At 39.6% G+C, this 71598-nt stretch overlaps 3 protein-coding genes across 4 annotated transcripts; 2 read left to right on the forward strand and 1 right to left on the reverse strand.

Annotated features, from left to right (window-relative positions):
* The first annotated feature begins 7836 nt into the window (after positions 1-7836).
* LOC119781633 (small integral membrane protein 36-like) lies at positions 7837-8199 on the forward strand. Its single transcript, XM_038282175.1, has one exon. The coding sequence runs from the start codon at positions 7874-7876 to the stop codon at positions 8174-8176; it is 303 nt and encodes a 100-aa protein (XP_038138103.1). The 5' UTR covers positions 7837-7873; the 3' UTR covers positions 8177-8199.
* On the forward strand, positions 8171-41999 carry mmd (monocyte to macrophage differentiation-associated). 2 transcript variants are annotated; one of them, XM_038282165.1, is made up of 7 exons: positions 8171-8306; positions 31040-31121; positions 31211-31371; positions 35036-35110; positions 35195-35296; positions 38530-38599; positions 41101-41999. In XM_038282165.1, exons 1-7 carry the CDS (start codon positions 8269-8271, stop codon positions 41302-41304), a joined length of 732 nt encoding a protein of 243 aa, XP_038138093.1. In that variant the 5' UTR covers positions 8171-8268; the 3' UTR covers positions 41305-41999. The 2 variants fall into 2 exon arrangements, with proteins under 2 accessions (XP_038138093.1, XP_038138091.1); XM_038282163.1 differs by lacking the exon at positions 8171-8306 and adding an exon at positions 26285-26714.
* A 3351-nt stretch (positions 42000-45350) lies between these two features.
* Positions 45351-70141, reverse strand: hlfa (HLF transcription factor, PAR bZIP family member a). The gene is made up of 4 exons (XM_038282188.1): positions 69763-70141; positions 62031-62390; positions 55678-55892; positions 45351-48451 (listed from the first exon to the last, which is right to left on the reverse strand). Exons 1-4 carry the CDS (start codon positions 69875-69877, stop codon positions 48236-48238), a joined length of 906 nt encoding a protein of 301 aa, XP_038138116.1. The 5' UTR covers positions 69878-70141; the 3' UTR covers positions 45351-48235.
* Positions 70142-71598: the final 1457 nt, after the last annotated feature.

A 71598-nucleotide genomic window follows, 5' to 3' on the forward strand; every position in this document is an offset into this window, starting at 1 on the left:
ATATACTGACAGTGGAAAGAACATGTTGGTTCAGCTGTTACCAGAAGGTTATTTTCTAAGGGAATCAATTTTTAGTTTGTATACATTTTCTTTCCTAGATTTCTTTGTAGTTTATCTATTAAACAGTTCTTTATTTCTTTCAACTTTCCTCCCGGTCAGTCTTTGTTCTGGTTAATATTTCTGACATCTCAGTAGTGTTGATTCCTCCTCTCCACACTATTCACTCCCCCACGTATGCTTTTGTACTTTAAACAATGTAAACAACTGGGCCCCATTTCACAAAGCCGGGTTAGTGGTAATCAAGAGCAAGTTTTGTGGTAAATTCCTGCTCAGTAGCCGTGAGAAAGGGAGACTCGATAGCAGGATTGTTTGGACTAACCCCGAGTATTTCCTACTTTTTAGCTGAGATCTGCAGGAAGAACTCTTGGAAGTAGTGTTTCTTTTTTAGGAAGAAAATGTTTGAGTGCAACACTATGATATATACATTTATTGGATTATATGTAGCTTAAGATATTATTTTCATTTTCATAGGAATTCCTAAGATTTGCTTTAATAAATACATCTGATTTTAATATTTTCATCACTAAATAAGATTCACGTGGAGCCTTTTCATGTCACTATTACATATATAGACTTAAATAAAGGCTGTGCAAAGATTTCCTGTGACACAGTAAATATTTTAGGATTCAAATCATTTATTTCTCTTTGTTATTTTGAACTTCCAGACCAATTCAATTCATGCGCAGAAAAACTATGCTATGTGAAAATGAAAAGTAGCAAAAACTTTATCACTGAGTGACAAATGTTAAATCTTTCTCTACGTATTATACTGTATTTATCTGTTAAGTATATTCCTACATCTTATTCCTGCATCTGAATGCATACAGTTATATTTTAAATTAAAATCTTAAGTCTCACAGTTAAATGTTTGGAAGAGCTACTCAGAGTATCTGCTTACATTAGGGATGCACGATATTGGGATTTTGGCCGATATGCCGATATTTTAAAACTCATGTAGCCGATAACCGATATCGATACCGATGTTAAAGCTGGACAAAAATAAGTAGTCATTGAAAATAGCAGTTTTGTTATCCATTTCTGACACTTTGAAAAATAATATACTCAAATATATTTTCATATGCTGATATCAAATAGATTTTTAAAAACGCGGTATCGATCTATTTTACTTTCAAAATCTCGTGAAATTTCATCGTTCTGTTACAAACTCTCGTGATATTTTGCAATTTCTTGCGAGATTTTGTTAGTAAAATATATATAAAAATATGGTAAAATTGGGTGAATTTTCAGGAGATTTCGTAGCATAACGATGACATATAGCAATATTTCATTAGTAAAAGGGATTGATATGGTGTTTTTAAATGGCAATATATCAGCATATGAAGATATTGGGATATTTTAATGGATCAATATTTTTTCCCTCGTCTTTAGAAGTTTTTAAGTCTGTAAAAAATAAGTTTTTGAGGAAGAAGAACAAGTAGTATTTATTTATTTTTTTTTTATATCGGTGGGGTGGCCGATGTCCAATATTCAGTTTTAAAGGGATAGTTCGGGATTTTTGACATGAATCTGTATGGCATCCCCATCACCAGTGTCATGCAATCACACTGACTTACCCCTGGCAGCATCCTGTGAGCAGAGTTCTCGTCCAGCTTTGGTCAAGCCGAAAGTAGTCCGGCAGGTTTGCTAGACCCAGCGAAATAAAACGTTTCTCTTCCCAAAACATTATGTGTTCAAAAGAGTGATATTTTTGCATCCCAAAAACATTGTAGTGGAAAAAGTCACACGTCGTTATCACTTGGTCCTATTTTCTCTCTGTTCGTGTCAGTGCGCGCCGTCATTCAGACAGCGAGCTCAACTTTTCCAGCTCATTTCAGTGCTAACTTAGCAGCTGCATTTACAATCAACGCCACCGAGCTAGCTTTAGAGCTAACCAAGTTCATTAGACATTTACAAGATAGTATTTGATTATATTCATATAAAGCCGGGTGTGTAAAAAGCCGATAGGAGTCCGATTATATCGTGCATCCCTAGCTTACATCTCTTTAGTTTAGGTTTGACTTTGACTAGGCCAATCTCACACATAAATGTGCATCTGTCTTGCTAGAAGGTGAACATCCACCAGCTTAACCTCCATAAGGTTTATCCCAGCATTACTTAGGATTTATTATCTAAAGCAAAGCGCTCCCACAGGATGATTCCACCATCACCGAGTCTCTTAAATGGTGAAAGTGTTTCAGTTTTCCTCCACAAAGAAGCCTTGTTTGCATCCAACTCAAATTCAACATTTAAGCGAACTTTTAAAAGTTTTGAAAAAAGGAAATGTTAATTTGCTGTGTTTTTTATTTGGTTTGACACGAATTGACAAAGCCCTGCAAAGTATATCACTGTCCTATGATGTCACCAATAATAATAATTTTATTGATCTCACATTGGAGAAATTTGCCTCCGCATTTAACCCATCCCCATTTGAGGCGCCCGGGGAGCAGTGTGGGGTTAAGGGTCTTTGCCCAGGGTCACTAAAGTTCAATTATATTACAATTATATTTATTTTTGTAAATAAATATTAACAATGATTGACCTTTTGTTTTTTCCTGTTTAATAATTTCTTCCTCTGCCAGATTTTTTATTTAATTAGTAGATTTGATTCACCTGTTTCCTCATTTTGCTTGTTTTTTACAACTGTTTTTTGCATCATTTAACCCCTTAAGGTGCTGCTTCAGAAAGAATATTCAAACTACCCTAACTTGAAAATTGATGTTCATGAATCTTCACAATCCAACCTGAATTAATTGAGTTAAAGTTAAGAAAAGAAGAAAAACCAGAATCTGCTTCTATAAACCATGGAGGGAAACTCTAAATTACTCCTGTTGTTTAATCTTAATTTATAAAAACATTTTGAAAACCTAACTCTGTTCTGTTTTAGTCCAGTTATATATTACTTGGTGTTGCTTTATCTCATAAAAACCCAGCCAGATTCCCTCCAGTATGACTTTGTTTGTAAAGAATTGTCATTGTGTGTTAAGAAATAAAATAAGTTTGTTCAACAAAAGATAAAAAACCACACTTTTCTTATTCGTTTTGCAGCTGTTTTAGGATCTCATCTTGTTATATCCTGTATATGCAGTAAGTTTTTGCATGAATCATAAGAAAATGTATATTTATACAATATATGAGCTAACATAGAGTTGATAGCTACTGATTTACTGATCCAAATTCCTAAAGTTTTTGCAATTTTCTTTTTTTTCCACATTTTAGTGGGATGACAGCAATCTGTCCAGGGTGTTTGATTTGTTTTTCCCAGACAAATACCGGGATTATCCAGCCCTGCTGAATTTCTATGGAAGTAAATCTATGTCGCTGGAATTTTAATTAAAAATGTTGTATGTTTGTACTTTCTGTTTCAGTTTTAAAATATATTCAGAACACATTTTTGACCTTAGAAAAATTCATTGTCATTATTTGTACACAGTTGAAATTTCATTTGTTATTTTCTCTTCAAGCTAAAAATTCACATTACGATTTATAAGTTATTAAATTTTCAATACTTATTTTTTAGTTAAATTTTTCAGTGTTAAAAAATCTGCATAGAAAAAAAATTCAACCTTTCAAAATTCAAACTCAGTATTTTCAGCTTCCTGAGATTCAACCGTCTTAAATTCGGCGTCTAAATTCAGTGTAAAAAGGGAAGGGTTACTTCAGGTCACAGACATTAGCAATGGATTGTGGCGTCCAACACCCAGCCAATCCCGTTACGTTTTCTTAGTCATGTGACGTGAAGCTTGCGGCGCTCATACTGAAGGAAAACCAACGTCACGGAGCCGGTCATGCAAGCGAACGCTAACTCAACTACAGCAAAATGAAAGTAATAAACTCACCGTTGAGTTAGCGTTGTCATTCTGTTGTAAATTCAATTTTATTTAGCTAAATTGCTTGAAAAGCATTATTTTTCAGCTTTATTCTTATTTAATAGCCATCTGAAGACTGTCAAAAGTGAAACTATAAATTTCAAAAACTACTAATTTGCTTTCTTGTTTTTTGATCACAAATGAAAACATAATTTCTAAAAATAAATACTGCAGCTCACTTGTCCAACAACACAGACCAACATGGTGTCGATTAGTATACAATGTTTTCAGATAAGTTTTACTATAAATTATAGCTGCAACTCGTTAGATTAATACATTTGCACAAGATTAATCATCTTTTTCCAAGCTTTTTTTTTTGTCATTGCACTGTTCCAAGTACAAAGCAATGAAATGAACTCTCTGCATTTAACCCATCCCCTCAGGGACCCAGAGTGGCAGACTGTGGGAGTGGGGCTCGAAAAATGTCCTGACCACTAGGCTGCCACTCCCCTAATTGGACAACATATTCTCATTATCAGTTCGTATGAAATCGTACGAAAAGTTATGCACAGTATTTCGTACTTTTTTGACGTTTTTCCTCGAAAAAACAGATCAGTGCGCATGCGCAGGCAGACAGACGAAAAAAGCAGATCAGCGGACGGACGTAAAACTGGGAAAAACAGTGCAATAATTACTTCTTCATGTCTCTAACTACGTTGCTTGCTGTTTTGTATCTTAGGGTTAGGGTTAATTGTATCTTAAATTCTATGTTATTGAATGGTGCGTAAGATGCGCATGCGCAAGGATATCTTGTCTTGAGGCAAGACGTAAAAATACAACGAAAGAAGACGAAAAGAACGTCAAAAACGTACGAAATTACGGTGCATAACTTTTCGTACGATTTCATACGAACTGATAATGAGAATACACTGAATCGGATGGTTCCTTAAAGGCACAGGTGTAACTTTGTGATGAAAGTTGGTGGGGTTATTGACACAAACGCTTTTAATAGGGCTTCTATTTTCCAAAAATGAGCTCAAACATATATTTATTGAATGCTTTCCTATTGTTGAGAACACAAAAGAACCAAAATACACTGATATTTATATTTATAGGTAGCTAGACATCAATGTATAAAAAAAAGGATGAATAACAGCCGATTCCGATACCAACAGCAACAATTTCAGTTTCATCCATCAATCCATCTAGAAAAATGTGGATTGATTGATTGGATGTTTTCTATGAGGGGCCGTTTAGCTACATTAGTGAATATCCTCCTTCAAAAGCAGCAAAATCAAATTTAGAAATTTGTCCCACATATTGACAAAGTCCTCTGGTAAAGTTACGCCTGTGCTAAAAGGAAATCTCTTACTAAATGTACTACTTTCCACTATGGACAAACCATATTGACAGACGGGGGGAAAAAATTATTTAAAAAAAATGCAATGTTTATTTTAAATTGAAAATGTTTTTATATATTTTTATTTAATTACTGCAAGCTTCCCAGTTTCCCAGACTCTTTACTCCAGTTAACGATTAATCGATTACTAAATTAGTTTGATTATTTCAATAATCAGTCACAATTAATCCCATTAATTGTTCTATTAAAAAATTATTGAATTAATTAAGTATCAAACATTATATATTTCATAAATTAAAAGTGGTATTTAAAGTTCAATAAACAAAGTTAATTTGTCCTTTTAGATAATAGAAAGTAACTTTATAATTACTTTGCCTAGAAACTAAGTCACTAACTCTTATTTACTTTTTTGGAGTACTAGCTAGTAACTATAAATAGTTACTTTGTTTTCACCAATACTAGAAATTATGAAGCTGAACAATTTAAAAATGAATCTTTGAACAAATCCATTTTGTCATAATTTCGAGTTAACCTTGCAGATGTATCAACTCAGGGTCTTTGCTTTATTATAAAGGTATAAATTAAATATTTTACATGAGTAGATTTGAAATGACAGTTGTTTGAGGCTGTGATATAGCTTTGTTTATAGACAACATGCTAAAAGAATGAAACATGTTCCTCCTTTTGGTAATGCTGCCTCTGCAGCCGAAGGCCTCGCAGTGAGCAGGAGGCACCCTGACGCGTTCCAGATGCCAGCTTCAGCAGCAGGATCTGGTGACGCACAGAGGTCATTGTTGTTCGCAGACAGATGATTCCTCGGAAGAGCCCGGTGGAAGTCACGTAGGATCGGAGGTCAAGCCTTTTGACCCTGACATCGGTTTCCTAAACATATAGAACCGCACCCTGAGAGAAGAGTGAGGTCATCCTGTGCAGCGCAGATGTACGTTTGAAGCCACACTGTTCACCCTCTGAGGCAGAATACATCACAGCTGACTCAGATCACTCTGCAGTTGGAGCTGGAGCAGATTAGCAACTGATTTTATGCTCCTAATATTTAACTTTGGCTTCTTCTGTTGATGAAAACTGCTTTATTTACATCATGTGTCTGCAGCTGTTTAAGCTTTATATATTTATGCATCTCATGGGAAAATATGTAACATATTACTGGAAGAAAAAACATAGTTATCTTCCAGCAGTGACGTCACGGTGCGGTAAGCCTAGCGCCATTCTCCCCGCTTTACAAGCTAAATCAATGGGAACTACTAGACACATCTGCAATCAACAACAATTATTGAAGATTTCCAGAGGACTTCACCATTGAAATTCACCAGAGCTATAGTGAAACTGACAAAAACAAAAAGAGTTATTCCACCTCTCTGATTCCTGATCCTCCACGGACGGGTTGGTCGTTGGATCGCCAACTTGAAGAGGGAGGATTTGCCATCGAACTTCTGGCCAGAGAAAAAACCCGTAATATGTAGCCAACATTTGGAAGAAGAATGTTTTCAAGATGACTTGGATAATAGCGCGTTGTGACAAACACCAGATACAGCACTGGGACTTGATCAACAGCCGATACCGCACCGTGACGTCACTAACCAGTAGGTGGCAGTAGTGTTCTTTGACAAACATGGATGCCTCCAGTAAAGCACATTGAAATAAAAATTTGTCTTAATTAAAAACACTTATTATTTATTGAACAGTATATGATAATTTCATAATTAAAGTACTTTCAGAAGTTTGAATTCTGAATATGACCGGACTTTCCCTTTAATCAAAGTTTCTATTATGCTACTTTTATTATACATTTGATTCTAAATAGACTATGATGTTTAAACTGATGCCTTAATTTTGGGTCAAAGATTAGGGAATTTATGGTAAGATGTTTCTGTATTCATAACCCAAGTATTTGTTCATCTGGAATTGGTGCAAACATTAATCAGAATTGCTTGTGTGTTAAAACCTGCTTCCTTACAAACAGCTAACTGCTGCCCCCTGCTGTCCAATCTTCTCATAGTCGGTAAAGACTGCCTCTCCTTGAAATGGTGAACAAATGGTGAACTTCTACACAAGGCATAGCCCCCTAAACACGCCACATAATCTTCTCTCAGGTTCCTGAGACAAAGACTGCTGTAATCTGCAGGGATTACGTCTTCCACTCATTAATCTTCAGGACACATCTGATGGGGAATTGATTTGTTTCCATGTAGTGAAACATTTTCTGTGAAGCTATTTAGTGGAGCTCTCCAAACTCTCTTTAGCCAGATGGCTTCCTTCGTCGATCCCACGGTCCAGATTAAGATTACACGCTCACACATGGGGATTTGTCCTCAAATACGCCTCTTTCTGAATGTTTGATTGTTGGCAGATGACGAGGATGCAATGCAGAGTCTGATGAGGTACAAATGCAGCTTAAGTTATTAAACAGGAGCTGAAATGACAGGTTAGAGGAGCAGGGCGGATTAAAGTATTTTTACCACAAAACCACAGAGGTGGGAGACGGAGAGAAGCCAGAGAGGACGGAGGGAGGGTGAGGGTGAGAGGACAGATTGAGGAGGATCCAGGAGCTGAGAGCTTCTGTCTTTCCTTCCTCCAGGGAGCCGGTTCTCCAAGGCCTCTGGGGCCCCCCCAGCATGAAGCAGGCACCATGGGCTTTCTGGAAAACTACCAGGAGATTGACCCCGTCACTTTGAACCTTTGCATCCTCATCGCCAGCTACGTTATATTGCTCCTGGTTTTCCTGATATCCTGCATCATGTACGACTGCCGGGGCAAAGATCCCACCAAGGAGTACGCTCCGGATCCGCAGCCCACTCAGTCTCCCATCAGGCTGGTGGTGATGCAGAGCTCCTCGGCACCGATGGGCCGGTGGGACACAGCCAACATGATCACCACCTACCACGAGCCGTCCCACTCAGACTTCAGGGAGAAGAAGAGCACGATGGTCTGAAGGACCATCGCGGATGAACTCTGTATATAACTCACTTTTTAATCGCTGTACATACCTTTGTTTTTGTTTTGTTTTTATTTTGTGCCGGGAAAATGTTGGAATTTGACCTCCACAGGACCAGACTTGGAAGGTAAGGGATAGTGACGTACATGTTGATGTCTTTAGGTGCTGAGAGTGTGTGTGTGTGAGTGTGTGGAGGTAAAATCCCTCTTTATCTCATGGATCCCAACCCAAAGCCTGCTGTCTGCTCTGAAGAGGGAATGTCACAACTAATAAAGCACCAGGAATAACTGAAGCATGGATGAACATGGGTTTGAGATTAAGGTCAGTCAGGGCCGGACCTAGCTTCAATGGGGTTCAGGGAAAAATTTTGATTTTAAGTCCTTTATTTCAACAGTCATCAGTTTACTCACTCACCTACTATAAGCTCATTGCAGTTCTGGCATTGCGCTTTACAGTCACTTATCTGTATGCATCATTCAGTGTTACTAAGTAATAAAATAAACTATTTTGCTTTTTTACCAAACATTTCAGCCATGTGACCCAAAGGAACAATGTAAGGGACTAACCCCCCCCCCTAAAATGTATGTTCAATTCAATTTCACATCAATTCACTTTATCTATATAGCACCAATTCACAACAGATGTCATCTCAAGGAACTTTACAGAGACAATTCAACCAGATCATCCAGTCAGATTGGTTCAACGTTTTCTATCTAAGGAAAACCAGCTGATTGCGTAGACTTATTTGACTCTACCACAATCCCTCACACCAAGCATGCTTGTAGCGACAGTGGAGAGGAAAAACTTCCCTTTAACAGGAAGAAACCTCCAGCAGAACCAGGCTCAGTGTGAGCGGCCATCTTCCGAGGCCGACTGGGGTTCAAGGAGACCGAAGCAGACATACAGAAAGATGAAGAGATACAAAATGCAACTGTCATTAAGATCCACAGGAGGAAAGATTAGCTCAGAGCCAGCTCTCGCATTAAAGGTTGAAAGAGAGCACATACAGTAAGTCACAGTCAGAGAAACAGAACTACACTGAAAAACAGGCAAAGCTCCAACATTTATAAACAAAGGTGTTGATGGCAGCAGCACAGCTGATATTTCTCTCCAGGATGATGTCACATTGAAACAGGAAAATACCAGATCAAGCGACTATGATGAGAAAAAGCAGACAAGTTAGGGATTGAAATAAACCAATGCTGCATAATGGAGTATAGAGAGAGAATGAAGAATGATGAAAGGGGGTTCCCTATGTCCTCAAGCAGTCTAACCTTATACCAGCATAACTATAGATTTAGATCAACTTTATTATCAATTTTTACACACAGGGTGTATACAAAATGAAATTTTGTTCAATACAGCTCTCAAGAAATTTCAATTTCTTAAAGTGCAGCAGTGATATGATGTAAACATGGTGATCAAATGTAAACATTAGACTGAGATATGATTTACAGTTTTTCCAAAATTCTATAGAGATAGCATTGGGTAACCTAAGCCAGTCTAACTATAAACTTTATTAAAAAGGAAAGGTTTAAACCTGTCCTTATAAGTAGATATGGTGACTGCCTCTCTGACTAAAGCTGATAGTTGGTTCCATAGGAGAGGAGCCTGATAACTAGAAGATGCATTCTAGTTTTAGAAAATCTAGGAACCACTAGTAAACCTGCCCTGCTGGAGGCTCCTGGAAAACAGGTGTGATCATCACCTGTCCTGCACGAATAAGAAATTTTTAATCCTCGCTTGTGATTTGGTCAAACCAAAATATTTCTAAAATATTTCTAAAATATTTTGGTCCCCCGCATGCCTCAGGGATCAAATCACCATGGCAACCATCTCTCGGAGTCTCAACCCCAATTTCGGGAACCCCTGCTGGAGAAGAAAAACGTAAATGAATATTTCTTTTTTTGGAAGAGGTGAAGAAGTAATCACACAACAATTCAGTTCATTATAACAGTTCTTCTTATGACGTCTAGGCAGTGGTTCAACTGAACAAATTGGATCACTTACCATCATTAAATCAAAGGTTCAACCATCTGTGAAGCAGCCAATTAGCATTTAAGCGTACCTCCTTGTAATCCAATCAACATTGAGTCCAACTTTAAAGACCTTCATATCACAGCTCAACCTGCTCCCAACAAGCGTCCGGGTTGGATTGCATGTCAGACTGTGATTGTGATGAGTCTACCCTCCTCCGTCCATTTCTCCACCTCCTCTGGCTCCTTCTCCATGCAACTGTCTCGCAATTATTTAAGTAATTCTTTGAACTCATACTGCTCTCACAAGGTATCCCCATCTGGTCCGGCAGGACCGGATTTTTCTCTCCACTGTCACTGATATCATATCAACCTGCACCCTGTTCTAGCTGGCATCCATCCTCCTCCTACCACCAGTTTCTTCCTTCTACCAGAACAATGTAATGAGCAGAAAATGATCCAGGCACTGGTTCCAGTTGTATATTATAATTGTCGTATGAGAAAGGGTCAGTGGTGACAATGGCGTTGGCTGTAGGAGTTGGCCTGACAAATAAAGGATTAGTACTTCGAGACCTGGTAATGGCTTTTCAAAGTTGCTATACTACTTAACCAGTATGTTGGTCAAAGAGACCAATTTGTATTGGTTTGCCCTTTATAGATTTGTTAAGAACGGTACCAAATTAGATTCATTCAAATCAGTTTGGTGTATTTCTATAGCGGCAATTCACACCACATGTCATCTCAAGACACTTTCCAGTTCACCAGATCATCCAGTCACATTGATTCAAACTTTTCTATCTAAGGAAAACCAGTTGATTGCATCGACTCAGACACCATATAAATCTACGTTCAGACCGCATGCAGCAGGAGCAGCAAAAACGCGCGTGCTGCTTCATTTTTGATGCATGTACAAGTTTAGTTTTGACGTGCGGATGAAGCATCTTTGCTGCTCTGGCTGCGCGGTTGAAAGCTGGGTCTGATGCACGTTGGGCAGAGCTACCCTATCCTTGCTTTGCTTCTATCAATGGCAGCTATATTTGCTGTGATTTGCTGTGAGCATCATGCCTTTAAATACTAGCTCACTGTCGGAGTCGGTCAGACCCTCGTACACTGGCGGTGCACTGTCACTAGGAATCCTGTTCAACAGCAGCCTCTGGCTAGTGTTCACTACGGCTGGAAGGCATTTTTATATCCAAACTGCAGGCACCAGAATAATAAAATCAAACATATTTTGCTGGCAGCTTTCAACATTTTTTATTTGATTTAGGCATTAATACACTATTTCAGAGGAGTGATCATAGCGCTCTGCATCAGCAGTGCTGTATCTGTCTCCCCCTGCCAGCTCCCAGGTCAGTTTCTCTGATTGGTTGATGTGGCGCGTCTAGGAGCAAAAGTTCAATTTTTCCAACTCCAGCAGCTGCTGCTTCTGAAGCGCATCAGATGCTCAGAAGCTCGCGAGGTGCTGCTTCAGCTGCTCAAAACGCGCTGCAGGACCTTTTGCTACGCCTTGATGGACGTCAACCATTGACTTTGCATGTAAACTAGCCACCTCTGCTGCCTCTGCAGCTTGCGGTGTGAACGTAGCATAAGAGTTTAGGATTTATGTATAAGCATACCATTAATTAATGGTATTTATGGTATCGAGGCAGTGAGGAAGTGGGGGAAAGTTTGTTTGACAACGGAGGGACATGAGGGCGAAAAAGAGCAGGGATCCAGGTGGAAAAAGGGTCCCAGCATTCTCATGCAATTCGCTCTTCTAGCTGGTCCATCTTCACGAATCGATTTCCACAATAACGTTAATACAGCCTGTAGGATACCAAACTGGAAATACGTATAGTGGAGAGCGGATGTAGATTTGACTAATCAGAGGCTTCCTGTCTGCAGGCACCTAAAATTTCAGTGTATTTTAATTATCAGTTCATATGAAATCATACGAAAAGTTATGCACCGTAATTTGGTACGTTTTAGACGTTTTTTTCGTGGTATTTCGTCGTATTTTTACGTCTTGCCTCGAGACAAGATATCCTTGCGCATGCGCATGTTACGCACCATTCAATAACATAGAATTTATGATACAACCCTAACCCTGACCCTAACCCTAAGATACAAAACAGCAAGCAACCTAGTTAGAGACATGAAGAAGTAATTATTGCACTGTTTTTCCAGGTTTTACGTCCGTCCGCGGATCTGCTTTTTCCCTCTGTCTGGTTGTGCATGCGCACTGATCTGTTTTTTCGAGGAAAAACGTCAAAAACATACGAAATACTGTGCATAACTTTTCGTACGATTTCATACGAACTGATAATGAGAATATGTTGAAAATTTTGGACAGGTGTAGCAGTATGTTTGCGTAAGGGGCGGGGGCTCATTTGCGTTCACTGAGACACATGCAGATGACCTGGTTTCTGAGTATAAATCACCTTTTAGGAGTATATAAACCATTAGAGACCCGTTTGATGGTGTATGAATGGAGTAATCAGCTAACTGGGAGCAGGTGTGTGCAGAAGGACCTAGAAGGGAACTAAAGGAAAGGAGACTGGCACAAGGAGGTAACAGAGAGTAACCAAGAATACAAAAGTGTTTAAATATAACTAGAAAAGAACTTAAATAACACTAGATGAAAATGATACTATTGACTTACAAAATATAGACTGACATAAATCAATGTTTAACTGAAAACGCAGAGTAAAAGCTTGAACAGAACCGAAATTACAGATCAACAGATCATCACTGGCTGGTATGTCAGAGCTTCCTGTTTGTGATGCTAAAGCTTAACAGAAATAGATCTGAGAAAGCAGCCTAGACTCAGTGTAATCCCGGCACTTCTAAGAACTGTGCAATAAATAGATCTCATTCATACAACAGGACTATAACCTCACCACAAGCTGAAAAAGAAATGATTGGTCAAGAGCACAATTAGTGCCTTTATTTGTAGAAATATATAGAAATGTATATTTTCTTTGCCACCTGTTCACCTCATTATTTCAAGGAATGATTACTGTAACAGTGCTATGACAGTGTATTAAAGTAGAAATAACTGCAACTGAGGAAGAAAACGTTGGGGACAGGAAGGCTGCCATGATCCTCTGCTTCAGGCGGAGGATCACGGCTGCAAGAGTATGGACCTTTAGAGATGAAACAAACAGCATGAAGCAAGCCTGCCAGTCTGAATGAATGTATGCTTTAATCAGAATCTGATCTTTTTAAAATGTTAAAGATAAATGGGAGATAATTCAGGATGCACACATGCCTAGATGCAGCAATGCATACCTTCTCCATGTTGGGTGTCCTCATACTTGCACCTATAAAATCACTCTGATACTGAGCTGACACCGGGGCAAAAGCAGGTTCAGTTTCCTGAACAGTTTGTAGTTTGCACTTCATACTCCAGCCCTGTAGGTGACAGTAAAACATCATTATATAAATGCAAACTGCATCAGAGAGAAGGAAAATAGGTAAAGTGGAACTCAAATCCACTATTTTTGCAGATAAACTGGGCCTATGGCGTGCTATTTTTGGTTCCACAGTTGCTGCAAGCAAAAATACGTTGCTTTGTAAATGGAAATAGAAAAAGGGCACATAAAAAAAGAAAACTTTAAACTCATCTTAATATAAAAGGAGGCTTTTAGGAGAACCTTGCTTTTTTTTTTATTCTTATATTTATTTTTCTTAGCCCTTTAAAAGATCTTATATTTTAAAGTGTAATTTTTCAAATTTCTCTTTCTCAGATTGAGTTTCATGAAATACATTTTTTTTTAAATTACATTTTCCAGATCCTATGTTTTATATTCTGGGGGTTGGCCTTTCTCTGGAGTAAGAAGCAAATACGGATTTTATTGGTCTGTTTAGCATTAGCAACATTTTTATTGGTCAAGAGCGAATGTTTGTGTTGGGCTTGAAATGTTGAGAATGTGATCTGTAAAAGACATTATGACAAGAATGTAATTACTGAAATTCATTCTGAAAAATTGAAATTTGAAAAACTAAAATTTGTAAAAAAAAAAAAAAAAAAAAAGCATGAAGAGAATTCAAAATCTAAATTGAAAACTTGTTTATCAAAGCAATACTTATTTTTGTTCCAATAAAAACATGCACAGCAATCCCTTTCCTCCTGTCATGATCTTATCTAAAGGTCTGACCCAAAATGCAGAAGACCAAACAGAGAGGAAAGTTTAACAGCTTTATTTAGAATATAGAGATGAGTCCAGTGCTGCTCTGAGCACTGTCAAACCGGAAGTTTCCAGAAAAATGGTGTCTTTATTTTAATCCAGTCTGTGTGCGATGTTCCAGTGATTGTCTTGTTTGATGGAGGGCGGACGGGGTTTACTCAGTCTGTGGTTGTACCTTGGTGAACGGAGAAGCCGACTGCAACTTAGATTTCCTGCGGTACTTGAAAGGGTTATTGTGGAGATGAACCCCCTGCTCAGAGAGAACCCCCAGACGATCCTTGGGGGAAAAGGTTGATCCAAACCCAAAACTTGAATCCTCAGCTCTAGTGATGGGTAGGGCAACACCGATGCGTCGGCGCATGTGTCTGTCTCATAGAGCGAAACCTGTGTCGACGTGTGTATCGCTACGGAAAAGTCACGTGACCGAAACAGTTCCTGTATTGGTCACGTGACCGATGTTTCGAACTGATTGACAAGCCTTTATAAGGATGCGCATCTGCCAAAACAATCTTGCGTGTTTTGCGAATATAAAATTCATCAAAAATTATGGAGCTTCCTCAAGCAAAAAGAAAGGTTTCTGCTGTGTGGGACCACTTTGATGTCATTTCGGAAAATAAGGTATTTGTTTTAATTTCCTTGTTTCATCCTGTTCCTCTCAGAGTTTCCACTTGATTCATGTACTAAAATACTATTTTTTTTTTTTTAAGATGACCTTTGGGAACATTTTGATCTCGAAGTGGGGAGGCAGACCAAAAGTGCCACAGCTGATGCCATCCTTGAGGTGCAGAGATACATGGCAGAGGGCAATATTGCGAGGTCCCAGGATCCTCTTGTAGATTGGAAAAACTAAAGGACGGTTTATCCAAACCTCTTCCGCCTGGCCTTAAAATTTTTGTGCACTCCAGCTTCATCTGTGCCGTGTGAGCGGGTGTTTTCCACAGCTGGAGAACTAATATCAAAAAAGCGCAACAGACTGAATTTCAAAACTTATTTTTTTTAATAAAAATTTGTAAAAAAAAAAATACCAGTGAACAAGCATCTTCATTTACTACATGTTTACTTAGACTTAGACTTAGACTTCACTTTATTAATCCCTTGGGATTACTCCCTTCGGGAAATTGTATTTCCAGTAGCAGGAAAAATTGCACATACAAGAAAATAGAGGATGTTTAGACACAGTATATACAATAGAAAAATAAAATCAATTAAATAAGGTGTAGGAAGATGTATTGGGGGATGAGGATAGACAAATAAATACAGATTAGAGATTATTAAATTATGATGCAGGTTCTCATTATTCATTGACTGTTTCTAAAATATCAAATATGTTTTAATAATAATACAATGCATCATACAATGAATTGCATCATATTAGTGTATATAATAGGTCATCAAATCAGTGTCAGTTAACTCTGTCAACTAGGTTGCCTGTAGGGATTTTTAATGTCCAGCAGGTGTCAGTATTCAGTGACACAGTATCGACACAGTATCAATACAGTTTGGTAATGTGTCGAAACGTTTCATGACGCCTCATCAACCCATCACTACTCAGCTCAGTTTGGTTCTCAGAGGATCCTTCCAGGGGAGAGAAGGTCAGAAACATCCAGTTTGCAGGATGACTTCCTGCCGAGAAGCAAAGACAAAAACAGCAAGATTAGAACTCAGGTAAACAAGAAACTCAGTTTGAGTCAGCAAACTCAGCATGGCTAGAGTACCCAGTATTGGCAAACACTCTGGCGTCAAGGTAGTGGCAGTCAGCTGCTTAAGAACACTCCACAGGTAATGAGGCAACGAGCTGCAGATGTGCAGGGAGGCCCAATGAGGACGGGGCACCACCTGGTGGAGGAGGAAAGGAAACACAAAAACAGACCACACAAACTGGATTCCTGACACCTCCAATAGAAACCATACTGTAAAAAACAAAAGCAAAGTAGAGCTATATGCTCAGGGTAAACAAAAAAAAATCAATATGTATGACAATGGGTTCCCAGGGTAAAATTGTTAATCAACATCACAGGATTTCAGCTTCCCTAACTAATGGCTCCAATGAAGCCTTGAATTTTCTGGGAAACCCTTTGATGGAAAACTTAATCTGTTCTATATGAATGTGGCTCATCACATCTCTAATCCACAGGCCAAATGTCTGAGGGTTCTTCAGCTTCATGAGAATAAGACTTCTGGCAATCTAAAGAGGAGCACTGAGCAATAGTTGTCATTACCCCTAAATCAACGTATTTAGCAAATAAACTGTTTAACCAGGTGTATTATTCTGCTGTCTATATTAGGGCTGCAACTAACAATTATTTTACAAAATGATTAATCTGTCGATTATTTAATAATTGTATAGCCAAAAGTTCATTTTCTATGAAATTAAACCAGGTGAAACTAAAACTTTTCCACTTGTGGGGTTCTGGATTGAACAAATGACAGAAGAAAACGTTTTCTTTTTATATTAAATGCAACATATTTATGTTTCTGTTTTTTTTTTTTTTACAATTTTGCTATAATTACTACTCTAAGTGGATCGCTCTGTCAGCTAAATACATGTTGTAGAGTCCCTATACTCTTAGACTTATACAAACTTTATTGTCATTTTGCACACACAGTGTATACGATACAAAATGTGGTTACAAACTGCTTTCCAATAGTGAATGTGGAGCAGCTTAACAGTGAAAATGAACATTTCCATTTATAAAGTGCAGAAGCGATCAAAAATGTAAACAGTGTAGGAGAGACATGGTGTAAAAGGCATTGATGTGGAAGTTTCAGAGCAGTGAAAAAAATAAATAAATATATATAAATGCAATAGAAACACTGAGTTGAGTTTTATCTTGAAGATTTGCCATTTAGTGCAAGTATGAGGTTTTCAATGTGACTCAGCGGCTCGAATTGTGACTTGATTGGAGATTTCAACAGTTTAATAGTCTTATGGCAGCAGGGGAGAAAAGATGTTTCAGAACCTGCTGGTCGTGCATCAGATGCTGTGAAGCCTCTTCCTCGAGGGCAGCAGGGAGAACAGTCCATGGTGGGGGTGTTAGGGGTCATTGATGATGTTACTGGCTCTGGACACAAAGCGCTGGGATGAAATGTCTTTAATGGAGGAAAGATGAGCCCCAATGATCTTCTCAAGTTCTTCCAGTCCTCCTCCAGTTCTTCTGCTCTCTATGGTGCTTCTGTAGAAGGTGGTGAAGGAGGGTGGGGGCAGGTGGGCTCTCCTCATCCTCCGCAGGAAGTTCATGCGCTTCTGGGCCCTTTAGACCAGTGAGGTGGTGTTTCCAGTCCAGGTGATGGTGTCTGTGATGAATGTGGTGATGCTGACCACCTCTACAGCTGAGCTGTTGATGAGCAGTGGAGCGTGGTTAGGACGCTTCTTCCTGAACTCCAAGATGATCTCCTTCGTCTTCTCCGCGTTCAGGATCAGGCTGTTATCTCTGCACCACCAGCTGCTCCACCTCCTCTCTGTAGTCCAGGTCGTTGTCGTCTCTGATGAGGCCCACCACTGTAGTGTCGTCTGCAAACTTCCCCATGTGATTGGTGGTGAACCTGGGGACGCAGTCATAAGGGGAGCCTGTGCTTAGACTGATGACATCAGAGATGTTCTGTCCGACCCGGACTGACTGAGGTCTGTTGGTGAGGAAGTCTAGCAGCCAATAGCAGAGGGGTGTATTAAATCCCAGCTGTTCCAGTTCTATCAGATGCTGTGGGATGATGGTGTTGAAAGCTGAACTGAAGTCCAGGAACAGCATCCATCGTGGGTGTTCTTCTCCTCCAGGTGGAGAGCACAGATGGCGTCCTCAGTGGAACGGTTCCGTCAGTAGGCGAACTGGAACGGGTCAAATGTTTGGAGGAGACTGGAGACGATGTGTTCTTTAACCAGCCTTTGGAAGCACTTCATCATGATGGGAGTCTGGTAGTCATTAAATGAGGTGACCTGAGGCTTCTTTGGGACCAGAATGATGGTGGCAGACTTAAAGCATGCTGGCACTACGGATCGGTCCAGCAAGTTAAAAATGTCTGTGAGGACACCAGCCAGATGACCTGCACACTCCCTGAACACCCGTCCAGGTATGTTACGGGGTCTTGGTGCCTTCCTCGGGTTGACTCTCCTCAGAGTCTTCCACATGTCAGCTGTTAGCGATTAATTGAATACTAAATTAGTAAACGATTACTTTAATAATTAATCCTGTAATGCCAAATGTATCATATTTGATACATACGGTTTCTGAAATGCTTTGCGTCTGACACCTTTTGCATAATTTAATGGTAAAAACTAGGGATGCACGATATTGGGATTTTGGCCGATATCCGATATGCCGATATTTTAAAACTCATGTAGCCGATAACCGATATCAATACCGATGTTAAAGCTGGACAAAAATAAGTAGTCATTGAAAATAGCAGTTTTGTTATCCATTTCTGACACTTTGTAAAATTATATACTCAAATATATTTTCATATGCTGATATCAAATAGATTTTTAAAAACGCGGTATCGATCTATTTTACTTTTTAAAATCTGGTGAAATTTCATCGTTCTGTTACAAACTCTCGTGATATTTTGCAAATTCTTGTGAGATTTTGTTAGTAAAATAGATCGATACCGCGTCAATATATCAACATATAAAAATATGGCAACATTTGGTGAATTTTCGGGGGATTTCGAAGCATAACGATGACATATAGCAATATTTCATTAGTGAAAGAGATTGATATGGTGTTTTTAAATGGCAATATATCAGCATATGAAGATATTGGGATATTTTAATGTATCAATATTTTTTCCCTCGTCTTTAGAAGTTTTTAAGTCTGTAAAAAAAGATGTTTTTGAGGAAGAAGAAGAAGTAATATTTTATTTTATTTTTTTAGACTTTAGAAACTCAGAAGCTGATCAAATATCGGGTTAAATATCGGTGGGGTGGCCGATGTCCGATATTCAGTTTTATGGCCGATAGGGGGCCGATTATATCATGCATCCCTAATAAAAACCTATTGTACACAATAAGATATACCTGATAACAGCCAGCAGAAGACCACACAAAAAATAACCTTGACTCATCGCATAGTAATAGTATGTATTTCTGTTTTTTCTTTTTACATATTTTGTTAAAAGGCCAAATAAGGACTTCAAACCAAAAAAAAGTAATTTTCTGTTTTGTTTTATTCTTGGATCGGGCTTTAAAGGGTTAATTAATCACTATTAATCAGACTAATTGTTTTAGCTCTAGTCTACATGTCAAAGTCATTATTTACTAAATTTACTGCGCATTTGTTGAAATCCTGCTTTTCTGTATAAAACCGCCTTTTTTAGCGCCCTCCTCTGGTTAAAATGGGGTTACTGCATGGATTTTTGCTAGAAGCTGGGTCTAAGCACTTACCTGACTCTGCAGGCTCTGATATGAGCAGATTCCAAGACTAAAATGCGAAAGCCTTTTTAGACTAAAGGTTACGTTATCTTCTCTGCTCTGTCTCCATTTTCCTGTAACCCCAGATCTAACAAACAGGAGAGAGAAAAGATCTAAATCATGAATTTTAAGTAGTTAAAATATTGCAGGCTATAAACCAAACAGAGAGGCAGCAACATTTAACTTTATGTAAACATTTAAAACTGACACAAAGAAAACTGATTCAAAGCTAATGAAGTTTTTCTTTGATTTAATAAGAACATTTTCTAAATCAAAAGCGAAACCAAAAACAGCTTTTAAATCAGATCATTAGCTCTGTAATCTGCATACCTTGTACAACCACTATTTCCCTATTCAAATTAGATTCCTCTGATTATATTTGCAACGCAGGTCTCAGAGCATCCAAGCTGCTAGACAGCTGTAATCACATCTAATCATTTTTTAATATGATTCACAATTCTGTAATATTCACAATAATTAAAGTCTGTTTTTTCTGCATCGTTCATCAGTTTCCTCATTAGTTTTTAATTTCATTGGTCGCCGGCTGCAGATAACGTCTGCTGTAAAAAGCAACATCTGCAGCTCTTTGGTTCCCTTTGTTTTGTTTTTTATTAAGTTCAATGTTTCTTTAAAATACTTTAAATCTGTAAAAGATTTGAAAAAAAAAATGTTGAAGATTCTCAGTCATCCAGGTCATTTTATTTCAAAAAAGTAAAAAAAAAAAAAAAACAGGAATTTTTTTTAATTCAGAAAACATGATTTCGTCCGGCTATTTCTGACATTTTGAATTGAAAAAGCTTCCTGGATGGGAAGGGAAACGTCTTCAAACTTCAGAACAAATTCCACTGACTTTTTTTGCAATTAAAAAAAGATATTAAAGGAATAGTACACCCAAAACATGATTAGCCTTCATTTTCTACTCACCCCCATGCTGAACAACACTCTGGAGTACTTTTTTGATATCTCAAATGCATCTGGAGATCTGGGAGGCTTCTTGCTGTCTGCTGACATTCAAATAATGGAGGTCTATGGCGCCCGAGGCAGAAAGGTCCATAAAAGTCCACAAAAAACGTGTCAATATTCCTCCATACTGCTCGTCCAATGTATTCCAAGTGTCCTGAGTGGGTAGCGTCCATAATTTACTCGAAACGAAGTCATTTAGAATGTTTTTAGAGCATAAACAGTAGTTTATAGGATTTCCTGAAAGCGCGCGCCAGCGCGTTCACGACGCTACGGAAGCCGGCAGACCAAACCAGATGAAAGTGCGCATTCAGTGTCTGCTCTGCCAATAATGCAAGCGTAGAAGAAGAAATGTGCTGTTTACCTGTGCAAAGAAAGAAACAACGAAAGAAAAATGTCTGAGGACTTCAGTGTTGAGGAAGAGCATGAGTTCTCTGCTGAGCTGAATGCGCACTTTCGTCTGGGTTGGTCTGCCGCGGTTTCCGTAGGCCCGTGAACGCGTTTTCAGGACGAGCAGTATGGAGGAATATTGACACGTTTTTTGTGGACTTTTATGGACCTTTCTGCCTCGGGCGCCATAGACCTCCATTATTTGAATGTCAGCAGACAGCAAGAAGCCTCCCAGATCTCCAGATGCATTTGAGATATCAAAAAAGTACTCCAGAGTGTTGTTCAGCATGGGGGTGAGTAGAAAATGAAGGCTAATCATGTTTAGGGTGTAATATTCCTTTAAGAAAACTGTTAAAAGCCTTGTGTTACAGCCCCGGTCCTTTTGAGACTATGCAGGCTTGTTTTCTTATTCAGGTTCAGCTGTGACAGAAATCTTCTTGTTGGCTGCCTGAAGGCTGCAGAGGAGCAGCGACATCATTGGACCAGCAGAAGATTGTCAAGCCAATCAGATGTTAATGAGGCCCACCTGCACCTTATAAAAGGCTCCTGAAAGCTTTTAATTTGGGTTCAGCTAGTAGGAAGAGGTTTTGTTAAGCTCTAACTTTGGTGTTTAAAACAGTTTTGGGCAGTTTGAACTCTTTGCTCTTGCTTGTTCTCTATATATATTGCTTGAATCTGCTTTAGGTGGACTTTGTGCAAGCTAGAGGCTTGTGTTTGGGAGGTTTGGTGCTCCCTTTGTCTTTTCTTTTGGGTTGTTTTGAGTTAAATTTAAACTGACTTGTTTGGACCTTTTGTGATTTAATTTGCACTTAACCGTTCTTTAATTTGTTGCCCACTTTTTTTTTTTAAATTGGGTTAAGTTGTATTGTGTTTTTGGTTCTGTGAAGCCATCTTTTGTAATTAATAATTATACATTCCACTTATTTTCTCTGGACACATTTTTATGTTACTTTCCTAGAACCCATAGACCTTTGGAGCATAACACTTTATCTAAGTGAACTTTTTTCCAATCAGCACTCAGAAACAGTTTCGAAAACCTTCTTCAGCCCAGCTAACTACATCTCACTAAGCCTGATCATGCAGAGATGATAAATAAACTGGGAATAAAGAGAAAACATTATCTTCATCCACATTTTAATATTTTACTTGACATAGCAGCATAAAGCAAACCAGCTGACTGCTCAGTGTTAGAAACTGAAAGAAATCCAAAGGAACAGGAAGCAGGCCTGAAAAGTAGGACAGCCTGACCTTAAACTGAACCCAGTCCATCAGCTCCTGATAAAGCAGCTAATAATAAAACTCATATCTGTGTGACCAACTTTCAGATACTCACTTCACTAATAATCTGCATTGCAAAAAACGATCTAAAGATAAGTCAAAAATATAAACATTTGCCTTTAATTTGAGGAGATGAATAAGACAATCTTCCAATGAAATTGGTATTTTTGCTCTTAAAATAAGATAATTAGATTAAATGCACCGGATATAAGATAATGGATTCATTTTTTTGTTGTTTTAAACATGAATCATCTTATATCATTTAAAAAGTTGTTTCACTTACCTGCTAAAATTAAAGGAAATAAGCTTTAAAAAAAATTAACCTACTTATATTTCAACTTTTACAGTGAAGGACAAGCTGGAGGATTATTATCACTAATAATGATTATAGTCTTTAATTATAATTAGATTGTTGCATTACTATGATAACAATATTTCAAAATGTTAGAAAATTATGTCTTTTTCCAAATTAACTAAGGTCTGTTCATGAAAACAAAGACTAAGTTAAACTCTACTCACTGCAAGGTCATTTCTTCTTTAAATAAATACATTTTGTCAGTTTTCCAATGGAATAAGATGATTTACGTTAACAATAAGAACTAAAGCAACTCCATTATCTTATTTTAATCGCATAAGCTTTCATTATTTTATTTTTAAGGGCAAAAATACACATTCCCTTGGCGGATCATCTCATTTATCTGCTTAAATTAGGGGAACATACAGATTTAAGCAGATTTGACTTATTTAAATACATTTTTTAAAGGGCCGCTTATTTTGCAGGCAGTATAAAACAAATACAGACGGAAGAAGAGGTCAAAGGTTGGAACATGAATGTGGATCTTCCAGTGATCAGTCTTCAGTCAGCCATGTTGTTTCTTATCATTTAACTGTATATAAAGCGGAGCTTCCTGTTCAGATATGGTTAAAAAATGAAGAGAAACCACCAGAAGTGATGATACGATCTGATGGTCACAGATTAGCAATGGGTTAAGGTTAAAACTGCTGTGTGACGTTGTGCACCAGAAAAAGCCACAGTGTTACAGGCAGTTCCTGGAGCGTCTGACAGTCAGAGCAATGAGTGGAATTCAGAATCCTGTCTCTATTGCCTCTTCCTGACATGCTGGTTCCTTGCAAATCTAAAAGCTGCATAAAGTTAATAAGCTGATTTGAGAGAACATTCAGTGTTTTGAGGAAAAGATGTTGGTGATAGACGGGCCAAATAAACCAATCAGATCAACGAAGCATATGACGTACTAACAGAGCGACGACGAAGAGGAGCCAATTGATAGTCGGGAGAAGAGCAAAAACATCTTTTCCTCTGAGAAAAGCCTCCAGAGCAGTGTTTTGCTCTTCTTTCAGTGAAGAAATACTCTGTAATTCCCATCAAACTTGCTCGATAGCCACGCTAACGCTAGTTTCATCGGGTGAAGCCGCCATGTTCTTTAGACTGAACTGTCGCGCTTCTCGTTGCGTCACACCTCAACCCGCCTCAAAGCCAACGCTGATTGGACGTTCGTTTGGTGAACGGCTCCAAATTTTCTTTAACGGAGAGTCTCCAGACTGATTAGCGAGTGAAATCTTGAAAGCTCGCGAGATCAGGATGGTCTCACGAGGCTAGCCTTTTACAGATACTTTTTGTATCTCTGCTTCTGTCTCCTTGAACCCCAGTCGGCCTCAGCAGATGGCCGCTCAATCTGAGCCTGGTTCTGCTGGAGGTTTCTTCCTGTTAAAGGGAAGTTTTTCCTCTCCACTGTCGCTACAAGCATGCTTAGAATGATGAAGAGTCAATGAGTTGATACGATCAACTGGTTTTCCTTAGATAGAAAACTTTGACTGTGTAATCTGGTGAACTTGAGATGACGTGTTGTGAATTGGCGCTATAGAAATAAACTGAACTGAATTGAATACAGCATGCGGGTAAATATGTTGTATTTTCTTGTTTATAAAATGAATTATTATTCTTTAATTTGGGCTTGAATTTTAAATGCCATGTGTAGACAGAGGCAGTGTCTGCAGTGAGAGCAGGTTAAACTCCAGTGGAAATGATATCCTCCGCACACCTGAGAAGGTGATAGTGAAAGTCTGACAAACGCTCAGTTCAGTTACACCCATTATGGGAAGCCATGGGGAGCAGCATGCTGCCAAGGTGCAGCTCTCCGTGTGCTAACCTGCACAGGGAGTGAATAAGCCTGCAAGAAATAAGACGTTGTCCAAACAATGAAACTTGGCGTTTAAAAATGTGTTCTTTTGTCTTTTGTCACGCCTCTGTAATCGGCGCAGCAGAAGGTAGAAGTACATAAGGACTCAGATAACTCAACTTCCGTGAGAAGAGAAGTTCATTTTGCTTAGAAAGCTTCTCAAAGCAGAAGACATTTTTGAAACACACACATTAGTTGGTGTTTATTTCTGAGGTTGAGTACAGAGCAAACTTTACTAAGCCCCCTGTGCTCTTACATAAACATTCCCTTATATCTGAGAAGCACTAAACTCGTCTCAGTGGTGTTATGTAAGCGGGTTTAACAGGTTTACAGCAGAGACCGGAGTTCGCTGTCTGGCTATGTGGCACCATGTCTGCCTGCATCCTTTTACTCACAAACCGTTTCTGTATTCCAGAAGTTAAGAGTAACAAGCAAACACTGCGGCCTGTAAAGTGCGCCTACAGCTGAACATGTGGTGCATCTTTAAAAAGATACAGAAAAATTTTAGTGTGATATGATTTTAAAAGATGAGCTTCATGTCATTTGTTTTAGGGGTTTATTTCAGGATTAAGTATTTCCTTTACTCTGTTTAGCTTTAAGTAAATTTCACAAATCACCCAATAATGTTTAATAATATACCAATAATACAATAATGGGTGAGTGGCGGCCTAGTGGTTAGTAGTGTTGTGCCGATGCCAATTTTTGGCCCCAATATCCGATACTTGGCTGTGCAGTATCGGCCTATACCGACTGCCACTCTGGGTCTCTGAACAAGACCCTTAACCCACCACTGCTCCCTGGGTGCTCCACAATGGCCGCCCTCTGCTCCCAGAGGGGCAGAGGTCAATTTCTCCAATATGAGATCAATAAAGTTAAATTATTATTATAAAAACAAACACATATAAGTTTTGGAGCAGCTAGAGTCCCAACTTACAGGATTTGTTATCATTAATAAAAGAGGTATAAATATTTTTCATCCCATTTTTAAACATAAATGTCTTTTTATTTAACTAATAGTCCTTCTAACATTTCTTAATTGTCATTTAGGAGAAGAATAACCTTTCTGTCAGGGTTGGGAAACATGTTACTTTATACTCTCGTCCAAAATGATTCTCCAGTATAGAGCATGGATTTAAAGATCAATATTTTAGGCGAGCTGATTGGTTTACAGCTAATTTGTTGTCTGGATTAAACAACATGGGATTTGATTATTTCATAAAATCAAATTTTGTCATCGCAAACTACTTAAAAAATTATATAGGTAATAAGGAGGTTCTAAAACAATTATAAATTATCTTATACAACTAATAAAACTTAAAAAAATATATTCAATATGGAAATATTTCAGATAAATAACTGAGACTAACATTCTAAAAAGTATTCTATTTATGCTCTTTCAATCTTTATTATTTTTGCTTTCCATTCTCTATTATACAAGTAATAAACTTTAAATCATGTATTCAATTAGGTAATAGTTTAGTTTTTTATTTATTAAATAATTGAAGCTATGTATAACGTTCACTTGTTTGAGTGATAACTTGTTTTCTTTTTTTTAAACATTATGTAAACCTGTTAATTGAACATTTATGGATTGTAAAACCTTTGAACTGGATAATTGGGGTCAGATTTGTTAATGATTTATGAGTTTAGACATTACCAGGTAGGCGTCTACCTCCGACCTGATTGGCCTACGCGCCGGTAGCGCTGCTCCTGATTGGCTAATGCCATTGTCAGTCAAATCTCCGTACCGGTGAAGCAAAGCTGGGGTTCGGCTTCCGTTAACCGGCGGGTTTCTTACTTTCGGGGCGTTTCAGGTTTCCACCTTTCGTCCGTCGGTGCTTATGGATACCTCCAGCTGACAGTTGCTGCGATGATTCGGTGTTTCCAGCAGAATGTTGTTGAGGAAAAGACTCAAATGGAGCCTTAGCAGTGGGAGGAGTAATGCGGCCGGTGCCTTGTAGCTGCAGTTAGCTAGTAGCCTGCTAGCTGGATGCTAGGCCTTACGTTTCCTGTTGCTCCTCTGGCTGGTTTATTGTTTATTCCTGTCAAATTAAGGAGGCATTTGGAGTTTAATTATTTTATGATATTCGCCTTGATTTTTTTTTTTCTCCTTCCGTGGACTGAAAAAGAAACCGATATGATGGGTGTAAACAGTTTTCAAAGGTAAGAAATGTGATTTTGGGTCCATTTATATAAAAAATGAAAAAAAGATTATTATTTTTGTGTGCAAATTTAGTCTCTTAATATCACAACATTTTTATAAAATATATAGTAATGTTTAGTATAAAACCTGGATAATCTGAGCCCTCAGTTATGATAATAAATCAAATGTGAGTGGACTTCCTGGATGCCTGTTGCTCTGTGGACATTTATCACTGAAACAAGGTTTTGATTAAACTTATTTTACACTTTCTTTGTCTATAGGTATAACTTTTACATTGTTCATCTACTCTATAAATATCTTTTGAGTTTTTGTCTGTAAGATTTGGACAAATCAGAAACTCTCAAGTTCAAAAAGGTTTTGTAATCATTAACATTTCTTGGTTTTGTTACACAGAACAAAATATCTGTTTTTTTTTTTATAAAAAAGTGTTTGATAAAGTAAATTAGTGAGGTGTTATAAACCATAGGAAACCTCTGTTTCTGTAAAATTGTATTATAACATTATTATAACCCTGTGCAGTAATGACTACATTTTACCAGACCCAACCTTTGTATTTGTTCTTCCTTTCATTACTGAGAATAAATGCAAAATAAGTCTCTAAATTTCACAACATTTTGATAAAATATACATTAATGTTTAGTTTAAATCCTGACTCATCTAAGCCCGCAGTTATGATAATAAATCAGATATGAGTGGACTTCCTGGATGCCTGTTGCTCTGTGGACATTTATCACTGAAACAAAGTTTTGATTAGAAAAGGAGGATTTATTTACACTTTCCTTGTCTTTAGGTATAACTTTTACATTTTTCATCTACTCTATAAATATCTTTTGAGTTTTTGTCCGTAAGATTTGCAAAAATCAGAAACTCAAGTTCAAAAAGGTTTTGAAATGAAGTCATTAACATTTCTTGGTTTTGTTACAAAGAACAAAATATCTCCTGTTTTTTTTTTTGTATGTATAAAAAGTGTTAGAGTAAATTAGTGAGGTGTTATAAACCATAGGAAACCTCTGTTTCTTTAAAATGGTATTTATTATAACATTGTCATTGGTAATGACTACATCTTACCGGACCCAAGCTTTGTATTTGTTCCTTTCATTACTGAGAATAAATTAACGAAGGTAAAAAGGAGGGAAAATCACACACATACACAAACTGCTTTTTTTGCCTCTTCTCTCAAAAATCTACCAAGATGTAATTAGAGATGCACCATTATCTAAACTGAATGGTTTCCAACCAGGGATGATGGTGACAGACATTTGCATCAGATTTTCTTTACCTCTGAGTCAGAGCGGGACTTGATCTTTGCTCATTTGGTTAATAACTCCCCCCCCCCAGCAGGCACTGGTGTCATATTTATCTGTTCACTATGCATCTAAATAGTGTGACCACTAGGGATGGGCGATATGGACTAAAAAATGTATCAAGATAATTTATCACTGTAACGATAAGCGACGATAAAAACTACCAGCAAAATATTTTGTATTATAAATCTGTCACTAAATTCTGTCTTGAAAGCCCTACAAAATACTAGAAACCTCTAAACTATATCAATTAAGTTCAAGTACTGCACCTGTACTGCAAAACTGTAGTGATACCAATCAAATAAGTCTGAAATATGAGAGACCAAATTCCAATAAATGATGCAAACAGCAAAACTAACTTGGCTTATTAAAAAAACCAAAGTGGTGCAACTGCAAACACAACCTGATAAATAGTCATCTCATCATAAAAACGATAAATTCAAATTGTTATTGTGGGGAATTTCTTTGACGATATATCGCACACGATAAAATATCGCCCATCCGTAGTGACCACATTGTTCCTCACAAAGGCTGCACAGTTTTATGAACCGAGAGCAACGTATCGAGGCATAAACTGACAACGATTCTAATAAGAAGTTTGGAAATAAAAGTTTGTCCAAGCGAACGTTTCAATTTCTGCTGTCTGTGTTTTTTTCTTTTTAGATTACTTTCTATTCCTCTATTTATGTGATTTAAAAATGACACAAATATAACATAGTTAACAGAAGTGTGACTTATAAAAACTTGAAATATTTATTAACAAACCGAATAAAACGTTAACAATGGATAGCAAATGGAGGGAACCGGATTATTTGATCTCAAGGCCTGACTGATAATCGTGAAATATCTGTGTGTATAATATGGATGAAGGAATAGCATAACATTACAAGGCTCAAACGTTTTTATTTCATCTTTGGATGATTTAAAGAAAGTATTAACCAAACCCTCAGACCTGCACTGATTAGGGTTGAAACAATTAATCAGATAAATCGTGATTAATAATTTATGGAAATGATCGTCAACTAATTTAGTAATCGATTCATCGTTAACTGGAGTATAGAGACTGTAAAATATGCCTTTAGCTGACTGAGCAAACTACTTAGAGGAGGAATTTTATCAAAATTGTTAAAAAAATAAAAATTTATAATAAAAATTAAGCATTTAAGATTTAAAAAAAAAAAGTTTGTTAATATGCTCTATCCAGAACTCCTCAAGTGGAAACCTTTTAGGTTACGTTCACACCGCAGCCTGAAGTGACCCAAATCCGATTTTTTTGCACATATGCAACCTGGATCTGATCTTTTCATGACAGTCTGAACAACACTGACCCGATTTTGTGCAATCCGCCCCAGGCCACTTGGCTATGTGGTCCTGAATCCGATACGAATCTGATCTTTTCAGGCCCCGTCCACACGAAGTCAAACCCTGGCCTAAATTCACTAATTTTTCACCAAACCAGCGTCTCATCCATACGAAGCCGGCGTTTCGGGGGTCTGTAAACGATCTTTTTTTTTATTCAGCCTTCAGAGTGGGAAGATTTTGAAACGCCGTTTTCACGTTTCCATCTTTAAGCTCTAACCGCATTTTTTTTCTTACACGCATGCGTCATAGCGTCGCCTCTAAACACGCATGCGCGACACAGTATCACAACAACAATGGCGCCGTACTGTGTTGAATGGTTGCTGCTCATGCTACTCACCCTGCTGTCGGGCTTACAACAGAATCTTCTTCTTCTGGAATATCTCCAGGAAGAACAGAGCAATATCGACCACATAGTTCAGCACCTGAATTTGACTGAACCACCAAAATGGACCCGCAGGGCAACCATGTATAAATATTAGGGCGCATGCCCAACATTTCGTCGCCTATTTTTGCTTTGGCACCACAGCGCCACTTACAGGCCTGGCATACATTTTGCAGCGTTTTATGCATTCGTGTGGACGATCACATTTATTTTACGTCTCCGTCTTTACGACAAACGTTCTGGAAAATAGTAGCGTTTCGTGTTCGTTTTGACTTTGTGTGGACGGGGCCTTAAATGCGACCTGTTTCTGAACAGCCAGGTCGCATTCATCTGACCTGAACGTCAGTAATACCCGACAGTGGTCACTCTTCTGCTTCTTGCTAAGCAGAAGTGGCAAGAAAAACAACAACAATGGTGGATGATGATGCAGAGAGCAGTATTTATGTTTAACCATCTTGGAAAGATGCTGTTTTTAAGGTTGGAAAAGATCATAAACACAGATCATGCTTGCTTGTGACGTCATTGCGTCCTCTACTCCGCCAGCGGGACACTTAGGTTGTATGAATGCACTTCACACAGGAGATCACATACACGTCGCATATATTTGGAAAAGTGAACGGCAACGCAAAAAAATCCAAAAAAAAAAAAAAAATCGTAATTGAGCTTCAAGGCCTGCAGTGTGACGTAGCCTTAGTTTCACCTGCTTTCATTTCGTAAAAAAATCTTTAATGAACCTTTGGCTATATGACTACTAATCAAAAAAACAAATCAACAGATTAATCCATTTGCAAAATAATCATTAGTTGCAGCAATAGCACTGATGGAACTAATTTTGCAGAAAATGCAAATTGACACTTTTGCATGTAATGTATATTTTTCCAATTATATTTAATCGATCACATGATATCATTTACTTAAACTATTTCTTTTTTTACATTTATGACCCTTTTATTTTCTATATTCATCGCTTATTCATGTGATTTGTATTTATGACCCCATGTAGTGCTGCACCATGATTGAAAATGTGCAATACCTGATGGCGTTTCCATGGTAACATGGCTTTTAATTCCTAAATCTTTGACTAAACAGTGATTTGGCTTTTGAATTCAATGGAGAAATTTCTGTTTCATATATTCAGAAGCTGAGGGGGGAAAAAAATCAGTCATTGTTACCATGGCAACAACAGGGTTTGATGAAAGCGTTTCATCTGCTGCTTTAAAGCTGCAGTTTTAAATTGTTCTTTTTCTTTATTTTTGTTTTGTTTTTTTATTTTCAGATTCATGAACAGGCGGCCTTCCGCTAACTGCCGCTACCAGCCCACCGTCTACGAACACGCCGCAAACTGCTACACTCACGCCGTGAGTCATACAGGCGTTCGTTGAAAGCTCCCCATCAACTCCCATTTCGAAAGTTTCCGTCATTTATGTGTTTCTCCTGGTCTCTGTAGCTCCTCATCGTGCCGGCCTTCGTCGGCATGACTCTGCTGCACTGCCTGTCCGACAACAACTGGGAGAGGATCACGGCCTGGGTGTACGGGCTGGGTCTGTGTGGCCTGTTTGTGGTCTCCACTGTGTTTCACATCATCACCTGGAAGAAGAGCCACATGAGGTCAGAACGCTCAGCCAGCGGTTCATTAGCACATATTTATAGATTCACTCGTTTGGTGACACAAAACCGGTCAACTTGAAACTCTTGAGGGTTAAAACTCTGGTTTTTAAACAACAGGTGATAAGTCTGTTATTAAAATGAAGGGCTGTGATGATCAATCAATGAATCGCTTGGTTGAATTATATGAATATCACAGTTTAATTTGAGTGGCTGGCTGCAGCTAATGGTTGCCAACCCGGGCTGGTTCTCAGCAACGGAGGGAGACGGCACTTGGTAAAAAGCAGGGATGCACGATATCGGGATTTTGGCCGATATCCAATATGCCGATATTTTAAAACTCATGTAGCCGATAACCGATATCGATACCGATGTTAAAGCTGGACAAAAATAAGTAGTCATTGAAAATAGCAGTTTTGTTATCCATTTCTGACACTTTGAAAAATAATATACTCAAATATATTTTCATATGCTGATATCAAATAGATTTTTAAAAACGCGGTATCGATCTATTTTACTTTCAGAATCTGGTGAAATTTCATCGTTCTGTTACAAACTCTCGTGATATTTTGCAAATTCTTGTGAGATTTTGTTAGTAAAATAGATCGATACCGCGTCAATATATCAACATATAAAAATATGGCAAAATTTTGTGAATTTTCGGGGGATTTCGTAGCATAACGATGACATATAGCAATATTTCATTAGTGAAAGAGATTGATATGGTGTTTTTAAATGGCAATATATCAGCATATGAAGATATTGGGATATTTTAATGGATCAATATTTTTTCCCTCGTCTTTAGAAGTTTTAAAGTCTGTAAAAAAGAAGTTTTTGAGGAAGAAGAAGAAGTAGTATTATTTTATTTTTTTTTAGACTTTAGAAACTCAGAAGCTGATCAAATATCGGGTTAAATATCGGTGGGGTGGCCGATGTCCGATATTCAGTTTTAAGGCCGATACCGATAGGGGGCCGGTTATATCGTGCATCCCTAGTAAAAAGAAGATGTTTTAAAGGTGCGGTCAGGAAATTTAGATTTCCCTTATTTCATATATTAATTTATGCCTTTTACTCACTATAAAAGTTTTTACTCAGTCTGTTTCACCTGCAAGGCCACACAATTCTCTGAGTGAGAGTCTTTGTAGACCAGACATAGCTTCTTCCCAAAATAAGCCAGATTCTTTCTCAAGGTTTATTCATAATATGTTACTATTAACCTAAGTGCCAAAGTGTTGTTTTGAATCTGACTACTTTCCATTGTTGTTAGTAAAGGGGAACGAACGCTGCTCAGGCAGAACGGGGCTAAAAACTGTGCCATAAGGGTCGTATGATGAACTGTTCTATCTTTGCAAAGATATGAAATACATCGATCTCTGTTTATTTAACTAGACTGAATACTTTTTTCCCACTACAAAGGTGTTGCTTCACTTTAAACTGTAGGAAAATAGAAAACTTCACTGAAACAATGAATCAGATTAATTGTGATTTAAGGATTACTGAAATAATGATCAACTAATTTAGTAATTGATTAATCGTTAACTGGAGTGTAGAGACGGTAAAACATGCCTTTAGCTGACAGAGCGACACGTTTATAGCAGTAATTATATCCAGATTGTAAAGTTGAATATAATTACTATAATACAAAGATTTTGCATTCAAATAAAAAAAGGTTTTCGTCTGTCAGTACGCTCTATCAAGAACTCCTCAAATGGAAAAGTTTTAGTTTCACCTGGTTTAATTTAGTTAGGAAATCTTCTTTAAAGAACCTTTGTCTATCCTATTATTAATTAATTAATCAAAAAAAATAAGCCACAGAGGAATCGATTTGCAAATAATTGTTTTTTGCAGCCTTAATATTGACTGAGCTTCAGTCGCAGCAGCAGATTAGCTCCTCAGGCTATGGCTGAGCCATGTGGCTTGAAAATATTAGCAATTTTTCTTTTTTTATCCACCGAAGTTTCTAGAATAAAAATAAAGAACGCAATGCTTTGATTTCACTCATCCACTCCCAGATGTGACCTCAATTTAAAGGGCACTGAAACTGAAGCTGTTAAACATGCTTTTCAAAATGTCCTGTTTAACAACAAAGAATGAAAATATAACAGACTAATTGTTTTCAGCTGGTCGTCTGACAAAGTTTATCAGTTAGAAGTTCGCATTTAACAACAAAAAGTGTTGAACTGATGTCCCTCTGAGCTACAGACGCCCAAGTAGTGGATTGGTGGGTAAAAAAAAAAGTCTTCATGAACAAAAGATTAAAATACTCCATAAAATCGATTAATCACCCGGTCCTAGTCCTCACTTTTGCTTTTCAGCAGTTAGTGAATTTTCTTGCATTATTGTAGAAATCAAAAAAACTTTTTTGAAATGTAATTTAAAACATACAAAACTTTAAAAATCTTGAAGCTATAGTGGAGGATTTTCTCGAATTTTTGAAGACCCGCCCTCTCCACAGGGTTTCTGTACAACCCTGCTCCTGAGAGGGAACGCCTATTAAACGTGTGTGAAAGCGTGCAAGAGCCCATTTCTCCTCGTGCACGATCTGTTTAAACGTTGCTGTTAGCCTCGCTCATAAAAGCTTAATTTCCAAAAGAAGATTTGCAATTTTTCTACTTTTTTAGACTCATCCCAGTTAAGTGAAAATGGGGACGAACACGTAGGACGGCCTCTAAACATATCACCAGAATGATTGACAGTTAGGAGGACCACTTATTTTGATGATCCACCCGGAAAAAGAACATCCTCCACTATAACTTTAATTAAGAAAAAACATTTTAGAGTATCTTTGCAGTTTTTTTTCAGACATTATATCCAAATTTTGGTTTTTAAATTTCTCCTTCACTTTTAAGTTCTTTTCAAATTAAATTTTCCAGATCACATTCTCTTCACTTTCCTCTGGAATGAGGAGCGAAAATGGAGCTGAAACAATTATTCGGATTAATTGCGATTAATCGATTATTGAAATTATCGTAAAAAAAATCATACCAAACTTGTAAAACAAAATATGTTCAACATTTTGCATTTAAGATAAAAAACTTTTACGTCTGTCAGTATGTTATTTCCAGAACTCCTCAAGTGGAACATGTTTAGTTTCACTTGGTTTAATTTCGCAGAAAATCTTCTTTATGGAACTTTTGGCTATCCGATGAATTGATTAATTGAAAAACTAATCATGTTATTACTTTAATTTCTGATAATTTTATTGCTTATAATCATTGGTTGCAGCCCAAACGTTAGCAACATTTTATTGGTCGAAGTTGGTGTCAGTAATGAGCGTTTCTTTTGGTCCTGAATTGAAGAGACATTTTTGGTCCTTAATCTGGAAAAAATCGTATTCTAGGTAGATCATTTTTTCTTAAAATAACTGCATTTATTCTTGGATTGAGGAGGTAAAAGAGACCAATGAAACAAGACAATTTACAATTAAAATAAGAAAAGAAGAATTGCATTCTTATTTCAAGTGCATATTATCTAATTATCTTATTTTAAGTGTAAAAATACTCATTCCATTGGCAAACTATATCATTTACCTGCTCAAATTAAGGGTAAAAACGCTTAATTTAAGATATTTTAATTTATTTCTAGATGGTTTTTCCAGTGTACATTCCTAATTTGCCAAATGTGGCTATAAAGCTGATCCAGTCTAACCAGTGTTTACCTGTTGCAGGTCGGTGGAGCAGTGCTTCCACATGTGTGACAGAGTAGTCATCTATTTCTTCATCGCTGCCTCCTACACGCCGTGGTGAGTGTCAGGCTCAGCCCCCCCCCATGCTGTTTAGCATGGAGCCTTACTTCAGCTCACTGCTCTGCTCTTGTCTTCACTCAGGCTGAACCTGCGAGAGCTCGGCCCGTTAGCGGCACACATGCGCTGGTTTGTGTGGCTCATGGCTGCTGCTGGAACCATTTATGTCTTCAACTATCATGAAAAGTGAGTTTGGGTCCAAACTGAAGCAGCTAGCACCTGTCAGGAAGACTCTTCATGAAAGTGGAAATGAAACGATTAACCAAACCAACCTATGATGTCCTGCTATGATCAATAATTATATTACAAACGTGGAAAAATCTAAACGTAAAAGAAAAAAGGGTTTTATCATTTTTGGTGGGTTAGTTCGCTCAAAAAAAATACTTTTAGTTTGATGGAGGACCAAAGTTTGGTTCATCCTTTCATTTCCACTTTAAAGCTGGGTAATGTTTTGCCACTAGGGGGCGATAGGCCTGTATCTTCCGGGTTTAATGGCACTAAAACTCCAGTGATGTGTATTTACCTGAAAACTCATTCAGTGCCTGTATCTGAACATCCACCCTAATCCATATATAGGGCACTAAATAGTGGTTACGCCATTTTAGATCAGTGTCCGAATGTCTAGTGGATAAAAGATTTAGCGGACTCGAAATTTCCTAAAATGCATCTGGAATAGTAGTGATTATCCATGGTCACTAGACAAGAAGATATATCCTGGAATGCTTTGCAAGGAGAGAGAAATTACGCACTAAATAAGTAAATGGTCCACATAGTGACATTTTAAAGTGTGATGTTCTTGCCTCAAATTGATCTTAAAACATACTTTTATAGAACCACAACAGAAAAGTGCTCTTTCTATGGAAGAAACACAGTCTCATTGGAATCTGCCTTTTTTTTAACACTGAATTTTTAACACTGAATTTTTTTAGATATTGAATTCCTTACACTCAATTTTTATCTGGTAAAAATTCACCAGAAATAAATTCAGCCGCAAAAGTGTTGACCTTTTTGTGAACTCAAGCCAAAGCATTCTACACTCGATAGATTCGAGCAGCTTCTTGCCAATAAAATTAGCTCATTTGGTCACGGTACACAATGGCTCCGATCACAGCTAGTGCGGCACCCCTGTCTGCCGAGGCTCTTGGTTTGATCCGGAAGAAGCGGCCGGCGGCATTCTTTTTTTCTTCTTCTTTTCGGCCAGAGGCAACATGGCGGCGGCAAACAGACAGGGGTGCCGTACTAGCTGTGATTGGCTCAGTTGTTTCACCCAATCTGATAAGAGGAAAAACTCTAATTTTTGTAATTCTACCTGTTTAACAAAAAAAAAGATTCCTCATTCAGCCGGGAACAGCGCTGAGCCCAGCCATTGTGTCACATGATGAATATGAGCTCATTTCATTGGCTAGAAGCTGCTCAACTCTATCGAGTGTAGATTGCTTTGGCTTGAGTTCACCAAAAGACAACGATAATAACATTGCGTAGCTTCCGTGTCCAGATTAGGGAGCATCTGTAGTGTTAGCATGTCTAATGAACGAGGAAGTTTTACCTGAGCAATAAAAAACTGGAACAAAATTCTGTTTATGGTAAACAAAGTAACTGTCAGACCATGGTGTAAAGGTAGAGAGCTAGGTAGCGCTGTAGCTAGCTCCGTTCAGTAGCTAATAGGTTAGCCTCTATTAGACTACGCTATTTTTAACCTCGTGTAAACAATAACCGTTCATTTTCTACAAGCAGAATAACTGTTTTGTCTAAAATTTCTACGAAAGTCATCTTTGAGATGTTCCATTTGTCTTTCCTGTCCTCAGATCTTAATAAAAAGAATACTTTTTGCAGGAAATTCTTACAAGCCTGAGAATGATTGTTTTTTTTTACTTTCGGCTACTTTAGATCATCAATGAAATGTAAAAATAATAGCAAATATAGGTAATAATATGTTGAGACTCCAAAACAGATTTGAACTGTTAAGAAACTGTAGCAATACAGTTTGTCCGAGTGGGGTTGCCATATGTTGACGTCATTAGAAGGGGCGGCACCCCGAGCAGATCTATTACCTACACCATAACTACTACAGAGTGTTTGAGATAAAAGCACAGAGAACTCGTTTCATTCCCAAATCACTACATAATGCACATAACTGTATATCCCGATAGAGGAACTGTCATAATTAAATAAACTACTTGGGAAAACATAATTTCTGGCATGCAACAGGCAGATATTATTAGGGTTTAACAGACCCACACATCATCAAGGAGAATAATCCCAAGAAAATCAAACCAATTGGTGTTTTCTGTGACAAAGCCACCGCAGCTCCTGTTTCATGGAGATCTTCTTAAAGGAGAATTCCGTTTTTTAACACTTTTAGCCCATTTTCTGTAGTGTCCAGGATGAAATCGAATGATCGACACCAAAATTTTGACGATTGGTCCTGTCTCTGCTATTTGGCTCATGCAGAATCCCCCCCTGGCTGCTTCAGAATGGCTTCCATAGTGCATGTCCGATAATGTCCTTAAAACAACCTTAAACGTTCTTTTTTTAAAATATGCTACTCACCGGGTCGTCAGCGCTGTTCAATGACGTTCCAAAAAAAGTTTCGTGAAGAAAAACCGTTCCTGTCTTGTTTTATTTAGCATTTTGTAAATCCCAGAACTATTTTTTCCGATACATCACAACCGCTTATAAACTTCCGCTTCCCGTTCGAATCTGAAGCGTTGCACACTCCAGACCACTAGTTGGCGACGGTATCCTCTACCGTCAAACTCAAAGTCCAATATGTCCTCCTCAAGAATCCACCTTTCGTATTCCATTTTCAGAGTTTTTTAAAGTGTTTAACAGAGACGTTAGCACCTCGACGTCGGAGTACACAGAGTGAAGCGAAAAGACTACAACTAAGTGTAGTCTTTTCCCAATTTCCGTTTCCGGTGGCGGAGGGATATTGACTATTCCAACAGAACTCAATGGGATTTACAAAATGCTAAATAAAACACTACAGGAACGTTTTTTCTTCACAAAACTTTTTTTGGAACGTCATTGAACAGCGCTGACGACCCGGTGAGTAGCATATTTAAAAAAAGAACGTTTAAGGTTGTTTTAAGGACATTATCGGACATGCACTATGGAAGCCATTCTAAAACAGCCAGGGGGGGATTCTGCATGAGCCAAATAGCAGAGACAGGACCAATTGTCAAAATTTTGGTGTCGATCATTCGATTTCATCCTGGACACTACAGAAAATGGGCTAAAAGTGTTAAAAACCGGAATTTTCCTTTAAAATGTCCTAAACCTGATCTTTCTCTGCGTTTTAATGGAAGCTGTTAGAAAGTGGCTGCAGCTCAAGTTTAGAACCAGAACCCGGCTTCTGTAATCTCTCCTGAAGGTTTCCTGAATCAGTTTTCTGTTTTAAGGCGTCCTTTTCTTCACAGGTATAAACTGGTGGAGCTGGCCTTCTATTTGACCATGGGATTTTTTCCTGCATCAGTAATAACATCGATGGTAAGAAGATCTGCTTCTGTTTTCTAATGTCTATCAGCAGGAGTAATTCTGTTTAATAACAAATCACAGATGAGGTGAAGTTACTCATATTTGTCTGATATTTTAGATCCGAGTAAAATGCAGACTCTCTGCTGCCATCTTGTGGTTTTAAAGGTTTTAGTGCAAATGTAACACAATCAGGACTGACTGGGAAAGAACATCGGAGCAGTACGGCCATGGAATAAAGGGGTTTGAACAAAAGAAAAAACAAATAGGGTTGATGAATCGTATATTAATTTTCTACAAGGTAGAAACATCAACTGCATATATTCAATTCTATTCAGTTTATTTCTATAGCGCCGATTCACAACACGTCATTTTTAAGACACTTTCCAGTTCACCAGATCATGCAGTCAGATTGATTCAAAGTTTTCTATCTAAGGAAAACCAGCTGATTGCATCGACTCATTGACTCTTCAGCAATCCCTCACTCTAAGCATGCGTGTAGCGACAGTGGAGAGGAAAAACTCCCTTTGAACAGGAAGAAACCTCCAGCAGAACCAGGCTCAGTGTGAGCGGCCATCTGCTGAGGCCCACTGGGGTTCAAGGAGACAGAAGCAGACATAGAAAAAGAAGCATAGATACAAAAGGCAACTGTAAAAGGTGGCACATATATGTTAAAGAGCCATATAATAACAATAATTAATAAAGGTTTTATATCTATCCATCTGGATGTATATCTGTCTAGATTGTATATCTACATCTATCTAGATGCATAGATATAGATAGATCTATAGATATATAGATGGATATTAGAAACAATATTCAGTAGAATTAACAGTTATAATGTCAGAAAACAGAAAACCACAAAGAAACTAATCGGCCTATTGAGGTTTCAGTTCAGTCTGGAGTTTGTTTGTTGTTCTGTTTACACTAGAAACTCCCAGAATTCTGATCCTGTCAACAAAAGAAATCATATGACATCATATGATGTCTTTTTTACAACAAAATGCGTCATATATTCAAATGAAAATTACTCTTAATTAAAAACACTTATCATTTATTGAGCATTAATAATTTCATATTTAAAGTACTTTCAGAAGATTAAAATTCTGAATATGACTTTTCCTTTAAAGGACAGGGCCCGCCACAATAAGAGCGCAACATGACGTGGGTTACACACACTTGATTTGGTCTCATAAAAATCCAACTGTGTTCCATACTGTCCATTTAAGGACAAATATCAGACTCACAGGTGCAAGTTGAGGCCCGAATCCGGTCCCTTATGGCAGCCAAAGGCCTACTGTCACATGATGTCATAAAGTAGAGTGAGAAGTTAATTTAAAGGAATAGTACACCCAAAACATGATTAGCCTTCATTTTCTACTCACCCCCATGCTGAACAACACTCTGGAGTACTTTTTTGATATCTCAAATGCATCTGGAGATCTGGGAGGCTTCTTGCTGTCTGCTGACATTCAAATAATGGAGGTCTATGGCGCCCGAGGCAGAAAGGTCCATAAAAGTCCACAAAAAACGTGTCAATATTCCTCCATACTGCTCGTCCAATGTATTCCAAGTGTCCTGAGTGGGTAGCATCCAGAATTTACTCGAAACAAAGTCATTTAGAATGTTTTTAGAGCATAAACAGTAGTGTATAGGATTTCCTGAAAGCGCGCACATGCGCGATCACGACGCTACGGAAGCCGGCAGACCAAACCAGATGAAAGTGCGCATTCAGCGTCTGCTCTGCCGATAATGCAAGCGTAGAAGAAGAAATGTGCTGTTTACCTGTGCAAAGAAAGAAACAACGAAAGAAAAATGTCTGAGGACTTCAGTGTTGAGGAAGAGCATGAGTTCTTTGCCGAGCTGAATGCGCACTTTCATCTGGTTTGGTCTGCCGCGGTTTCCGTAGCGTCGTGAAGGCGCTTTCAGGAAATCCTATACACTACTGTTTATGCGCTAAAAACATTCTAAATGACTTCGTTTCGAGTAAATTCTGGACGCTACCCACTCAGGACACTTGGAATACATTGGACGAGCAGTATGGAGGAATATTGACACGTTTTTTGTGGACTTTTATGGACCTTTCTGCCTCGGGCGCCATAGACCTCCATTATTTGAATGTCAGCAGACAGCAAGAAGCCTCCCAGATCTCCAGATGCATTTGAGATATCAAAAAAGTACTCCAGAGTGTTGTTCAGCATGGGGGTGAGTAGAAAATGAAGGCTAATCATGTTTTGGGTGTACTATTCCTTTAAGGTAAACAAAAATGGTGAACTAAAAATGAATAAATCTGAGTAAAGTTTTAACACCAGAGCCGTGGTCTCTGTAGATGAAATCAAAGGTTTAATTCACGCAGCTCTATGCGGCCCTTCCCTGATCTAATGTGTCTCCACAGTTTTACAACAGAAAATAAACACGGAACGAAGGAAAGCCTCAGTAATTCTGTAACGCCATCATCCACGTCTGGTTGGATCTGATCTGTTGATTTAAAATCAGTCGCTTTATTTCTACCACAGAGCAACACGGACGGTCTCTACGAGCTGGCGTATGGCGGACTCATCTACTGCCTCGGCGTCTTCTTCTTCAAGAGCGACGGCGTCATCCCCTTCGCCCACGCCATCTGGCACGTGTTCGTGGCGCTGGCTGCGGCCGTGCACTACTACGCCATCTGGAAGTACCTGTACAAGGCGCCCAGCTCCGAGTCCCTCCTCCACTCCTGAACCTGAAGGCCCCGCCCCCTCCGCTGCCCGCTGAAGCTGCAACTCGAACAGGAAAAGTTTACCATGACCTTTACTTGTTTACTGTTTTCTAACCAGGAGGACGAGTTTCCCAGAATCCTCTGATGATACTTAGAGTTTTATAAAAGGAAAAATATCCGAGTATTTCTGACATTTGATGAAATCTTTTATAACCACTAGAAAGTGAATCACATTCCTCTTTAAGGGTTTCATCAGGTGCTAAAATCAGCTTTATCATCGGCTCTTGGTGGATTTAATTAGAGATACCAAAGCTGAAATAAAGCACATTAAATTAAAAATGGGATTCATCATGGAGGCAGGAAGTGGAGCTTCTTTTCATTCAGCTGATGTGATTCAGCTGCGGCGTGTTTTTCCTCATTTAAACTGAGCAGTGTGCACTTTGTTCATCCAATCTCTCCTGAAGCCTCATGGCGCCCTCTGGTGGTGGCCGCTGTTATTGGAGCATTCCTCAGTATTTCAGTGTAGTGGGACGTTAATGAGCCGAACGAGGAGACTCCCCGTTTAAAGGCAGTATAATTATTTTGTAAAAACTGTGATCTGTGTGTTTGTGAGCGCTGGTGTCCGCTGTAACATTTCCTGTGGTTTGTTGATTTTTGCACAGTGAATTTGAACAGTGTTTGTATCATAAGGACGTTCTGATCGGAGCTTTTGTACATTTCCTGTTTGTTTGTTTATGCTAGCGATGTCTGAAACCGAACCTCTGCACATGTTTTACTAATCATGACTCTTGTCGTTCCTTCAGACTGTTTTGTATATTTCTATCTTCTGCTGATCATACGATCCTGGCCTTTTTTCAGAGACGAGCTGCTTGATTTTCTTTCTTTTGGTGTCTGTTTAACTGGCTGGTAATGGTGCTGTATAAAATACGAACGCTCCTCCACTGCACTGAAAACCAATTCGGCAATGTGACAATAAAGATGACGAATTCTGCAGCTTGGTGTGTCTGGACTTCTTTCATGCTTCATTTCAGAACTATAAAAATCATTTAAACTGGTCAGTTTATGTCCTTTTAAACCCAGCTGGGAAACTTTTGACAAAATCCCAGACTTTTATATCAGTGACCCAGTTCATGAAAATCTGATTTCAGAACCAAATCAGCCTGAATCATACAGTCCTCCTCCAGGGTATGATTTCACAAAGCATTGATAATGGCGATCCATAGTTAGGGGTGAACTCCTGCATGACCTGTTTTTTCTGTTTCACAAAGATATTACTCAGAGTAAAACTGTGACAACAAATTGACAATTACTCAATTAAAATACCCCTGCACAGTGGCAGGGATGTTTACTACTTTTTCAATTCAGTTTATATCGCACCCTTTAACTACACATGTAATTTTAAGTCACTTTACGGAGACAGTTCAACCAGAACATACTGTACACTGATTGATTTAAACTTTTCTAAGGAAAACCAGTTGATTGCATTGACTCAATGGCAATCCCTCACTTCAAGCATGCTTGTAGCGACAGTGGAAAGGAAAAACTCCCTTTTAACAGGAAGAAACGTCCAGCAGATCCAAAGTCAGTGTGAGCGGCCATCTGCTGAGGCCAACTGGGGTTCAAGGAGACAGAAGTAAAGATACAAAAGGGAACTGTAAAAGACGGCACCATCCAGGAAACACAGCCAGGAAGACGTTTTACACAGAGCCAGCTCCCATGTAAGAGGATGAAGAGAGCACATCCAGTCAGTCACAGTCAGAGAAACAGGACTACACTGGAAAACAGGCCAAACAGGAACAGACCAGATGAAGCTACTATGAGAAAAAGCAGAGAGAGCAGAACGTTAGAGATTGAACTAACAGATTCTGCATTATGTGAAAGAAGAGATAGAATGATGAAAGTGGACCCTATGTCCTCCAGCAGTCTAAGCCTATAGCAGCATAGGTCCCTGAGCAAAGACCCTTAACGAGACACATCCCCGGGTGCAGCAAATGGCTCCCTAATTGGGATGGGTTAAATGAACAGAGTGAATTTCATTATGCTATACTTGTGACAGTATAATGAAAATATAAATCTAGTAGCTGGTTCCACAGGATGGAGCCTGATAACTAAAAGATTTGCTCTGTTAGGAACATAAAGAAGAATCATATCTCTGATATAGAATGGAGCTTGGCTTGTGAGGAGGATTTAACATTTATTCCTGGATTTAATAGGAAGTCAACGAAGAGAAGCTAGAATAGGAAAAAATATGATCTTTGTTTTTAATTTCCACCAGAACTCAGCATTTTTGGATCAGCTGAAGACCTTTAACTAGTGTTTGTGGACTTCCTGATAGTAACGAATTAGCTTGATGTAACAAATTCATGGACTCGTTTCTCAGCATCCCTGCTTGACAGGATATTTCTAACTCTTGCAATAGTCCAGAGATAAAAGAACGATATTCTGGAAATCTCTTTTTAGCTGCGATCTGCACAAGGAAATACTCTTCTACCCCTTCTTAAAATTAACTTCAATAAAGAAATGGGATTTCAATTCAATTAAATTCTGTTTATTTATAAAGACCCAATCACAACACATGTCATCTGAAGGTAAATTACAGAAACAATTCACCCAGATCATCCCGTCAGATTGGTTTAAAGTTTTCTAAGGACAACCAGATGATTGCATCGACTCATGGACTCTACCTCACACCAATAATGCTTGTAGTGACAGTAGAGAGAAAAAACTCCCTTTTATCAGGAAGAAACCTCAAACTAAGGCCAACTGGGGTTCAAGGAGACAGAAAAGAATCCTGCAAATTGTTTATTTTTGTTGGATTAAGCACAATTTTGGTAACTATTGGCATTTTTTTTTGTGCAAAACTCTACACACAAATAAACCGCATCACATGCAGTGTCCTCTTGTCCAAGGCACCATGGGAAATATCTCCTGGATGCCGTATCCATGCCTGACATGATGCCTGGTTAATATCCTCTCATACCTCCTCCATTACTGTGCGTTGAAAGGGATGAAGGTCATAGATCTTCCACCTCCAGGCAGAGCAGAACTCTTCAGTCAGATTCCAGAATGGAGACTTACAGTAGTAGCCATTCAAAATTTCCCCACTTTCCTTGGCTGGTCTCCTTCAATTTTTTTTTTGAACATCAATCTTTGTACTTAAATAAAAAATATTTATTTATGTGCATGTTATAATATTTTGGTCTGTTTTATTCTTCCTTTGTATTTTTTTTTTTTACCCTAGTTATTTCTTCGCGGCTATTTATTTCTGTCTGCCCTTTTTACATTTCTCTAAGCTTTTCTGCCTCATTATGCAAATGAGGAGGGGGCGTGTCCTAGAGAGTCAACTTCAAAGGAAGAATAAAACACAAAAATATTATAACATGCACATAAATAAATACTTAAAAATATAAGTAATTAAAAAATAAGGTTGAAGATTATAAAGGACAAAAAAATAAGGTAAATATTACAAAGGCAAATAAATAAAGAAGCTAATTAAAAGTTATTTACATTTATATCTCACTGTATAATTTAATTTCTACTTACATTTATTTGTTTATTGTTTTTTTGGTGGCAATTAATTGTATGCTTATTTATTTATTGAGCATTTATTTATTTTTAAATATGGCAGAGTTGGTCCTTACAGGTTTGCCTGCTGTGTCTAAAAGTAGCAGCAGCAGCAACCCAGACTGACAGCTCATTGGCTCATTTGGATCACGTGCAGCTTGGAGCCGGACGCTTCCCAGGGCTTTACCGTATTAACAGGAGAAGAGGAGCAAGAGAAATTACACACTGCCATTGGACAACATGCAGTAATTTATAAATGTTTTAAATAAGGTTGGGTCCGGATCTGGACCGTGTTCCGCTAATCCCTGACCTCTGGTCTCTGTCTATAGTTTACTACGATACTTGAACTGAAGTGAATGTATGAATGCTAACTGCTTTGCATCTCTGATGTACAAGTTTTAATACCTAAACTTGATAGAAATATGATTCTAGAAAAAACAAAAACTACTTCAAAGTGATTAAAATTACCACTTATTTTGTGTAGAAAATGAAAACACGACAGAAAAAAGAACAGGGTTTTTTATTAGACACTAGAAATTACAGACAGAGTCTAAAGACTGACGAGGAAACAGAACGTAATACCCCTTTAAGCTCTTCTTTAAATACACTCTGAAACAGTCTGTTGGTGTTGCCGTGAATACAATGGTTACAAATCTGCTGCAATGTCCAAAATATAGAGGTTCACATTGGTTTGAAAGCACGGAGAAGCCCTTCGGTGCAGTTTGGAAGCCACCAGGGCGGCGCTGGGGTCAAACGTCTACACTGCCGGGAGACCGGGGAACAGTCGGCGGATTAAAGGCACTGGAATAGACTCACGGTTATGGTTTACGTTTCCAGGTGAGGTAGTGACATCACTCCACAAGTGAGGTAAGGTTTGAGATATCATGGATTGATTATTGGCCGTTTCCTGTGTGGCTGTAATGAAAACAGAAGCTCTGGAGGTCGACGGAAATAAAGAGAACAAAAGACGACTGCATCACGAAACGATTATTTAGCATCGAAAACACCGCTGGATCGGCTCGGAAACGGAATGTGAGAGTTGTATGTTACAGGAGAGAACGTTCTGACGCTTTTGGTTCATTTTGTGACTTTTAAAAGAAGAAAACACAAAAGATAATGATGAAATTGAGACAAGGGGGCAAATACGGAAGTCCTGAGATGCCAAATTACAAAAAAAATAATTTAAAAAAGGAAAAAAAAAGGTTTAAGAGTGTTTAAAAGCTTTGTCTGCTTCATTTTAGAAAGCAAATAGAACCTGATAGGAGCTGGTTAAATTATGCTGTTGTTTAATTTCTTAAGGGGCCGGCGCCTCCTAGTCTTCAGTAGGGGAATAATCTTTCTTTCTCAAGAACATTTACAGGAATGTAAACATTTTATACTTTATTTTTCAAAGTAGAGGAAGAAGAAGGTTTATGCGGTTCTAATAAATTTATCTACTAGACCCGCAAATAAAATAAAATCTTTAGAACCCTAGAAACAGCCAAAAACCAAAAGCTAATGTGGATTCTGATAACAAAGCAGCTTTATTAAAATAAATCATAATCAATAAATGTATTTAATGTGAAAATGTGTGACATTAATTGGGCATAGGCCTGACCAGTAGGTGTCAGCAAAGTGCTTCTTATACAATCTTTGGTACATTAACAGCTAAAAAACGCCTCTCGGCTACTTTAAGGATTTTGAGGGGAATTTTTCTAACACTGTATGTTGCAAAAAAACAAAGAAATTTTTTTTTTTTTAAATCAGATTGTGATAATTTCCATTATGGCTGAGATTTAAATCAAAAGCATTGATCATCCACATAATTTTTACTTATTTGTGAAAAAAAAAAGGCCAATAATTTAGGCACCTCTGGACTTCCATACTTGAAGTAAGAGTATCCAAATTTAGTTTGTTTCCAATCGTTTTTAGAGCTTGGCTTCTTCAAACCTGACTAACGTGACAGCTAAAAGACTTCCAGTGTTCATCACTGAAACGTCGACATTAAAAACTGAAGTGAAGCGTTTGGGGAAGTCGTTAAATTTTAGACCTTTTTTTGTTTTTTTCCTGTGTTTGAGGCCTAAAAGGGGCACCGACATGAGGAGGAGTGTTAAAATCATAAGAATATCACTAATAATAATAAAAATAATGCCCACAACATTTTGGTTTCTGCTGTTTTCCTTCCCATTCCCTCTGAGAGAATATCAAAATACTTCTCTATATTTTTATTTATTTTTTATTAAACACATATTTGTAATAATTCTCTGGACCTATTGGGCCTTTAAAATACACATTTCACCAGTTTCTTTATATTCATATGTATATATATATTTTTTTCCCAATATTTATATTGGAAAAATACTGTACAAACAGGAACAGCGTATAGATTTATAGGATGGTCTGAGTCATTAATGGTTTAGCTGATTGGGTTAACCACGGTATTGGACAACACCATCCAACCTTTTCATGTCTTTTTACATTCAAAAACAGCCATCTTTAAAAAAGAAGGCGAACTCACAGCTAGACGGACACTAAAGACGCACATCTGCATCGCTTCCTCCGACAACAAAAAAAAAAAAAAAGAACAGAACACTCGGACTAGTCATGCCAAGTCAAACAGAATCCAAAGAATCACTGACAGCTACTCAGAAAAGGAAAGAAACCAAGAAAAAATCATGCTTGAACCTGAAAGTAAGGAGGTTAAACGAGGAGTAATACTACTAACAATTATATCAACAGAATATATATATTTATATATATTCATATTTATTTATAGATATAAAAACAACAATCTTCCACCTGAGAAATAAAAAGGGAGATAAATATGAGGAATTTTCTTTAAGTGAGCGGGAACCGGATCCGATTGTGAGACGCGGGTTAGTGCAGAAGTTACCGGAAGGGAAGGAGACACGGTGGGAATTATTGCTCATGAGAAAAACTATAAAAATTTAAATTAAAACACAAATGAGAAGATCAAAGCAGGGCTGCTTCCTGACCGCATGCAGAAAACGAAAATAAGCTGTGGAAAAAAAAACAACGTGTGGAAATACTGCTGGGGGGGGGGGGCTTTAGACTCCATAGAAGCAGGAGGAGGGGGGAGGTTTCTAGTCCTGACCTTAGGTAGAAAAGTGAGGGGGTTGGGGGGGGGGGGCGTTGGCTCGTTACTCCTCACAGTGGGAAGGATGCACGTGGAAATATATATTATATATGTTCATTATATATTTTCATCTATTTATATTTAGTCAAACAGTGCAGAGAAATCAGAGGAGGAGCAGAGATGAAGCTGATGGGGGGAGACCAGAATCATACGGTGGGGGGGCGGGGGTACCAGAGACACATTGTCCTTCAGGCTGGGGGGGGTGGGGGGGGTCTGGGAGCAGAGTGGGGATCTGTTGGAAGGGTGGGGGGGCTCACAGGGGCCCGTGTCGCGCCTCGTATTTAGCCAGAATGTTCTTGCAGCGGCCCAGCTCCTTCCTCAAGTCTGCCACCTCCACGCGGAGAGCGGCGTTCTCCTTCTCCAGGAAGCCGGCCCGGATGGCGATCTGGTTCTCCTTGAGGCGTCTGGCGTCCCGCGAGCGCTTGGCCGCCACGTTGTTCTTTCTGCGCCGGGCCCAGTACTTATCGTCCTGCAGAGACGAGAACGACACGGGTCAGAACACAAGGCTTTCCACACTGGCCCCGTTTTTATCCACAGACAAAGTCGTTTCACAGTGGATCGGACCCGGAGCCGGACCTGGCCTGCAGCGTTCCCGGGAAAACCCAAAACTGAACTATGGAAAGATCCAATATTAAAATGAAAAAAAAAGTGTTTTATTGTGGTTTCTGTAGAACCAGAACCGCCAGAGCATGAAAACTTTTTAAACAAGCAGACAAACGGACCTTTGATTTCAAAAACAAAGGAAGGAAGGAAGGAAGGAAGGAAGGAAGGAAGGAAGGAAAGGAAGGAAGGAAGGAAGGAAGGAAGGAAGGAAGGAAGGAAGGAAGGAAGGAAGGAAGGAAGGAAGGAAGGAAGGAAGGAAGGAAAGGAGGGAGGATGGAAGGAAGAAAGGAAGGAAGAAAGGAAGGAAGGAAGGAAGGAAGGAAGGAAGGAAGGAAGGAAGGAAAGGAGGGAGGGAGGAAGGAAGGAAGGAAGGAAGGAAGGAAGGAAGGAAGGAAGGAGGGAGGGAGGGAGGAAGGAAGGAAGGAAGGAAGGAAGGAAAGGAGGGAGGGAGGAAGGAAGGAAGGAAGGAAGGAAGGAAAGGAGGGAAGGAAGGAAGGAAGGAAGGAAGGAAGGAAGGAAGGAAGGAAGGAAGGAAAGGAGGGAGGGAGGAAGGAAAGAAAGGAAGGAGGGAGGGAGGGAGGGAGGGAGGAGGAAGGAAGGAAGGAAGGAAGGAAGGAAGGAAGGAAGGAAGGAAGGAGGAAGGAAGGAAGGAAGGAAAGGAGGGAGGGAGGGAGGGAGGGAGGGAGGATGGAAGGAAGAAAGAAAGAAAGAAAGAAAGAAAGGAAGGAAGGAAGGAAGGAAGGAAGGAAAGGAGGGAGGGAGGGAGGGAGGATGGAAGGAAGAAAGGAAGGAAGGAAGGAAGGAAGGAAGGAAGGGAGGATGGAAGAAAGAAAGGAAGGAGGAAGGAAGGAAGGAAGGAAGGAAGGAAGGAAGGAAGGAAGGAAGGAAGGAAGGAAGGAAGGAAGGAAGGAAAGGAAGGAAGGAAGGGAAAGGAAGGGGGGGAGGGGGGAGGGAGGGAGGGAGGGAGGGGTTGATGCTGCATGGATTGATGGAGGAAAGGAAAGGGAAAGGGAAAGGAAAAAGGGGGGGAAGGAAGGAAAGGAGGGAGGTGGAAGGAAGAAAGGAAAGAAAGAAAGGAAAAGGGGGAAAAAGGAAGGAAGGGGGGAAAGGGAAAGGGGGAAGGAAAGGGAAGGGAAGGAAGGAAAGGAGGGAGGGAGGAGGAAGGAAGGAAGGAAGGGAAAGGAAAGGGGGAAGGAAGGAAGGAAAGGAGGGAGGGGGGAGGGAGGGGGATGGAAGGGAAGAAAGAAAGAAAGAAAGAAAGGAAGGAAAAGGAAGGAAGGAAAGGAGGGGGGGGAGGGAGGGGATGGAAGGAAGAAAGGAAGGGAAGAAAAGGGAAAGGGAAAGGGAAAGGGAAAGGGGGGGAGAAAAAAGAAAAAGGAGGAAAAAAGGAAGGAAGGAAAGGGAAAGGGAAAGGGAAAGGGAAAGGGAAAGGGAAAGGGGGAAAAGGAGGAAGGAAGGGGAAGGAAGGAAAAGGGAAAGGGAAAAAAGGAGGGGGGGAGGGGGGGGGGGATGGAAGGGGAAGGAAGGAAAGGGAAAGGGAAAGGAAGGAAGGAAGGAGGATGGAAGAAAGAAAGGAAAAGGGGGAAGGAAGGAGGGAAAGGGAAAGGGAAAGGAAAGGGAAAGGGAAAGGGAAAGGGAAAGGGAAAGGAGGAAGGAAAGGAAGGAAGGAAGGGAAGGGGAAGGAAGGAAGGAAGGAAGGAAAGGAGGGGGGGAGGGAGGGAGGTGGAAGGAAAAAAAAAGGAAGGAAGGAAGGAAAGGAAAGGGAAAGGAAAGGGAGGATGGGAAAAAAAGAAAGGGGAAAGGGGGAAGGAAAGGAAAGGGAAGGAAGGAAGGGAAAGGGAAAGGGAAGGGAAGGGAAAGGGGGAAGGAAGGGAAGGGGGAAAGGGAAAGGGAAAAAGGAAAGGAAAGGGAGGGAGGGAGGGAGGGAGGGGGGTGGGAGGGGGGGGGGGATTTATGCTGATGGGTTTATGGGGAAGGGGGGGAAGGAAGGAAGGAAGGAAAGGGAAAGGGAAGGAAAGGAAAGGAAGGGGGATGGAAGGAAGAAAGGAATGAAGAAGAAAGGAAGGAAGGAAGGGGAAAGGAAAGGGGGAAGGAAAGGGAAAGGAAGGAAGGAAAAAAGGAAGGGAAAAGGAGGGAGGGAGGGGTGGAAGGGAAAGGGAAAGGAAAAGGGAAAGGGAAAAAGGGAAAGGTGGAGGGAGGGGGGAAGGAAAGGGAAGGAAGGAAGGAAGGAAAGGGGGGAGGGAGGGAGGATGGAAGGAAGGAAGGAAGGGGGGAAAGGGGGGAAAAAGGAAGGGGAAGGAAAGGGAAAGGGAAAGGGAAGGGAAGGGAAAGGAGGAAGGAAGGAAAAGGAAAAGGAAGGAAAGGGAAAGGAAAAGGGAAGGGAAAGAGGGGGAGGGAAAAAAAAGGAAGGGGGAGGGAGGGTGGGGGGGAGGGGGGGGAAGGAAGGAGGAAAGGAAGGAAAGGGAAAGGGAAAGGGAAAGGGAAGGGAAAGGGAAAGGGGGAAGGAAAGGAGGGGGGGAGGGAGGGAGGGAGGGAGGGAGGGAGGAGGAAGGGGAAAGAAAGAAAGAAAGAAAAGGGAAAGGGGGAAGGAAGGGGAAGAAAAGGGGGGGGAGGGAGGGGGAGGATGGAAGGGAAGAAAGGAAGGAAGGAAGGAGGAAGGAAGGAAGGGGGGATGGAAGAAAAAAAAGGAGGAGGAAGGAAGGAAGGAAGGAAGGAAGGAAGGAAGGGAAAGGAAAGGGAAAGGAAAGGGAAAGGAAGGAAGGAAAGGGAAAAAAGGGAGGGAGGATGGAAGGGGAAAGGGAGGATGGAAGAAAAAGGAAAAGGGAAGGAAGAAGGAAGGAAGGAAGGGAAAGGGGGAAAAGGGAAGGAAGGAAGGAAGGAAGGAAGGGAAAGGGAAGGGAAAGGGAAAAGGAAAGGAGGGGGGGGAGGGAGGATGGAAGGAAGAAAGGAAGGAAGGGAAGGAAAGGAAAGGGGGAAGGGAGGTGGAAGAAAGGAAAGGAAGAGGGGAAGGAAGGAAGGAAAGGGAAAGGGAAAGGAAGGAAGGAAGGAAAAAGGGGGGGAGGGAGGGAGGGGGGAGGGAGGGGATGATGATGCAAGGGATTGATGGGGGAGGAAGGAAGGAAGGAGGGAAAGGGAAGGAAAGGGAAAGGGGGAAAAGGGGGGAGGTGGAAGGAAGAAAAGGAATGAAAAAAGAAAGGGGGGAAGGGGAAAGGAAAGGAAGGAAGGAAGGAAGGAAGGAAGGAAAAAGGAGGAGGGAGGTGGGAAGGAAGGAAGGAAGGAAGGAAGGAAAGGAAAAGGGAAAGGGAAAAAAGGGAGGGAGGGGGGGAGGGAGGATGGAAGGGGAAAAAAGAAAGAAAGAAAGAAAAAAAGGAAGGAAGGAAGGAAGGAAGGAAGGAAAGGGGGAGGGAGGGAGGGGATGGAAGGAAGAAAGGAAGGAAAGGGAAAGGGGGAAGGAAGGGAGGATGGAAGAAAGAAAAGGGAAAGGGGGAAGGAAGGAAGGAAGGAAGGAAGGAAGGAAGGGAAAGGGAAGGGAAAAGGGAAGGGAAGGAAGGAAGGAAGGGAAGGGAAAGGGAAAGGGAAAGGGAAAGGGAAAGGAAAAGGGGGGAGGGGGGGGGGGGATGGAAGGAAGAAAGGAAAGGGGGAAGGAAGGAAGGAAGGAAGGGAGGATGGAAGAAAAAAAGGGAAAGGGGGAAAGGGAAAGGGAAGGGAGGAAGGAAGGAAGGGAAAGGAAGGAAGGAAGGAAGGAAGGAAGGGGAAAGGGAAGGGAAAGGGAAAGGGAAGGAAGGAAGGAAGGAAGGAAGGAAAGGAGGAGGGAGGGGGGAGGATGGAAAGGGAAAAAAGGAAGGAAGGAAGGAAGGGAAAGGAAGGAAGGGAGGATGGGAAAAAAGAAGGAAGGAGGAAGGAAGGAAAGGGAAAGGAAGGAAAGGGAAAGGAAGGAAGGAAGGAAGGAAGGAAGGAAAGGGAAAGGGAAAGGGAAAGGGGGAAGGAAGGGAGGGAGGGAGGAGGGAGGGAGGGGGGAGGGAGGGGTTGTGCAGATGGATTGAGGAGGAAGGGAAAGGAAGAAGGAAGGAAGGAAGGAAGGAAGGAAAAGGGAGGATGGAAGGAAAAAGGAATGAAGAAAGAAAGGAAGGGAAGGAAGGAAAGGGAAAAGGGGGAAGGAAAAAAGGGGAAGGAGGGGGGGGAAGGAAAAGGAAGGAAAAAAAAAAAAAAAGGGAGGGGAGGGAAAAAAGGAAAAAAAGGAAAAAAAGGGAGGGAATAAGGGGGAAAAAAAAAAAAAAGGAAGGAAAAAAAAGGAAGGAAAAATGGAAAAAAAAGGAAAGGGGGAGGGGGGAAGAAAAAAGGAAGGAGGGAAGGGAAAAAAGATGGAAGGGAAAAAAGGAAAAGGAAAAAGGAAAAGGAAGGAAAGGAAGGGAAGGGAAGGAAGGAAAAAAAGGGGGAGGGAGGGAAAGGGGGGGAAGGGAGGGGGTGGAAAAAAAAAAAGAAAGAAAGGGAAAAAGGGAAAAAAAGGAAAAAAAGGGGGAAAAAAAAGGGGGGGAGGAAGGGAAGGGAAAGGGAAAAAGGAAGAAAAAGGAGGAAAAGGAAGGAAGGGGAGAAAAAGGAAGGGGAAAAGGGGGGGGGGGGGGGGGGGAAAAAAAAAAAAGAAAAGGGGGGGGGGGGGAAAAGGGGGGAAAAAAAAGGAAGGAAAGGAAGGAAGGAAAGGAGGGGGGAGGATGGGGGAAGGGAGGTGGAAAAAAAGAAAAAAAGGGGGAAGGAAGGGAAGGAAAAAGGAAGGAAAGGGGGAAAGGAATAGGAAAGGGGGGAAGGAAGGGAAGGGAAGGGAAAAAAGGGGGGAAAAGGAAGGAGGGAGGATTAAGGGGAAAAAAAGAAAGGAAAAGGAAAAGGGGGGGAAGGAAAGGGGGGGAGGATGGAAGGAAGGGAGGATGGAAGGAAGAAAGAAAGAAAGAAAGAAAGGAAGGAGGGAGGAAGGAAGGAAGGAAGGAAGGAAGGAAGGAAGGAAGGAAGGAAGGGAAAGGAAGGAAAGGAGGGAGGGGGGAGGGAGGTGGAAAAGGGAAAGGGGGGATGGAAAGGGAAAAAAGAAAGGAAAAGGAAGGAAGAAGGAAGGAAGGAAGGGGGAAGGAAAGGAGGGAGGGAGGGAGGATGGAAGGAAGGGAGGGGTGGAAGGAAAAAGAAAGAAAGGAAGGAAAGGAAAGGAAGGAAGGAAGGAAGGAGGGGGGAAGGAGGAAGGAGGGGGAAGGAGGGGGGAAGGGAAGGGAGGAAGGAAGGAAAGGGAAAGGAAAGGGAAAGGGGGGGAGGGAGGGAGGGGGGGGGAGGGGGGGGGAGGGGGGGGGAGGGAGGGAGGGGGGGGGGGGAGGGGGGGGGAAAGGAAAACGAGGAAGGAAGGGGGGAAGGGGGAGGAAGGAAGGGAGGAAGGAAGGACATAAGGAAGGAAGGAAGGACATAATGAAGGAAGGAAGGAAGGAAGGGGGGAGGGAGGGAGTAAGGAAGGAAGGGAGAGAGGGAGGGAGTAAGGAAGGAAGGAAGGAAAGCAGGAAGGAAGGAAGGAAGGAAGGAAGGAAGGAAGGAAGGGAGAGAGGGAGGGAGTAAGGAAGGAAGGAAGGAAAGCAGGAAGGAAGGAAGGAAGGAAGGGGGGAGGGAGGGAGTAAGGAAGGAAGGGAGAGAGGGAGGGAGTAAGGAAGGAAGGAAGGAAAGCAGGAAGGAAGGAAGGAAGGAAGGAAGGAAGGGGGGAGGGAGGGAGTAAGGAAGGAAGGGAGAGAGGGAGGGAGTAAGGAAGGAAGGAAGGAAAGCAGGAAGGAAGGAAGGAAGGAAGGAAGGAAGGGGGGAGGGAGGGAGGGAGTAAGGAAGGAAGGGAGAGAGGGAGGGAGTGAGGAAGGAAGGAAGGAAGGAAGGAAGGAAGGGAGGGAGAGAGGGAGGGAGTAAGGAAGGAAGGAAGGAAAGCAGGAAGGAAGGAAGGAAGGAAGGAAGGGGGGAGGGAGGGAGGGAGTAAGGAAGGAAGGGAGAGAGGGAGGGAGTAAGGAAGGAAGGAAGGAAAGCAGGAAGGAAGGAAGGAAGGAAGGGGGGAGGGAGGGAGTAAGGAAGGAAGGGAGAGAGGGAGGGAGTAAGGAAGGAAGGAAGGAAAGCAGGAAGGAAGGGAGGATGGAAGGAAGGAAGGGGGGAGGGAGGGAGTAAGGAAGGAAGGGAGAGAGGGAGGGAGTAAGGAAGGAAGGAAGGAAAGCAGGAAGGAAGGAAGGAAGGAAGGAAGGGGGGAGGGAGGGAGGGAGTAAGGAAGGAAGGGAGAGAGGGAGGGAGTAAGGAAGGAAGGAAGGAAAGCAGGAAGGAAGGAAGGAAGGAAGGAAGGGGGGAGGGAGGGAGGGAGGGAGTAAGGAAGGAAGGGAGAGAGGGAGGGAGTAAGGAAGGAAGGAAGGAAAGCAGGAAGGAAGGAAGGAAGGAAGGAAGGAAGGGGGGAGGGAGGGAGTAAGGAAGGAAGGGAGAGAGGGAGGATGGAAGGAAGGAAGGAAGGAAGGACATAGGGAAGGAAGGAAGGAAGGAAGGAAGGAAGGAAGGAAGGAAGGAAGGAAGGAAGGAAGGAAGGAAGGAAGGGGGGAGGGAGGGAGTAAGGAAGGAAGGGAGAGAGGGAGGGAGTAAGGAAGGAAGGAAGGAAATAAGGAAGGAAGGAAGGAAGGAAGGGGGGAGGGAGGGAGTAAGGAAGGAAGGGAGAGAGGGAGGGAGTAAGGAAGGAAGGAAGGAAAGCAGGAAGGAAGGAAGGAAGGAAGGAATCATTATCTCCTTTTTATCTATCTTTTTTTTCATCTTTTCTCCTTTTCTTTTTCTGTTCTACTAACATTCTCCCTACATGAATTATAATAAAGCTTTTTACCGGCATAAATCAAGCAGAACGAAGCAAGGAAAAAACAAAGGAAGGAAGGAAGCAAGGAAGGATGGAAGGAAGGAAAGATAGGAGGAAAGACAAGACAAAAATATTGTACTTCCAAAATGCCAATATAAATAAATCAAGCTTTTTTATTTTATTGCTATAAATTCATGTATCGATAAGGAAGTTTCTGTTAATTTACTAATTCACCGTAAGAACCGACCCGACGGAGAACATTCTCTCACCTTCAGGTCCTCAGGGATGAAGACCTTTCTGGCTTTCTTGATCATCGGCTGTGGCTTCAGCTCCTCCGCAGAGAACTTGCGTTTCCTCGGGTCGAACATTTCCTGACCAGGAACGCTGGACAGGGCCAGGTCTGCCGGGTCGGGCTCGTAGGTCACCGGGACCTGGATGGACTCGGGATCGATGGGACTGGGGGTGTCTCTGGCAGAAGGCAGCGCTGAGAAAAAGAAAAGAAAGAAAGCAAATAAGAAACAGGAAGTCCACCATGTTTGCAGCAGTGCTGTGCTCCTGCTGACCAGCAGGGGGTGCTGTCACACCAGAGAACTACCCTCCCCCCTCCAACAGAAACCCTGAACTACAGCAGGCTTTTCCCTCAGCCGCTGATCCGCTGGCGGCTCGTACATCATGACCCAAATTAACGAGCGGCAGCCGGTCAGAGCCGCTGACCTCACAGCCGACATGTGGGCGCTTAAAGAGTTCTAGATCTGCCGGGTCCTGAAGGAGAACCGTCTGGAACAAACAGTTCTGAGGGGAACCCATCCGAGTCCTAAAACCAGAAACATCTCTGGATGTCGGCTTCCTTCAGCTCCTCTGCTTTAGTCCTTCCCGTTTGGGGATGAAACTTTTCTTATTCACATTTTGTCTCTTAAGTAAATTCAAATGAAAGGAAACCGACCTTCCAAAAAGGTCGACTTTAGTCTCATTAGTCTAGAGAACATCTTCTCAAAGAGGATCACCGTTATGTTTCGTGGGGAATGTGAGACCAGACCGAGGTCTTTTGGGTCAGAGCTGGTTCTCACCTTGGAAACATTTCTGATCAAACTTTCCTTCTGATCCAACATACAATCTTTTTTTAAATACAGCATTTTAAATGCCACTATAATCACATTTAATACATTTTAATGCCAATTAAGGCCTTAATTAAAAAAAAATAATAATTTAACGACTTTTAATGATTTTAATGGAACCCAGAGTTAACGAATAACTGCTGTTCTGATCCGTTTCAGGTTCAGGAACTAAACCAGCAGCATTTCTAAAGAAGGAAAAGGTGGAACCCTTCCTCCTAATGGTTCTTGTCTATTGGTTAGAGTTCATAAAATCCTCTCTAGGGGAGGACTGAAGAGTCTCTGTAGGCAGAGAGGCGACCTGGAAAATAAGCCGATTTAGATCTGACGGTTAAAAGGAACGGAGACCTTTTAAAGCAGCTGGAACCAACGGCTCGGGTCAGAACACAGAACCTCCAGCATTCATGGATTGGAAAGGTTTTAATGTGGATCCAGCTTGACGTCACGCTCAGTGATCTTTGTATGATTGTTATCGTCACTGTGAGCGATGAACTGCTGAACTCTGAGCTGGGGGGGGAGGGGCTTAGCGTCTGTTTACTGTAAATAACCTGGAAGACCGCAGAGGAAGAAGAAGTTTCTTCCCTGCAGAGCTTTCATACGACGGACGCTGCTTTTATTTGCATCTAGTGGTTTTTAAATCGTGAGAGAAAATAAATGTTACTCATGTTTAATGTAAAGGAAATCTTATTTTACTGATAAAGTCCATGAATTTGTTTTTTTTTTTTTTTTTTTAAAGTATAACATGAAAAAATAAAACCCATTTTAATGTCATTCCTCATTTTGATCTTAATCCTACAGAAGGGCCACTGGAAAAAAAAAAAGTTTACTGATTTTAAAATTTTATTTCAGTTTAGTATGGAAAAAAGTCAGAATTCTGGGATTAAAGTCAGAATTCTGAGAAAAAAAGTCAAAATTCTGAGATTAAAGTCAGGATTCTGAGATTAAAGTCAAAATTCTGGGATTAAAGTCAGAATTCTGAGAAAAAAAGTCAGAATTCTGAGATTAAAGTCAGAATTCTGAGATTAAAGTCAGAATTCTGAGATTAAAGTCAGGATTCTGAGAAAAAAGTCAAAATTCTGGGATTAAAGTCAGAATTCTGAGAAAAAAAGTCAGAATTCTGAGATTAAAGTCAGAATTCTGAGATTAAAGTCAGGATTCTGAGATTAAAGTCAAAATTCTGGGATTAAAGTCAGAATTCTGAGAAAAAAAGTCAGAATTCTGAGATTAAAGTCAGAATTCTGAGATTAAAGTCAGAATTCTGAGATTAAAGTCAGAATTCTGAGATTAAAGTCAGGATTCTGAGATTAAAGTCAAAATTCTGGGATTAAAGTCAGGATTCTGAGATTAAAGTCAGAATTCTGAGATTAAAGTCAGGATTCTGAGAAAAAAGTCAAAATTCTGGGATTAAAGTCAGAATTCTGAGAAAAAAAGTCAAAATTCTGGGATTAAAGTCAGAATTCTGAGAAAAAAAGTCAGAATTCTGAGATTAAAGTCAGAATTCTGAGATTAAAGTCAGAATTCTGAGATTAAAGTCAGAATTCTGAGATTAAAGTCAGGATTCTGAGATTAAAGTCAAAATTCTGGGATTAAAGTCAGAATTCTGAGAAAAAAAGTCAGAATTCTGAGATTAAAGTCAGAATTCTGAGATTAAAGTCAGGATTCTGAGATTAAAGTCAGGATTCTGAGATTAAAGTCAAAATTCTGGGATTAAAGTCAGAATTCTGAGAAAAAAAGTCAGAATTCTGAGATTAAAGTCAGAATTCTGAGATTAAAGTCAGAATTCTGAGATTAAAGTCAGAATTCTGAGATTAAAGTCAGAATTCTGGGATTAAAGTCAGAATTCTAACTATTTTCCATACTAAACTGAAATAAAATTTAAAAATCAGTTCACTTTTTCTTTTTTTTCCAGTGGCCCTAATCCTCTTCCGTATAATCCACACCTGAAACCTGAAAAATAAAGGAACTCGGGTCTAAAATGATGCATAATATTTCCAATTCTGCGTCACTTTCTAAAGAATAAACTGGGCCAGAACCCAGTTCAGTTTATCAGAGGTTTAAGTGTCTGATCTTAGATTAAATGATATTTTGCACCTCAATGCAAATAAGTTCTAGATATAAGTAAAATTTCTTAGATTTAGCCTTATTTACTATTAATTTGAGTAAGTAAATAAGATAATCTGCCACTGGAATGAGTATTTTTACTCTTAAAATAAGATAATTAGATAATATTCACTTTAAGGAAGACAATGCAAGTGTTTTTTCTTATTTTAAATATAAACTGTCTTGTTTCCTTTGGCAAAGTGTCTCACTTGGCTCCTCGATTCAAGCCTTAATGCACTTATTTTAAGAAAAAAATGATTTATTTAGATTTAATTTTCTTGCAGTGCTCCTTTACTGGCGACGAAAAGCGAAGGAACTGCAGGATTCTCCGTTTCTGGATCAGACCCTAATGTTTCTAACGCCGTCAGACCAGCTGCTGCTGGATGAACCCAAACATTCTGGCAGTTTTCAGCTGAATAAGAAATAAATAAAATCAGATTTCCTGCCTGAATGGAGAAATATTCACAATCGGGTCGTCTGACTGATTCCTGATTCCACATTCGGGTCAGGATTGAGCTAATCTGTCCCTTCAGCCATCTTTGGTTAGGAATTGCAGAAATCCAGCGCAGCCATCCGTGCTTACATCCGTTTGACCCCTGCTAGGAGCACGGCGGGGGTCAGTGTCCTGATGGTCACCCTCGACCTGCGCGGGCAGCGGCGAGCAGGGTACAGCGTGTGCTCTGGCTCTCAGTCTGGGCCGGGGGGGGGGGGGGGGGGGGGGAAGCGGGGAGGGTGGGGGGGAGTGAAAGTGGGAAAACATAAGGGAGGGAGGGGGGGCTGTGCCGTGACAAGCTCCCATTTGCCACTCGGCGCTGCACACTTCACATGGCCGCGCACGCTACCAGCAAACCCGCTTCACGTGAGAGGTAAATATGAAGTTGGCAGGCAGAGATGGACCCAAACAGAACCTGCATGCAGAGTTCTGACCTCAGCGCTTCCTCTCAGATCAGAGCCGGGAATCGGACCCGCAACCCAGAAACAAAACAGGAATAAAAAGACTGAGACAAACTTTAATTCTGTTCAAAACGGGAATTCAGCTGAAAATGTACGGAGGGAAATTTGTTCCATTATTGTTGAAAGCAAGAAATTCATTTTGTTAATGAAATTTAAAAAAAAGAAAGAAAAATGCAGTTAAAATGCGATCCTTTGTCAAACCTCTCAGCTTGATTTCTCAAATGTTGTTTTTCATATTATATATTTTCAATAAATTTTTTTCATATTACATATTTTTTTCAAATGTACCCACCAACAATTTTTATTCATTTTTTAATAGATTTTAAAATTTTAAACTTTTTTTTCAAATGGATTTTTACAAATCACATCCTCTTTGATCTATAAAAATGTAATCTGAACAGAGTTTAATTTGTAAAATTGAATCAGAAAAACAGAAATCTGAAAAATCATAAAAATACATTTTAAATAAGTGAACAAACAAAGCTACTCTCAAAACCTAATTTTGATTAAAATATTTTTCAAAGTTTTAGTTTTGGATTAATTGTTTTTTTTTCTCCCTGATTTTTATTTACAAAACATTTTTTTTTTTTTTTTTTGCTGCAACAATGAAGGAACAAAATTCCTTCCATAAAAATCAAAGATTTAAATATCTGGTGAATCTGGCAGCAGAAATTCACCCTTTATCCACCTACAGCCTAAAATACGGAGGACCAGAGCCGCCCTAAGTACAAAAAAAAAGAAAAATTATGTAATTAATTCAGTTAATCTAGACAGAAATGATTCAGTTTATTAGTATTCTCAAATGCAATCAATAAAGAGATATGTATAATTAAAAAAAATAATTGTGATTATTTAATTCATTTAGTGGGCGGGGCCATTAGGGCAGCTTCAAGATAATTGGTCTATTTAAGAGTCACGTTTGTTAGAATAAACCATTAGAGTAAACTGTCATAATTAAGTCATTTATAAAAAATTTTCCTCATATATTTTATTTTTAATTAATTAACTTAATATTTATCTATTATCTTTACATCTTAATATTTTCAAATAAAAATAAAAATAGACTCTTTTAACCTTATATATTGATGATATTATTGGAACAGGAAGAATAATGATGAACTAATTATAGATTACTTGGGAAATTATTATTTCTTTTCATTTTTATTGAAAATATTTACTTAAAATTATTTAAGTAGATTAATTTCTGCAGACCTATGAAGCTAAAGAGTTTTAAAAAGAAAAGTTTATCACCTCAGCCTTTGTGGGCAAGAAGGGATTAAAATGTTTTTTTAAAGAACAATAGATAGTAAAAGATCATTTTATATATATAATTATTTAGTTGATTTTTTCTTTTTTTTTTTTTACAAACCGTTTAGAAAAACTGAGTTTAACCCGTAAAACTTTGTTTCCTTTGAGTAGTTTTTAGTAATAAAATTTGAAAGTGTAAATAAGCGGATTTCATTTGATAAATTTTTTCCCACTGTTTGCTTTCATCCTTTTGTTTGGAAGCTTTTTCTCCTGAAAAACGGAGGCGATTCTGAGAAGCGATTGAAGCGGTTGTAGAATGAGCCCACCCAGTGGAGCGGTCAGAACATTAAAGATGAGGTAAGACCCTGTTTACAGAACCTCGCCCGGGTTTCTTCCTTCCTAACCCTTGGGTTTGGAGGCAGAGCACAGCCAGAGGAAATGTTTGGGACGGGACGGCCCGCCGGCTGCAAACAGATAAACAAAAATCTGCCTCAAATGTCCTCAAACCAACAGCTAATCAGACTGAGGCGGATGAGTTCACCTGAAAACACGGAAACCAGGCTGAACAACGATCCCTGAGCCGAAACCATTATTGTTTGAAGGCTTTGATTAGCGTGAAGCTATCAGACGCCCTTCAGGTAAACACCCTCACAGTCTCCCTCTGTTTATCTTTCAGGATCTGATCTGCTGCCAGCAGCCTTTAGAGCAAAGTCTGGATGGAAAACAGGAGCCGCTTTCACGGAGCTGCAGCTCAAACCTTTGGCTCATTACATAACATCTCCCTTCTGTAGCAGAAGCTGATCTGGTGACAGAAAAGCAGGATGGTTCCAAGAACTTAGGTGGAAATGAGGGAATCTGGCAGCAGCAGCCGGAATGTGCCTCCACCAAGGAAAAGCTTGACCGAACCAGCTGAAGTAAACAAAACAAATGCAGGGGGGCGGGGCCTCCAGCAGGCAATCAGAACTCTGTGACAGCCGCTCTGCTGCATACTTGGATGCAAACCGGTTCAGCCTGTTCTGACAGCACCGCCCGGCTCCCAGCTGGGTCTGAGCTGAAGTATTTACAGCGACATCTGCAATGAAGCCTTAAAGACGACGGGAATCGCTCCTTTTCATGGCGAGCAAACAACACGTCCCTCCAGCGCCTCCACGCCCAGAATGTGTTAGAAAGCATGAGGCTCCATGTGTCAGTGCAGGTGAGCTTCCTACCTGCGGTGGAGGGGCTGTGCCGGCAGGTCTGAGGCGGCAGGGCCGCGTGGACCGACACGGAGGCGCGGCTGCTGAGGTCCACCACCGAGGGTGTGGGCGGCGCCGGCGGGGGCACCTGCTGCAGCGGGGCCTGAGAAGGCTGCGCCGCCGGCGGGGCCTGCTCGCCCTGCGCCGTGTTGGCAGGGATGCCGTTTTCAGACAGGAACTCCTCCAGGTCCATGTACTCCAGCTGGAAATTGTCGCCATCGTAGGGCAGGGTCTTGTCCCACAGGGTGGGGCCGAGGAAGGCCGACTGCGGGTGGCTGGCGGCGCTGCTCTCATCATCCAGCTTCTTCTCCTTCTTCTCTTCCTTCCCAAACCCTGAAAAAAGAACAAACATGTAAAACATGTCTCCCATCTCCTTTAACTTCCTACTAACTGGAAGGACAAAAGTCCCCATCGAACAACTAGCGACTGATCGTAATCAAGAAGATACTTCCTTAACATGAAGGCTAAATATCTTTCAAAACATGCTAAAGTATAAATAAATAATTGTATCGCCATCTTAATTTAACTATTTATTGTTCCAAATGTATAAGATACTGAATGAATAAAGAAAAACATGGTTTCCTGCCAAATTGAAACTTATTCACATGAGTAGCAGATTCAGTTCTGCTTCCGTTCCCTGGATGAAGTGAATCTGCTGCGTCTGCAATCAACTCTTATAATTGGATTTTAAAGGCTAATTTCTGCCATTATTGTGTTTAGTAGACGATAACGTTTTTTCTATTCTATTCTATATAATAGAACTGGAACCTATTCGGTCACTGAATTAAAAAAAATTACTAAAATAAGTGAAAGACATGATTTTAAATGTACATTAGCAGCTATTTAAAATGGTCCTTCCCAGTCAAACACCAGCCCAATGGCAGCCAAATTCCCTGCAACTTCCAGCAAAATCTCCTCCAGGAACCGAATAATTTCACAGAATTACAGGGTCTGACCAGGTGATGATGCTTCTCTTTAGATTTAGGCCTCGGCAGATGGCCGCTCACACTGAGCCTGGTTCTGCTGGAGGTTTCTTCCTGTTAAAAGGGAGTTTTTCCTCTCCACTGTCGCTACAAGAATGCTTAGTGTGGGGGATTGTATTTGAGTCAATGAGTCGATGCAATCAACTGGTTTTCCTTAGATAGAAAACTTTGTATCAATTTGACTGTATGATCTGGTTGAACTGTAAAGTGCCTTGAGATGACATGTGTTGTGAATTTGGCGCTATATAAATAAACTGAATTGAATTGAATTAGATCTTAATGTCCACAAATCATGACAGAATATTTTATTACAAATATTAATGTTTAAAAACGAAAACTGTAAGGACCCATCAAGGAAGGTTGGGACGGGGTATGTCACTCCGATATACTGTCAGAACAGGGGTTGATGTTAAGGGCAAGTGACTTTCACATTTCATTTGCCCAGAAACAATTTTTACTTGCCCAGTATAATGTTTGATAAATATAGTTCATTTTTGTATATATATCAATGAAACTTGTTTGTTTTTTAAATGTTTTTTTGTAATTCAGTATTTTTCAAATTTCCAGGTTCCTGGTGTGTATCTGCATGCGTCAGATAATGAACTCCAGCCTACATTACCGTGTTAACAGGCTTTTCAATCCTTCCTGCACATTCTTTTCAAACTAAACTTTGCTTTAAACTGTTAAAAACTGAAAAAATATAAATTGTAATGTTAAAACTTACACTACTACTACTCTCAAATCTAACATGTTTAGCTCTATAACATTTAAATGCACCACTCCAATGTCTAAGAGAAAAACATTTAATGAACATTTTTTAATGTATGACCACTGTATATTAATATTTACACTGTGCGCATACTATTGTTATTATTTTCCTAATCCCTGACCATTTTTAATCTAGCGTGTATTACAGTATAGATTAAATTCATCATCCAGCTGCTGCTCTGCAGAATTCTCTCCCCAAGAGCTGAATCACGACATCTAGCGGAAAATCACGCGAGAATGTGTACAAAACAACAAAGATGGCGCCGGCAACGCTTGTGGGTCGTTTTCAGCGAATGTCGGTGATTTTAAAGCAATTTTGAGTGATAAATAATTTTTTTCTGCGATCATTCCACTTGCCCGGCGGGCAAATGCAATAAAATTTGTACTCTCCCGACAATAAAAACTACTTGCCCCGGGAGATCGGCGATGGTTAACATGGAGCCCTGCAGACCATTTGCCGCTTTGTTATAAAGAAGGGGACGCCAACTTTTTTTTTGTGCTGTTAGCAACATTTTTAAACAGATGGTTCTGGTTCTGTTACAGAAGAATGTTACTCTATTAGTGTTTTATCTCATGTAGTCTTGCCCATGTACAGTGCTAGTAGCTGGCATGTAAAACCCTCCATGTTTTTATTATCGAATCCTCACCTCTGAGCTCAGCAGAGAGGTTAAGCAGCTCTACTGTGCAGCACAATTAAATGGGCACTATTAAAGCCGGGCATACGGCGTACGATATTTTTGCCCTTTTCAAGGCGATTCTCCAGTCGTCCGAAAATTTTTGATCGGACGGACTATCAGCTTCATCGCGCGTCTTGCTTCGTGTCGTATACATGGGGGTAACGAGGGGTGATTAGCCTCTCAATGCCGCCTCCCGATCAGGAATCGTAAGGTCGGAAAAAAAATAAATGTTTGAAATTCTGTCGTACAGTTTGAGCTGTAGCTGCGTGCAACGACTGAAAATATGGCAGAGTGTATGCCCGACTTAAGGTGGCAATTTAAAGGAGTTCACCAAGTGTTTATTTTTAAGAACAGAACCACAAAAAGTTCATCCTGCCTCCTTGTCGGCATTAAATGGCGCAAATTGTCCTGGTCAGCCTCTGGATCAGTTTGTTATTTCTCTTTCAAATACGATTGATTATTGATATTTTTTATTATTGATTATTAAGTAATTTCCCTCGGAGATTATTAAAGTATTTCTGATTCTGTGGCTACAGTGTCCCGGCCCTCTAGTGGACGGCAGTAACATTACAACACCGAAAGAAATTCCTTCCAAGCGGACAAAAATAAATTAACCAGATGGAAAATATATAATCAAATAAATCATTAATTGACAGATAATCATAAGCTGATTAAGTCTGCTTCAGTTCAGAAAGACCAAAATCAGAAAACCCAGCATGAAGAAAGAACCAGTGATCTACCCATGAAGGCAGTATCCCATTACTGGGATAAGAATGATGGAACAATAACAAATATTACACAAGTCTCAATCTAAAAAAAAAAAAAAATAGAAACATGTCTCAGTAGGTCCGTCACAAACAATAAAACAACTATTTGAATTGTAAATTAAAAAGGGTCAGTAAGTTTGGCCCTAACAGCCACCATAGTTTGCTTAAGAGATGCTGCCTTTCACTTTATGAAGTAAATTTATTTTCATTATTGGTGCCAAAAATACGGAAGAGGATTAGGGCCACTGGAAAAAAAAAAAAAGTTAACTGATTTTTTTTATTTTATTTCAGTATAGTATGGGAAAAAAGTCAGACTTTTTTCTCAGAATTCTGACTTTTTTCTCAGAATTCTGACTTTTTTCTCAGAATTCTGACTTTTTTCTCAGAATTCTGACTTTTTTCCCATACTAAACTGAAATTTTTTTTTTAAAAATCAGTTAACTTTTTTTTTTTTTCAGTGGCCCTAATCCTCTTCCGTACAAAAATAACCAATTTATGTCTTAAAAAAAGGTTTTAAGAGTAACTTTTCTGTTTTCTCTGATATTTTTTGTTCATATTTGATTTTTTTTTTTCATATAAATTCATATACACAGTTTTATTTATTTTTTTGTTCACACATCTCTTTTTCAGATGAACCTTTACATATATCATTCCTTTGAAATTGGATTTTACAGATCACCTTCTCTTCTCCTCTGGGGGCGGGCTTTCCTTTGGAGTGAGAAGTGAAGACGTATTTCTATTGGTCCAATTCACATTAGCAAAATGTTTTTAATTGGTCAAGAAAGAGCGTTGAAGTCAATGTGATCCGTAAAACGCATTAATAAAGCTATATGTTAAACTCAGTCTGAAAGAGAAATGAATAATATTTGAAAAAAAAAAGAAATATGAAAAGACAGCGAAGTTAATCTCCAAACCTTTTGCTGATTAAGATTTTTTTAATTTATTAGATTCTTTGATTTTTAAAAAATGAATATTTCCATTTACAAAACATGTTTTTGCTTCAAACAATAGTGATACAAAAATAATTTCATGTTAATTTAGCTGAAAAGAATTTTAGAAAATGTTATTTAATGGGAATTTTCATAGAAAACATACCGGTTTAAAACCTGGCAATTCCACAGGTACTAAAGCGTGCAAATGGCATCATACACGAGAGCTTGCACGGAGAGCTCTCCACGCAAAGCATTATGGGATTTGCTGTCACAGCGGCCCGCCACAGGCCGTCGCTACCCGACAGCGGCGACTAATAACAAAGATGGCGCAGGCGCCGCACGGTGTAGGAGGAGTTATGTGACCAACGGGAATCAAAAAACAGTGATAATTTGTACGAACTGTGCACGCTCTCGCACGCGGTTTATGGGCATTCTTTCTCCGGAGCTTTACAGGGTTGTGCATGTGCATTTTTTTTTTTTTTTGGTTTAAGTTTTTTAAAAATTCGCGAACAATATTTTTAAGGAGATGAAAGTTTTTTTGGGGCCTTTTAATTACTTTTTTATTGAATTTAGTTCTTTTTGGTTTTTAACAGATTTTCACTTTTTGTTTAACAAAGACTGAGAGTGAATTTTATTTATTTTGGACTTTAAGTTTTCCCCTAGAAACAAAAGTTAATTAATTAATACATGAGAGGATGCGCTTTTATTATTTCCCTATCGTCATTATATGTTGAAAAAAAGTAAAGTTTATCAATAATGCTTCTTGGACACTTTGTCATCCAGTAAAACTGTCTTCTGTTTACAGGCCTATTAATTATCTAATCAATCGAGTCTGTAAAGGATTATTTTGCAAATTGATTAATCTGTTGAATAATTTTTTGATTAATCGATTAATAGCCGGATAGACAAAAGTTTCTTAAAAACGACTTTTTAGGAAACTAAACCAGGTGAAACTTTTCCTTTTGAGGAGTTCTGGACAGAAAAGATCCAGAGATTAAAAAAGATAATTTTTTATCTTAATTGCAAAATTTTGGTAGAATTGCTGCTTAAGGTAGGACGCTCTGTCAGCGAAAGATACATTTTAGTCTCTATATTCCAGTTAACGATTAACCGGTTTCTAAATTATTTGACGATTATTTTAAAAGTTAATTAATTTGATAAATTGTTTCAGCTCTAAATCAAAAAGAACGATGGCTAACGGAGAGTAAGTGCTTCATCTCAAAGGAAAATCTATAATTTCTGTCAGACTTGTCATCATGTTCTCCTCCGATTGTCAACATTTCTTTGCTTTCAGTGGTTTCTGTCAGGAAGACAGGAAGTCATCAGCTTCCGTTGGCAGCAGAATCGGGTCCGACCCCGCCGGTCTCCTGACCTGCAACTGTGAGGCGTGACGTTGGTTCCACGTTAAAAAGGCTGCTGTTGCTGCTGGGTCACAAGTTCTAAGTTATACATAAACTCACTGTGCTCATTTCAGCCCTAAACGTTTCTGGATCCTGTGGTTTGATGTTTGGACTGTGCAAATCGATGCAAGCGATGAGCAAAACTAGAAGGCAAACTAGTGCTGCGGCTGGAGGGAATTATATTTCACTTGTAGTCTGAGCAGTAAATGCAAATGGATCCGGTGGGAAGCACAGGTGCAGCTTCATAAATCAAACTGGGAATCTGCTGAATTATTTCAGGTCTCTGCTTCTATTAATATAGCTGATAAAAGTTGGTTAGTTCTGTGGATTCGATGCTTGGTTTAGAGAATAATCTGCATCCCTGTGGTGTGGAATGAGGGCGGAGCCGCTTAACCACTCGTAAATGATCTCTCACCTCCCTCTAGACAATAGGTCGTTGAATCTATCCCTCGTCCTCCTGGATTCTTCTGATGTTGTCTCATTCCGCAGGTATTACAGTTGACGTATGGCGGTTCATGAAACTCAGAATCCAGATGAAATCATATCCAAAATCTTGAACATGAGTTTCCTTTGCAACTTTTTCTACCAAACTTTTTAGGGATGCACGATATAATCGGCCCCCTATCGATATCGGCCTTAAAACTGAATATCGGACATCGGCCACCCCACCGATATTTAACCCGATATTTGATCAGCTTCTGAGTTTCTAAAGTCTAAAAAAAATAAATAAATACTTCTTCCTCAAAAACTTCTTTTTTACAGACTTAAAAACTTCTAAAGACGAGGGAAAAAATATTGATCCATTAAAATATCCCAATATCTTCATATGCTGATATATTGCCATTTAAAAACACCATATCAATCTCTTTCACTAATGAAATATTGCTATATGTCATCGTTATGCTACGAAATCCCCCGAAAATTCACCAAATGTTGCCATATTTTTATATGTTGATATATTGACGCGGTATCGATCTATTTTACTAACAAAATCTCACAAGAATTTGCAAAATATCACGAGAGTTTGTAACAGAACGATGAAATTTCACCAGATTTTGAAAGTAAAATAGATCGATACCGCGTTTTTAAAAATCAATTTGATATCAGCATATGAAAATATATTTGAGTTTATTATTTTTCAAAGTGTCAGAAATGGATAACAAAACTGCTATTTTCAATGACTACTTATTTTTGTCCAGCTTTAACATCGGTATCGATATCGGTTATCGGCTACATGAGTTTTAAAATATAGGCATATTGGATATCGGCCAAAATCCCAATATCGTGCATCCCTAAAACTTTTTCCTTCCACTAAGTTTTCCATCATAATCCACAACATAGCCTTAAAAAAAACATCTCTTTATTAAAAAAAAACTTATTTTATGTGTATGATGTATAGTCATATTTGGTAGTAAATATTCAGTCTTCATTGGATGCCATTTAAATCCCTCAAAAAAAAAAAATAATTTATATATGAAACACATCTCTTCAGCTCAATATAAAAAAATAATAATATTAATGATATGCTAATTTATTAGGCTTCACATGCAGGTTTATTTTTCTCCTAAAGGATGTGATGTTTAGGATTTTTAAATAAATCTTCTAATTTCTCCTGTTGACCATAAGCAATTAGTAATTTAATATCTGGCCAGACTTTATTAGAAACTGTTAAACTAACATCCATTTACATTATCCCCACAAAAAGCTTCCCATTAGGAAAATAAATAACCGCCCCCTGTCGGCGGGCAGCGGTACTGCTAATAGGTCCCACTGAGGACAGCAGGGTTTAAAGGTTATAAACAGCACTACTAAGCTATAAACAGCACAGTAACAACAACAGAGCGGGTAAAGCGGGGCTCTTATGTGTTTTATGTCAAAATTACTGCACCTTTAAATCACCTGTTGACGTCTTTTAGCTTCATTTAAGGTCCGAGCTGCTGGTTATAAACATTCAACTCAAAACACGAAGCTTTCTTTTTCTCTATCTCTGTCTTCCTCTGGCCATTTAGATTAGAGCGTTTAATTTTTAACAAAGATCGCAAAGTATAAAGAGGTCCAACTTCTACATGTTTTGGTTGACCTATGTCCTGACTGTACACGTCCGTGTGTGCGTTGCGCCAAGAAGCGGTGTGTGCACCTGTGTGCGCAGTAAGTTTTGCACATATTCGAACAGCTCACCTTCATCGCGGTGAAACGGCAGCTTGAGCGGGTTTTCCAGCAGGGATTTCAGGACGCCGTGGGTCGGCGGCAGGAAAGTTGGGTTTAAAGGAAGAGGTCTGGCCATTTTCTCCATTTCACTTGAAGGACAGCAAGAGTGGACAAAATAATAATGTCCTCCAACCACGTAGTAAAAATAAATAAAATAAAATAAAAAAACTCGAAGGCCGGTCCTTGGAGCAACCCACGCAAGTGGAAGAAAAGAGGCCGGGACTCAGATGGAGGAGCAGACTCCGCTCAGCGGCAGCAGCGGCGGCAGGAGCAGGACGGTGAGCGGCTCGGTGTCTGTCTGACGGCGGGGCGCTGAGGCGGAGAAGTTGGGGCAGAGGAGGGCGGGAGGGGGAGCTGCACTCCTCGGTGCATGTGAGGAGACGGCGCCGGTGACGTCAAAGCAGGGAGGAGGGTGAAGACGGTGCTACATTCAGGGACATGAACTAAAAAAATCCACCTCAACTTCTGTCCGTGGTGCCTTCACTGACAGTTAGGAAACCAAAAACGTTAAACCTGCAGCGTATTTTCTCCTCTGCAGGAACTTTTTTTAAATACAGGTTTTAGGTTATTTTAACTTTGTAGATGTATTGTTTTTTCCATTGAGGGATTTTTTAAAAATATTAAAATAAAGTTGCATTCGTTGAAATTACTACAATACTACTTTAGCGATAGTTTAAAGATGTTTCTTTATTGTATATCTCGTACCATGTCTTTCGGTTGTGCTGTTCTTTTCACATATATACGGAAGAGGATTAGGGCCACTGAAAAAAAAAAAGTAAAGTGATTTTTAAATTTTATTTCAGTTTAACATGGGAAAAAAGTCAGAATTCTGACTTTTTTCTCAGAATTAAAGTCAGAATTCTGACTTTAATCTCAGAATTCTGAGAAAAAAGTCAGAATTCTGAGATTAAAGTCAGAATTCTGAGAAAAAAGTCAGAATTCTGAGTTTAATTCTGAGAAAAAAGTCAGAATTCTGACTTTAATCTCAGAATTCTGACTTTTTCCCCATACTATACTGAAATAAAATAAAAAAAATCAGTTAATTTTTTTTTTTTTTTTAGTGGCCCTAATCTTCTTCCGTACATATACAGGTGATGAAGCAGACTGAAAATGTTTTGTCATTGTCTCCTTCCTATCTCCTCTTTCTTTCACCTTTTCTCTTTTTTTTCCTTTTTCTTCTTCTGTTTTTCTGCTCTATTTACATTGCAGTGTCCATATAAACTGTAAAACTGCCTGCATAATTACAACAAAGCAATTTATATGCATGAAAAAGGGGAGCAATATAGCAATTGCCATACTGCTCCACTTGTGAAAGTAAAATCTGTTGGGCTCTTTTTTGGCATCAAGACAATTATTCTTACTGCCAGACAGGACACTGTATAAAAAAAGAAAATAAAAAAAAGAAATTACTCCAACCAAAATTATTTTTTTATTATTGTTCGAAAGTTATAGATTTTTAAGTATTCGCCAGTTTACAGCCTAATTGGTTAAAAGAGGCTAAAATCTTTAGTACAGGCATAAGTGTTTGAAATAATTGGAGCTTTAAAGAAGGGGTTCTCTGTACCCCATGAAGGAAGCAAGACACTGAGTGGAGGGAGAGGAGAAGGAGGAAAAAGCTTTCATAATGAAAGTGATCTGATCCCATATGTATGGAGAGCCAGAAAATATTCTGTGATACACAAATGTTAATGTCCCATCAAATAAATAGATATTCAACAGCATAAGCAGATGTAACATGTAGCCTTTTATTAAATAAATACTACATAAACAATTAAATTGTAAAACGCACAAGTAAATAATTAGATT

Source organism: Cyprinodon tularosa, unplaced genomic scaffold (assembly GCF_016077235.1).
Source record: "Cyprinodon tularosa strain WSP-4 unplaced genomic scaffold, ASM1607723v1 ctg104, whole genome shotgun sequence".
Classification (NCBI taxonomy): domain Eukaryota; kingdom Metazoa; phylum Chordata; class Actinopteri; order Cyprinodontiformes; family Cyprinodontidae; genus Cyprinodon; species Cyprinodon tularosa.

Coding starts and splice junctions, on each gene's coding strand:
- hlfa (XM_038282188.1), bottom strand. CDS start 69,877: ATGGAGAAAATGGCCAGACCTCTTCCTTTAAACCCAACTTTCCTGCCG. Junction 62,391..69,762: donor GCCGTTTCACCGCGATGAAG/GTGAGCTGTTCG, acceptor TTCTTTTTTCAG/GGTTTGGGAAGGAAGAGAAG. Junction 48,452..55,677: donor TCATCCCTGAGGACCTGAAG/GTGAGAGAATGT, acceptor TCGTCTCTGCAG/GACGATAAGTACTGGGCCCG.
- mmd (XM_038282163.1), top strand. CDS start 26,542: ATGCTAGGCCTTACGTTTCCTGTTGCTCCTCTGGCTGGTTTATTGTTT. Junction 26,715..31,039: donor GGTGTAAACAGTTTTCAAAG/GTAAGAAATGTG, acceptor TTTTATTTTCAG/ATTCATGAACAGGCGGCCTT. Junction 35,297..38,529: donor GTCTTCAACTATCATGAAAA/GTGAGTTTGGGT, acceptor TTTTCTTCACAG/GTATAAACTGGTGGAGCTGG.
- LOC119781633 (XM_038282175.1), top strand. CDS start 7,874: ATGGGCTTTCTGGAAAACTACCAGGAGATTGACCCCGTCACTTTGAAC.